Here is a 71,322-nt window from a genome sequence, read left to right as displayed (position 1 = left end):
GATGTACCTCCCTTCTTCCGCACCTGGGAAGTACAAAACTCAAAGGGAAAGTGCAGGGAGAATGCTCTGTGTCTCCTATGGAAAAGAGCTTGAAGGGAAACGTTGTTTTCCTCACTGGAATTTACAGCGTTGCAGGCTCAATGGTGGCAGGGAAACACTGTTGTTCCATATCTTCTCTTCTTAACACAATCCATTTCTCGTCAGAGAAACAGGCAGGCCCCAGGTCCAAGGCAGCCTGTGTCAATGCGGTGCTTAAACTCCAGCAAGCGTTTATGATGTCATAGGCCACTAGGCTGTGCACTAGATTCTAAGATGTAGGCGACGGAGTGCCCGACAATTCTGGGCCCTGTAAGCCTGTTCAGTTGAGGAGAACTATATGCCAAAAGAAGGGCAATGGAGACCTTCTTTTCTTAAGCCACTAGAAACTGTAAATGTGAACAGCAGATGTATCTTCCTTCTACCGCACCTGGGAAGTACAAAACACAGAACGAAGGCGCAGGGGGAATGCTCTGTGGCCCTTGTGGAGAAGAGGGCTTGAATAGTGACCTGAAAACATTCAGCGTTTTCGGAAGCCACCTAAAGGTGTTAATGTGAACAACAGTAGTATCTACCTTCTACAGCACCCGGAAGCCCCAAAGACCACAGGAAGGCAAAGGGAGAGTGCTTTGTGGTCCCTTTGGAAAAGAGGGTTTGAAGGGATTCACTAAGGATTGTTAGGGAATAGGTAAAACACATGGGATGACTAGCATCGAGCTCAAGCTCTCTGTTTCTCGTCACACAGAGAGGCAGGCCACAGGTCCAAGGCAGCGTGTGTCAAAGCGGTGCTATAAATGCAGGAAGCTTTTACAGTGTCTTAGGCAATGTCCTGTGCACTAGGATGCAACATGTAAACGACGGACTGCCTGACACTACTGGGACCTGTAAGCCACTTTGAGTTGAGGACAACTATATGCCAAAAGAAGGGCAATGGAGGCCTTCTTTCCTTAAGCCACTAGAACGGGTAAATGTGAACAGCAATAGTATCTCCCTTCTACCGCATCTGGGAAGTACAAAACTCAAAAGGAAAGTGCAGGGAGAATGCTCTGTGTTCCCTTTGGAAAAGAGAGCTTGAAGGGAAACTTTTTTTCCTCACTGGGATTTAGAGCGTTGCAGGCTCAATTGTGGCAGGGAAACACTGTTGTTCCATATCTCCTCTTCTTAACACAATGCATTTCTCGTCACAGTAATAGGCAGGCCCCAGATCCAAGGCAGCCTGTGTCAAAGCGGTGCCTAAACTCCAGCAAGCGTTTATGGTGTCATAGGCCACAGGCTGTGCACTAGATTCTAAGATGTAGGCGAAGGACTGCCCGTCAGTTCTGGGACCTGTAAGCCACGTTCAGTTGAGGAGAATTATATGCCAGAACAAGCGCAATGGAGTCCTTCTTTCTTAAGCCACTAGAACGTGTAAATGTGAACAGCATATGTATCTCCCTTCTACCGCACCGGGGAAGTACAAAACTCAAAGGGAAAGTGCAGGGAGAATGCTCTGTGTCCCCTATGGAAAAGAGCTTGAAAGGAAACATTGTTTTCCTCACTGGAATTTACAGCGTTGCAGGCTCAATTGTGGCAGGGAAACACTGTTGTTCCATATCTTCTCTTCTTAACACAATGCATTTCTCGTCACAGAAATAGGCAAGCCCCAGATCAAAGACAGCCTGTGTCAAAGCGGAGCTTAAACTCCAGCAAGCGTTTATGGTGTCATAGGCCACTAGGCTTTGCACACTAGATTCTAAGATGTAGGCGAAGGACTGCCCGTCAGTTCTGGGACCTGTAAGCCACGTTCAGTTGAGGAGAACTATATGCCAGGAGAAGCGCAATGGAGTCCTTCTTTCCTTAAGCCACTAGAACGTGTAAATGTGAACAGCAGATGTATCTCCCTTCTACCGCACCAAGGAAGTACAAAACTCAAAGGGAAAGTGCAGGGAGAATGCTCTGTGTTCCCTTTGGAAAAGAGCTTGAAGGGAAACGTTGTTTTCCTCACTGGAATTTACAGCGTTGCAGGCTCAATGGTGGCAGGGAAACACTGTTGTTCCATATCTTCTCTTCTTAACACAATCCATTTCTCGTCACAGAAATAGGCAGGCCCCAGATCCAAGGCAGCCTGTGTCAAAGCGGTGCCTAAACTCCAGCAAGCGTTTATGGTGTCATAGGCCACTAGGCTGTGCACTAGATTCTAAGATGTAGGCGAAGGACTGCCCGTCAGTTCTGGGCCCTGTAAGCCACGTTCAGTTGAGGAGAATTATATGCCAGAAGTAGCGCAATGGAGTCCTTCTTTCCTTAAGCAAGTAGAACATGTAAATATGAACAGCAGATGTATCTCTCTTCTTCCGCACCTGGGAAGTACAAAACTCAAAGGGAAAGTGCAGGGAGAATGCTCTGTGTCCCCTATGGAAAAGAGCTTGAAGGGAAACGTTGTTTTCCTCCCTGGAATTTACAGCGTTGCAGGCTCAATGGTGGCAGGGAAACACTGTTGTTCCATATCTTCTCTTCTTAACACAATCCATTTCTCGTCACAGAAACAGGCAGGCCCCAGGTCCAAGGCAGCCTGTGTCAATGCGGTGCTTAAACTCCAGCAAGCGTTTATGATGTCATAGAGCACTAGGCTGTGCACTAGATTCTAAGATGTAGGCGACGGTGTGCCCGACACTTCTGGGACCTGTAAGCCCGTTCAGTTGAGGAGAACTATATGCCAAAAGAAGGGCAATGGAGACCGTCTTTTCTTAAGCCACTAGAAGCTGTAAATGTGAACAGCAGATGTATCTCCCTTCTACCGCACCTGGGAAGTACAAAACTCAAAGGGAAAGTGCAGGGAGAATGCTCTGTGTTCCCTTTGGAAAAGAGCTTGAAGGGAAACGTTGTTTTCCTCAGTGGAATTTACACCATTGCAGGCTCAATTGTTGCAGGGAAACACTGTTGTTCCATATCTTCTCTTCTTAACACAATCCATTTCTCGTCACAGAAACAGGCAGGCCCCAGATCCAAGGCAGCCTGTGTCAAAGCAGTGCTTAAACTCCAGCAAGCGTTTATGGTGTCATAGGCCACTAGGCTGTGCACTAGATTCTAAGATGTAGGCGAAGGACTGCCCGTCAGTTCTGGGACCTGTAAGCCACGTTCAGTTGAGGAGAACTATATGCCAAAAGAAGGGCAATGGAGACCTTCTTTTCTTAAGCCACTAGAAGCTGTAAATGTGAACAGCAGATGTATCTCCCTTCTACCGCACCTGGGAAGTACAAAACACAGAACGAAGGCGCAGGGGGAATGCTCTGTGGTCCTTGTGGAGAAGAGGGCTTGAAAAGTGACCTGAAAACGTTCAGCGTTTTCGGAAGCCACCTGAAGGTGTCAATGTGAACAACAGAAGTATCTATCTTCTACAGCACCCGGAAGCCCCAAAGACCACAGGAAGGCAAAGGGAGAGTGCTTTGTGGTCCCTTTGGAAAACAGGGTTTGAAGGGATTCACTAAGGATTGTTAGGGAATAGGTAAAACATATGGGACGACTAGCATCGAGCTCAAGCTCTCTGTTTCTCGTCACACAGAGAGGCAGGCCGCAGGTCCAAGGCAGCGAGTGTCAAAGCGGTGCTATAAATGCAGGAAGCTTTTACGGTGTCTTAGGCCATGTGCCTCTGCACTAGGATGCAACATGTAAACAACGGACTGCCTGACACTACTGGGACCTGTAAGCCACTTTGAGTTGAGGACAACTATATGCCAAAAGAAGGGCAATGGAGGCCTTCTTTCCTTAAGCCACTAGAACGGGTAAATGTGAACAGCAATAGTATCTCCCTTCTACCGCATCTGGGAAGTACAAAACTCAAAAGTAAAGTGCAGGGAGAATGCTCTGTGTTCCCTTTGGAAAAGAGAGCTTGAAGGGAAACTTTTTTTCCTCACTGGGATTAAGAGTGTTGCAGGCTCAATTGTGGCAGGGAAACACTGTTGTTCCATATCTTCTCTTCTTAACACAATGCATTTCTCGTCACAGTAATAGGCAGGCCCCAGATCCAAGGCAGCCTGTGTCAAAGGGGTGCCTAAACTCCAGCAAGAGTTTATGGTGTCATAGGCCACTAGGCTGTGCACTAGATTCTAAGATGTAGGCGAAGGACTGCCTGTAGTTCTGGGACCTGTAATCCACGTTCAGTTGAGGAGAACTATATGCCAGGAGAAGCACAATGGAGTCCTTCTTTCCTTAAGCCACTAGAACGTGTAAATGTGAACAGCAGATGTATCTCCCTTCTACCGCACCGGGGAAGTACAAAACTCCAATGGAAAGTGCAGGGAGAATGCTCTGTGTTCCCTTTGGAAAAGAGCTTGAAGGGAAACGTTGTTTTCCTCACTGGAATTTACAGCGTTGCAGGCTCAATGGTGGCAGGGAAACAGTGTTGTTCCATATCTTCTCTTCTTAACACAATCCATTTCTCGTCACAGAAACAGGCAGGCCCCAGGTCCAAGGCAGCCTGTGTCAATGCGGTGCTTAAACTCCAGCAAGCGTTTATGATGTCATAGGCCACTAGGCTGTGCACTAGATTCTAAGATGTAGGCGACGGCGTGCCCGACACTTCTGGGACCTGTAAGCCCGTTCAGTTGAGGAGAACTATATGCCAAAAGAAGGGCAATGGAGACCTTCTTTTCTTAAGCCACTAGAAGCTGTAAATGTGAACAGCAGATGTATCTCCCTTCTACCGCACCTGGGAAGTACAAAACACAGAACGAAGGCGCAGGGGGAATGCTCTGTGGTCCTTGTGGAGAAGAGGGCTTGAAAAGTGACCTGAAAACATTCAGCGTTTTCGGAAGCCACCTGAAGGTGTCAATGTGAACAACAGAAGTATCTATCTTCTACAGCACCCGGAAGCCCCAAAGACCACACAGGAAGGCAAAGGGAGAGTGCTTTGTGGTCCCTTTGGAAAACAGGGTTTGAAGGGATTCACTAAGGATTGTTAGGGAATAGGTAAAACACATGGGACGACTAGCATCGAGCTCAAGCTCTCTGTTTCTCGTCACACAGAGAGGCAGGCCGCAGGTCCAAGGCAGCGTGTGTCAAAGCGGTGCTATAAATGCAGGAAGCTTTTACGGTGTCTTAGGCCATGTGCCTCTGCACTAGGATGCAACATGTAAACAACGGACTGCCTGACACTACTGGGACCTGTAAGCCACTTTGAGTTGAGGACAACTATATGCCAAAAGAAGGGCAATGGAGGCCTTCTTTCCTTAAGCCACTAGAACGGGTAAATGTGAACAGCAATAGTATCTCCCTTCTACCGCATCTGGGAAGTACAAAACTCAAAAGAAAAGTGCAGGGAGAACGCTCTGTGTTCCCTTTGGAAAAGAGAGCTTGAAGGGAAACTTTTTTTCCTCACTGGGATTTAGAGCGTTGCAGGCTCAATTGTGGCAGGGAAACACTGTTGTTCCATATCTTCTCTTCTTAACACAATGCATTTCTCGTCACAGTAATAGGCAGGCCCCAGATCCAAGGCAGCCTCTGTCAAAGGGGTGCCTAAACTCCAGCAAGCGTTTAAGGTGTCATAGGCCACTAGGCTGTGCACTAGATTCTAAGATGTAGGCGAAGGACTGCCTGTCAGTTCTGGGACCTGTAAGCCACGTTCAGTTGAGGAGAATTATATGCCAGAACAAGCGCAATGGAGTCCTTCTTTCCTTAAGCCACTAGAACGCGTAAATGTGAACAGCATATGTATCTCCCTTCTACCGCACCTGGGAAGTACAAAACTCAAAGGGAAAGTGCAGGGAGAATGCTCTGTGTCCCCTATGGAAAAGAGCTTGAAAGGAAACATTGTTTTCCTCACTGGAATTTACAGCGTTGCAGGCTCAATGGTGGCATGGAAACACTGTTGTTCCATATCTTTTCTTCTTAACACAATCCATTTCTCGTCACAGAAATAGGCATGCCCCAGATCAAAGACAGCCTGTGTCAAAGCGGTGCTTAAACTCCAGCAAGCGTTTATGGTGTCATAGGCCACTAGGCTGTGCACTAGATTCTAAGATGTAGGCGAAGGACTGCCCGTCAGTTCTGGGACCTGTAAGCCACGTTCAGTTGAGGAGAACTGTATGCCAGGAGAAGCGCAATGGAGTCCTTCTTTCCTTAAGCCACTAGAACGTGTAAATGTGAACAGCAGATGTATCTCCCTTCTACCGCACCGGGGAAGTACAAAACTCAAAGGGAAAGTGCAGGGAGAATGCTCTGTGTTCCCTTTGGAAAGAAGCTTGAAGGGAAACGTTGTTTTCCTCACTGGAATTTACAGCGTTGCAGGCTCAATGGTGGCAGGGAAACACTGTTGTTCCATATCTTCTCTTCTTAACACAATCCATTTCTCGTCACAGAAATAGGCAGGCCCCAGATCCAAGGCAGCCTGTGTCAAAGCGGTGCTTAAACTCCAGCAAGCGTTTATGGTGTCATAGGCCACTAGGCTGTGCACTAGATTCTAAGATGTAGGCGAAGGACTGCCCATCAGTTCTGTGCCCTGTAAGCCACGTTCAGTTGAGGAGAATTATATGCCAGAAGTAGCGCAATGGAGTCCTTCTTTCCTTAAGCCAGTAGAACGTGTAAATGTGAACAGCAGATGTATCTCCCTTCTTCCGCACCTGGGAAGTACAAAACTCAAAGGGAAAGTGCAGGGAGAATGCTCTGTGTCCCCTATGGAAAAGAGCTTGAAGGGAAACGTTGTTTTCCTCACTGGAATTTACAGCGTTGCAGGCTCAATGGTGCAGGGAAACACTGTTGTTCCATATCTTCTCTTCTTAACACAATCCAGTTCTCGTCACAGAAATAGGCAGGCCCCAGGTCCAAGGCAGCCTGTGTCAATGCGGTGCTTAAACTCCAGCAAGCGTTTATGATGTCATAGGCCACTAGGCTGTGCACTAGATTCTAAGATGTAGGCGACGGAGTGCCCGACACTTCTGGGACCTGTAAGCCTGTTCAGTTGAGGAGAACTATATGCCAAAAGAAGGGCAATGGAGACCTTCTTTTCTTAAGCCACTAGAAGCTGTAAATGTGAACAGCAGATGTATCTCCCTTCTACCGCACCTGGGAAGTACAAAACACAGAACGAAGGTGCAGGGGGAATGCTCTGTGGTCCTTGTGGAGAAGAGGGCTTGAAAAGTGACCTGAAAATGTTCAGCGTTTTCGGGAGCCACCTGAAGGTGTCAATGTGAACAACAGAAGTATCTATCTTCTACAGCACCCGGAAGCCCCAAAGACCACAGGAAGGCAAAGGGAGAGTGCTTTGTGGTCACTTTGGAAAACAGGGTTTGAAGGGATTCACTAAGGATTGTTAGGGAATAGGTAAAACACATGGGACGACAAGCATCGAGCTCAAGCTCTCTGTTTCTCGTCACACAGAGAGGCAGGCCGCAGGTCCAAGGCAGCGTGTGTCAAAGCGGTGCTATAAATGCAGGAAGCTTTTACGGTTTCTTAGGCCATGTGCCTCTGCACTAGGATGCAACATGTAAACGACGGACTGCCTGACACTACTGGGACCTGTAAGCCACTTTGAGTTGAGGACAACTATATGCCAAAAGAAGGGCAATGGAGGCCTTCTTTCCTTAAGCCACTAGAACGGTTAAATGTGAACAGCAATAGTATCTCCCTTCTACCGCATCTGGGAAGTACAAAACTCAAAAGGAAAGTGCAGGGAGAATGCTCTGTGTTCCCTTTGGAAAAGAGAGCTTGAAGGGAAACTTTTTTTCCTCACTGGGATTTAGAGCGTTGCAGGCTCAATTGTGGCAGGGAAACACTGTTGTTCCATATCTTCTCTTCTTAACACAATGTATTTCTCGTCACAGTAATAGGCAGGCCCCAGATCCAAGGCAGCCTGTGTCAAAGCGGTGCCTAAACTCCAGCAAGCGTTTATGGTGTCATAGGCCACAGGCTGTGCACTAGATTCTAAGATGTAGGCGAAGGACTGCCCGTCAGTTCTGGGACCTGTAAGCCACGTTCAGTTGAGGAGAACTATATGCCAGGAGAAGCGCAATGGAGTCCTTCTTTCCTTAAGCCACTAGAACGTGTAAATGTGAACAACAGATATATCTCCCTTCTACCGCACCAAGGAAGTACAAAACTCAAAGGGAAAGTGCAGGGAGAATGCTCTGTGTTCCCTTTGGAAAAGAGCTTGAAGGGAAACGTTGTTTTCCTCACTGGAATTTACAGCGTTGCAGGCTCAATGGTGGCAGGGAAACACTGTTGTTCCATATCTTCTCTTCTTAACACAATCCATTTCTCGTCAGAGAAATAGGCAGGCCCCAGATCCAAGGCAGCCTGTGTCAAAGTGGTGCTTAAACTCCAGCAAGCGTTTATGGTGTCATAGGCCACTAGGCTGTGCACTAGATTCTAAGATGTAGGCGAAGGACTGCCCGTCAGTTCTGGGACCTGTAATCCACGTTCAGTTGAGGAGAACTATATGCCAGGAGAAGCGCAATGGAGTCCTTCTTTCCTTAAGCCAGTAGAACGTGTAAATGTGAACAGCAGATGTATCTCCCTTCTTCCGCACCTGGGAAGTACAAAACTCAAAGGGAAAGTGCAGGGAGAATGCTCTGTGTCCCCTATGGAAAAGAGCTTGAAGGGAAACGTTGTTTTCCTCACTGGAATTTACAGCGTTGCAGGCTCAATGGTGGCAGGGAAACACTGTTGTTCCATATCTTCTCTTCTTAACACAATCCATTTCTCGTCACAGAAACAGGCAGGCCCCAGGTCCAAGGCAGCCTGTGTCAATGCGGTGCTTAAACTCCAGCAAGCGTTTATGATGTCATAGGCCACTAGGCTGTGCACTAGATTCTAAGATGTAGGCGACGGCGTGCCCGACACTTCTGGGACCTGTAAGCCCGTTCAGTTGAGGAGAACTATATGCCAAAAGAAGGGCAATGGAGACCTTCTTTTCTTAAGCCACTAGAAGCTGTAAATGTGAACAGCAGATATATCTCCCTTCTACCGCACCTGGGAAGTACAAAACACAGAACGAAGGCGCAGGGGGAATGCTCTGTGGTCCTTGTGGAGAAGAGGGCTTGAAAAGTGACCTGAAAACGTTCAGCGTTTTCGGAAGCCACCTGAAGGTGTCAATGTGAACAACAGAAGTATCTATCTTCTACAGCACCCGGAAGCCCCAAAGACCACAGGAAGGCAAAGGGAGAGTGCTTTGTGGTCCCTTTGGAAAACAGGGTTTGAAGGGATTCACTAAGGATTGTTAGGGAATAGGTAAAACACATGGTACGTCTAGCCTCGAACTCAAGCTCTCTGTTTCTCGTCACACAGAGAGGCAGGCCGCAGGTCCAAGGCAGCGTGTGTCAAAGCGGTGCTATAAATGCAGGAAGCTTTTACGGTGTCTTAGGCCATGTGCCTCTGCACTAGGATGCAACATGTAAACAACGGACTGCCTGACACTACTGGGACCTGTAAGCCACTTTGAGTTGAGGACAACTATATGCCAAAAGAAGGGCAATGGAGGCCTTCTTTCCTTAAGCCACTAGAACGGGTAAATGTGAACAGCAATAGTATCTCCCTTCTACCGCATCTGGGAAGTACAAAACTCAAAAGGAAAGTGCAGGGAGAATGCTCTGTGTTCCCTTTGGAAAAGAGAGCTTGAAGGGAAACTTTTTTTCCTCACTGGGATTTAGAGCGTTGCAGGCTCAATTGTGGCAGGGAAACACTGTTGTTCCATATCTTCTCTTCTTAACACAATGCATTTCTCGTCACAGTAATAGGCAGGCCCCAGATCCAAGGCAGCCTCTGTCAAAGGGGTGCCTAAACTCCAGCAAGCGTTTATGGTGTCATAGGCCACTAGGCTGTGCACTAGATTCTAAGATGTAGGCGAAGGACTGCCCGTCAGTTCTGGGACCTGTAAGCCACGTTCAGTTGAGGAGAACTATATGCCAGGAGAAGCGCAATGGAGTCCTTCTTTCCTTAAGCCACTAGAACGTGTAAATGTGAACAGCAGATGTATCTCCCTTCTACCGCACCGGGGAAGTACAAAACTCAAAGGGAAAGTGCAGGGAGAATGCTCTGTATTCCCTTTGGAAAAGAGCTTGAAGGGAAATGTTGTTTTCCTCACTGGAATTTACAGCGTTGCAGGCTCAATGGTGGCAGGGAAACACTGTTGTTCCATATCTTCTCTTCTTAACACAATCCATTTCTCGAAACAGAAATAGGCAGGCCCCAGATCCAAGATAGCCTGTGTCAAAGCGGTGCTTAAACTCCAGCAAGCGTTTATGGTGTCATAGGCCACTAGGCTGTGCACTAGATTCTAAGATGTAGGCGAAGGACTGCCCGTCAGTTCTGGGCCCTGTAAGCCACGTATAGTTGAGGAGAATTATATGCCAGAAGTAGCGCAATGGAGTCCTTCTTTCCTTAAGCCAGTAGAACGTGTAAATGTGAACAGCAGATGTACCTCCCTTCTTCCGCACCTGGGAAGTACAAAACTCAAAGGGAAAGTGCAGGGAGAATGCTCTGTGTCTCCTATGGAAAAGAGCTTGAAGGGAAACGTTGTTCTCCTCACTGGAATTTACAGCGTTGCAGGCTCAATGGTGGCAGGGAAACACTGTTGTTCCATATCTTCTCTTCTTAACACAATCCATTTCTCGTCAGAGAAACAGGCAGGCCCCAGGTCCAAGGCAGCCAGTGTCAATGCGGTGCTTAAACTCCAGCAAGCGTTTATGATGTCATAGGCCACTAGGCTGTGCACTAGATTCTAAGATGTAGGCGACGGAGTGCCCGACAATTCTGGGCCCTGTAAGCCTGTTCAGTTGAGGAGAACTATATGCCAAAAGAAGGGCAATGGAGACCTTCTTTTCTTAAGCCACTAGAAACTGTAAATGTGAACAGCAGATGTATCTTCCTTCTACCGCACCTGGGAAGTACAAAACACAGAACGAAGGCGCAGGGGGAATGCTCTGTGGCCCTTGTGGAGAAGAGGGCTTGAATAGTGACCTGAAAACGTTCAGCGTTTTCGGAAGCCACCTAAAGGTGTTAATGTGAACAACAGAAGTATCTACCTTCTACAGCACCCGGAAGCACCAAAGACCACAGGAAGGCAAAGGGAGAGTGCTTTGTGGTCCCTTTGGAAAACAGGGTTTGAAGGGATTCACTAAGGATTGTTAGGGAATAGGTAAAACACATGGGACGACTAGCATCGAGCTCAAGCTCTCTGTTTCTCGTCACACAGAGAGGCAGGCCGCAGGTCCAAGGCAGCGTGTGTCAAAGCGGTGCTATAAATGCAGGAAGCTTTTACGGTGTCTTAGGCCATGTGCCTCTGCACTAGGATGCAACATGTAAACGACGGACTGCCTGACACTACTGGGACCTGTAAGCCACTTTGAGTTGAGGACAACTATATGCCAAAAGAAGGGCAATGGAGGCCTTCTTTCCTTAAGCCACTAGAACGGGTAAATGTGAACAGCAATAGTATCTCCCTTCTACCGCATCTGGGAAGTACAAAACTCAAAAGGAAAGTGCAGGGAGAACGCTCTGTGTTCCGTTTGGAAAAGAGAGCTTGAAGGGAAACTTTTTTTCCTCACTGGGATTTAGAGCGTTGCAGGCTCAATTGTGGCAGGGAAACACTGTTGTTCCATATCTTCTCTTCTTAACACAATGCATTTCTCGTCACAGTAATAGGCAGGCCCCAGATCCAAGGCAGCCTCTGTCAAAGGGGTGCCTAAACTCCAGCAAGCGTTTATGGTGTCATAGGCCACTAGGCTGTGCACTAGATTCTAAGATGTAGGCGAAGGACTGCCTGTCAGTTCTGGGACCTGTAAGCCACGTTCAGTTGAGGAGAATTATATGCCAGAACAAGCGCAATGGAGTTCTTCTTTCCTTAAGGCACTAGAACGTGTAAATGTGAACAGCATATGTATCTCCCTTCTACCGCACCTGGGAAGTACAAAACTCAAAGGGAAAGTGCAGGGAGAATGCTCTGTGTCCCCTATGGAAAAGAGCTTGAAGGGAAACGTTGTTTTCCTCACTGGAATTTACAGCGTTGCAGGCTCAATGGTGGCAGGGAAACACTGTTGTTCCATATCTTCTCTTCTTAACACAATCCATTTCTCGTCACAGAAAGAGGCAGGCCCCAGATCAAAGACAGCCTGTGTCAAAGCGGTGCTTAAACTCCAGCAAGCGTTTATGGTGTCATAGGCCACTAGGCTGTGCACTAGATTCTAAGATGTAGGCGAAGGACTGCCCGTCAGTTCTGGGACCTGTAAGCCACGTTCAGTTGAGGAGAACTATATGCCAGGAGAAGCGCAATGGAGTCCTTCTTTCCTTAAGCCACTAGAACGTGTAAATGTGAACAGCAGATGTATCTCCCTTCTACCGCACCGGGGAAGTACAAAACTCAAAGGGAAAGTGCAGGGAGAATGCTCTGTGTTCCCTTTGGAAAAGAGCTTGAAGGGAAATGTTGTTTTCCTCACTGGAATTTACAGCGTTGCAGGCTCAATGGTGGCAGGGAAACACTGTTGTTCCATATCTTCTCTTCTTAACACAATCCATTTCTCGTCACAGAAATAGGCAGGCCCCAGATCCAAGATAGCCTGTGTCAAAGTGGTGCTTAAACTCCAGCAAGCGTTTATGGTGTCATAGGCCACTAGGCTGTGCACTAGATTCTAAGATGTAGGCGAAGGACTGCCCGTCAGTTCTGGGCCCTGTAAGCCACGTATAGTTGAGGAGAATTATATGCCAGAAGTAGCGCAATGGAGTCCTTCTTTCCTTAAGCCAGTAGAACGTGTAAATGTGAACAGCAGATGTACCTCCCTTCTTCCGCACCTGGGAAGTACAAAACTCAAAGGGAAAGTGCAGGGAGAATGCTCTGTGTCTCCTATGGAAAAGAGCTTGAAGGGAAACGTTGTTCTCCTCACTGGAATTTACAGCGTTGCAGGCTCAATGGTGGCAGGGAAACACTGTTGTTCCATATCTTCTCTTCTTAACACAATCCATTTCTCGTCAGAGAAACAGGCAGGCCCCAGGTCCAAGGCAGCCTGTGTCAATGCGGTGCTTAAACTCCAGCAAGCGTTTATGATGTCATAGGCCACTAGGCTGTGCACTAGATTCTAAGATGTAGGCGACGGAGTGCCCGACAATTCTGGGCCCTGTAAGCCTGTTCAGTTGAGGAGAACTATATGCCAAAAGAAGGGCAATGGAGACCTTCTTTTCTTAAGCCACTAGAAACTGTAAAAGTGAACAGCAGATGTATCTCCCTTCTACCGCACCTGGGAAGTACAAAACCCAGAACGAAGGCGCAGGGGGAATGCTCTGTGGCCCTTGTGGAGAAGAGGGCTTGAATAGTGACCTGAAAACGTTCAGCGTTTTCGGAAGCCACCTAAAGGTGTTAATGTGAACAACAGAAGTATCTACCTTCTACAGCACCCGGAAGCCCCAAAGACCACAGGAAGGCAAAGGGAGAGTGCTTTGTGGTCCCTTTGGAAAACAGGGTTTGAAGGGATTCACTAAGGATTGTTAGGGAATAGGTAAAACACATGGGACGACTAGCATCGAGCTCAAGCTCTCTGTTTCTCGTCACACAGAGAGGCAGGCCGCAGGTCCAAGGCAGCGTGTGTCAAAGCGGTGCTATAAATGCAGGAAGCTTTTACGGTGTCTTAGGCCATGTGCCTCTGCACTAGGATGCAACATGTAAACGACGGACTGCCTGACACTACTGGGACCTGTAAGCCACTTTGAGTTGAGGACAACTATATGCCAAAAGAAGGGCAATGGAGGCCTTCTTTCCTTAAGCCACTAGAACGGGTAAATGTGAACAGCAATAGTATCTCCCTTCTACCGCATCTGGGAAGTACAAAACTCAAAAGGAAAGTGCAGGGAGAATGCTCTGTGTTCCCTTTGGAAAAGAGAGCTTGAAGGGAAACTTTTTTTCCTCACTGGGATTTAGAGCGTTGCAGGCTCAATTGTGGCAGGGAAACACTGTTGTTCCATATCTTCTCTTCTTAACACAATGCATTTCTCGTCACAGTAATAGGCAGGCCCCAGATCCAAGGCAGCCTCTGTCAAAGGGGTGCCTAAACTCCAGCAAGCGTTTATGGTGTCATAGGCCACTAGGCTGTGCACTAGATTCTAAGATGTAGGCGAAGGACTGCCTGTCAGTTCTGGGACCTGTAAGTCACGTTCAGTTGAGGAGAATTATATGCCAGAAGAAGCGCAATGGAGTCCTTCTTTCCTTAAGCCTCTAGAACGTGTAAATGTGAACAGCAGATGTATCTCCCTTCTACCGCACCTGGGAAGTACAAAATTCAAAGGGAAAGTGCAGAGAGAATGCTCTGTGTCCCCTATGGAAAAGAGCTTGAAAGGAAACATTGTTTTCCTCACTGGAATTTACAGCGTTGCAAGCTCAATTGTGGCAGGGAAACACTGTTGTTCCATATCTTCTCTTCTTAACACAATCCATTTCTCGTCACAGAAATAGGCAGGCCCCAGATCAAAGACAGCCTGTGTCAAAGTGGTGCTTAAACTCCAGCAAGCGTTTATGGTGTCATAGGCCACTAGGCTGTGCACTAGATTCTAAGATGTAGGCGAAGGACTGCCCGTCAGTTCTGGGCCCTGTAAGCCACGTATAGTTGAGGAGAACTATATGCCAGGAGAAGCGCAATGGAGACCTTCTTTCCTTAAGCCAGTAGAACGTGTAAATGTGAACAGCAGATGTATCTCCCTTCTTCCGCACCTGGGAAGTACAAACCTCAAAGGGAAAGTGCAGGGAGAATGCTCTGTGTCCCCTATGGAAAAGAGCTTGAAGGGAAACGTTGTTTTCCTCACTGGAATTTACAGCGTTGCAGGCTCAATGGTGGCAGGGAAACACTGTTGTTCCATATCTTCTCTTCTTAACACAATCCATTTCTCGTCACAGAAATAGGCATGCCCCAGATCAAAGACAGCCTGTGTCAAAGCGGTGCTTAAACTCCAGCAAGCGTTTATGGTGTCATAGGCCACTAGGCTGTGCACTAGATTCTAAGATGTAGGTGAAGGACTGCCCGTCAGTTCTGGGACCTGTAAGCCACGTTCAGTTGAGGAGAACTATATGCCAGGAGAAGCGCAATGGAGTCCTTCTTTCCTTAAGCCACTAGAACGTGTAAATGTGAACAGCAGATGTATCTCCCTTCTTCCGCACCTGGGAAGTACAAAACTCAAAGGGAAAGTGCAGGGAGAATGCTCTGTGTCCCCTATGGAAAAGAGCTTGAAGGGAAACGTTGTTTTCCTCACTGGAATTTACAGCGTTGCAAGCTCAATGGTGGCAGGGAAACACTGTTGTTCCATATCTTCTCTTCTTAACACAATCCATTTCTCGTCACAGAAACAGGCAGGCCCCAGGTCCAAGGCAGCCTGTGTCAATGCGGTGCTTAAACTCCAGCAAGCGTTTATGATGTCATAGGCCACTAGGCTGTGCACTAGATTCTAAGATGTAGGCGACGGCGTGCCCGCCACTTCTGGGACCTGTAAGACCGTTCAGTTGAGGAGAACTATATGCCAAAAGAAGGGCAATGGAGACCTTCTTTTCTTAAGCCACTAGAAGCTGTAAATGTGAACAGCAGATGTATCTCCCTTCTACCGCACCTGGGAAGTACAAAACTCAAAGGGAAAGTGCAGGGAGAATGCTCTGTGTTCCCTTTGGGAAAGAGCTTGAAGGGAAACGTTGTTTTCCTCATTGGAATTTACAGGGTTGCAGGCTCAATTGTGGCAGGGAAACACTGTTGTTCCATATCTTCTCTTCTTAACACAATCCATTTCTCGTCACAGAAAGAGGCAGGCCCCAGATCCAAGGCAGCCTGTGTCAAAGCGGTGCTTAAACTCCAGCAAGCGTTTATGGTGTCATAGGCCAGTAGGCTGTGCACTAGATTCTAAGATGTAGGCGACGGACTGCCCGTCAGTTCTGGGACCTGTAAGCCACGTTCAGTTGAGGAGAACTATATGCCAAAAGAAGGGCAATGGAGACCTTCTTTTCTTAAGCCACTAGAAGCTGTAAATGTGAACAGCAGATGTATCTTCCTTCTACCGCACCTGGGAAGTACAAAACACAGAACGAAGGCACAGGGGGAATGCTCTGTGGCCCTTGTGGAGAAGAGGGCTTGAATAGTGACCTGAAAACGTTCAGCGTTTTCGGAAGCCACCTAAAGGTGTTAATGTGAACAACAGAAGTATCTACCTTCTACAGCACCCGGAAGCACCAAAGACCACAGGAAGGCAAAGGGAGAGTGCTTTGTGGTCCCTTTGGAAAACAGGGTTTGAAGGGATTCACTAAGGATTGTTAGGGAATAGGTAAAACACATGGGACGACTAGCATCGAGCTCAAGCTCTCTGTTTCTCGTCACACAGAGAGGCAGGCCGCAGGTCCAAGGCAGCGTGTGTCAAAGCGGTGCTATAAATGCAGGAAGCTTTTACGGTGTCTTAGGCCATGTGCCTCTGCACTAGGATGCAACATGTAAACGACGGACTGCCTGACACTACTGGGACCTGTAAGCCACTTTGAGTTGAGGACAACTATATGCCAAAAGAAGGGCAATGGAGGCCTTCTTTCCTTAAGCCACTAGAACGGGTAAATGTGAACAGCAATAGTATCTCCCTTCTACCGCATCTGGGAAGTACAAAACTCAAAAGGAAAGTGCAGGGAGAACGCTCTGTGTTCCGTTTGGAAAAGAGAGCTTGAAGGGAAACTTTTTTTCCTCACTGGGATTTAGAGCGTTGCAGGCTCAATTGTGGCAGGGAAACACTGTTGTTCCATATCTTCTCTTCTTAACACAATGCATTTCTCGTCACAGTAATAGGCAGGCCCCAGATCCAAGGCAGCCTCTGTCAAAGGGGTGCCTAAACTCCAGCAAGCGTTTATGGTGTCATAGGCCACTAGGCTGTGCACTAGATTCTAAGATGTAGGCGAAGGACTGCCTGTCAGTTCTGGGACCTGTAAGCCACGTTCAGTTGAGGAGAATTATATGCCAGAACAAGCGCAATGGAGTTCTTCTTTCCTTAAGGCACTAGAACGTGTAAATGTGAACAGCATATGTATCTCCCTTCTACCGCACCTGGGAAGTACAAAACTCAAAGGGAAAGTGCAGGGAGAATGCTCTGTGTCCCCTATGGAAAAGAGCTTGAAGGGAAACGTTGTTTTCCTCACTGGAATTTACAGCGTTGCAGGCTCAATGGTGGCAGGGAAACACTGTTGTTCCATATCTTCTCTTCTTAACACAATCCATTTCTCGTCACAGAAAGAGGCAGGCCCCAGATCAAAGACAGCCTGTGTCAAAGCGGTGCTTAAACTCCAGCAAGCGTTTATGGTGTCATAGGCCACTAGGCTGTGCACTAGATTCTAAGATGTAGGCGAAGGACTGCCCGTCAGTTCTGGGACCTGTAAGCCACGTTCAGTTGAGGAGAACTATATGCCAGGAGAAGCGCAATGGAGTCCTTCTTTCCTTAAGCCACTAGAACGTGTAAATGTGAACAGCAGATGTATCTCCCTTCTACCGCACCGGGGAAGTACAAAACTCAAAGGGAAAGTGCAGGGAGAATGCTCTGTGTTCCCTTTGGAAAAGAGCTTGAAGGGAAATGTTGTTTTCCTCACTGGAATTTACAGCGTTGCAGGCTCAATGGTGGCAGGGAAACACTGTTGTTCCATATCTTCTCTTCTTAACACAATCCATTTCTCGTCACAGAAATAGGCAGGCCCCAGATCCAAGATAGCCTGTGTCAAAGTGGTGCTTAAACTCCAGCAAGCGTTTATGGTGTCATAGGCCACTAGGCTGTGCACTAGATTCTAAGATGTAGGCGAAGGACTGCCCGTCAGTTCTGGGCCCTGTAAGCCACGTATAGTTGAGGAGAATTATATGCCAGAAGTAGCGCAATGGAGTCCTTCTTTCCTTAAGCCAGTAGAACGTGTAAATGTGAACAGCAGATGTACCTCCCTTCTTCCGCACCTGGGAAGTACAAAACTCAAAGGGAAAGTGCAGGGAGAATGCTCTGTGTCTCCTATGGAAAAGAGCTTGAAGGGAAACGTTGTTCTCCTCACTGGAATTTACAGCGTTGCAGGCTCAATGGTGGCAGGGAAACACTGTTGTTCCATATCTTCTCTTCTTAACACAATCCATTTCTCGTCAGAGAAACAGGCAGGCCCCAGGTCCAAGGCAGCCTGTGTCAATGCGGTGCTTAAACTCCAGCAAGCGTTTATGATGTCATAGGCCACTAGGCTGTGCACTAGATTCTAAGATGTAGGCGACGGAGTGCCCGACAATTCTGGGCCCTGTAAGCCTGTTCAGTTGAGGAGAACTATATGCCAAAAGAAGGGCAATGGAGACCTTCTTTTCTTAAGCCACTAGAAACTGTAAATGTGAACAGCAGATGTATCTTCCTTCTACCGCACCTGGGAAGTACAAAACACAGAACGAAGGCGCAGGGGGAATGCTCTGTGGCCCTTGTGGAGAAGAGGGCTTGAATAGTGACCTGAAAACGTTCAGCGTTTTCGGAAGCCACCTAAAGGTGTTAATGTGAACAACAGAAGTATCTACCTTCTACAGCACCCGGAAGCACCAAAGACCACAGGAAGGCAAAGGGAGAGTGCTTTGTGGTCCCTTTGGAAAACAGGGTTTGAAGGGATTCACTAAGGATTGTTAGGGAATAGGTAAAACACATGGGACGACTAGCATCGAGCTCAAGCTCTCTGTTTCTCGTCACACAGAGAGGCAGGCCGCAGGTCCAAGGCAGCGTGTGTCAAAGCGGTGCTATAAATGCAGGAAGCTTTTACGGTGTCTTAGGCCATGTGCCTCTGCACTAGGATGCAACATGTAAACGACGGACTGCCTGACACTACTGGGACCTGTAAGCCACTTTGAGTTGAGGACAACTATATGCCAAAAGAAGGGCAATGGAGGCCTTCTTTCCTTAAGCCACTAGAACGGGTAAATGTGAACAGCAATAGTATCTCCCTTCTACCGCATCTGGGAAGTACAAAACTCAAAAGGAAAGTGCAGGGAGAACGCTCTGTGTTCCGTTTGGAAAAGAGAGCTTGAAGGGAAACTTTTTTTCCTCACTGGGATTTAGAGCGTTGCAGGCTCAATTGTGGCAGGGAAACACTATTGTTCCATATCTTCTCTTCTTAACACAATGCATTTCTCGTCACAGTAATAGGCAGGCCCCAGATCCAAGGCAGCCTCTGTCAAAGGGGTGCCTAAACTCCAGCAAGCGTTTATGGTGTCATAGGCCACTAGGCTGTGCACTAGATTCTAAGATGTAGGCGAAGGACTGCCTGTCAGTTCTGGGACCTGTAAGCCACGTTCAGTTGAGGAGAATTATATGCCAGAACAAGCGCAATGGAGTCCTTCTTTCATAAGCCACTAGAACGTGTAAATGTGAACAGCATATGTATCTCCCTTCTACCGCACCTGGGAAGTACAAAACTCAAAGGGAAAGTGCAGGGAGAATGCTCTGTGTCCCCTATGGAAAAGAGCTTGAAAGGAAACATTGTTTTCCTCACTGGAATTTACAGCGTTGCAGGCTCAATAGTGGCAGGGAAACACTGTTGTTCCATATCTTCTCTTCTTAACACAATCCATTTCTCGTCACAGAAATAGGCAGGCCCCAGATCAAAGACAGCCTGTGTCAAAGCGGAGCTTAAACTCCAGCAAGCGTTTATGGTGTCATAGGCCACTAGGCTGTGCACTAGATTCTAAGGTGTAGGCGCAGGACTGCCCGTCAGTTCTGGGACCTGTAAGCCACGTTCAGTTGAGGAGAACTATATGCCAGGAGAAGCGCAATGGAGTCCTTCTTTCCTTAAGCCACTAGAACGTGTAAATGTGAACAGCAGATGTATCTCCCTTCTACCGCACCGGGGAAGTACAAAACTCAAAGGGAAAGTGCAGGGAGAATGCTCTGTGTTCCCTTTGGAAAAGAGCTTGAAGGGAAACGTTGTTTTCCTCACTGGAATTTACAGCGTTGCAGGCTCAATGGTGGCAGGGAAACACTGTTGTTCCATATCTTCTCTTCTTAACACAATCCATTTCTCGTCAGAGAAATAGGCAGGCCCCAGATCAAAGACAGCCTTTGTCAAAGCGGTGCTTAAACTCCAGCAAGCGTTTATGGTGTCATAGGCCACTAGGCTGTGCACTAGATTCTAAGATGTAGGCGAAGGACTGCCCGTCAGTTCCGGGCCCTGTAAGCCACGTTCAGTTGAGGAGAATTATATGCCAGAAGTAGCGCAATGGAGTCCTTCTTTCCTTAAGCCAGTAGAACGTGTAAATGTGAACAGCAGATGTACCTCCCTTCTTCCGCACCTGGGAAGTACAAAACTCAAAGGGAAAGTGCAGGGAGAATGCTCTGTGTCCCCTATGGAAAAGAGCTTGAAGGGAAACGTTGTTTTCCTCACTGGAATTTACAGCGTTGCAGGCTCAATGGTGGCAGGGAAACACTGTTGTTCCATATCTTCTCTTCTTAACACAATCCATTTCTCGTCACAGAAACAGGCAGGCCCCAGGTCCAAGGCAGCCTGTGTCAATGCGGGGCTTAAACTCCAGCTAGCGTTTATGATGTCATAGGCCACTAGGCTGTGCACTAGATTCTAAGATGTAGGCGACGGAGTGCCCGACAATTCTGGGCCCTGTAAGCCTGTTCAGTTGAGGAGAACTATATGCCAAAAGAAGGGCAATGGAGACCTTCTTTTCTTAAGCCACTAGAAACTGTAAAAGTGAACAGCAGATGTATCTCCCTTCTACCGCACCTGGGAAGTACAAAACCCAGAACGAAGGCGCAGGGGGAATGCTCTGTGGCCCTTGTGGAGAAGAGGGCTTGAATAGTGACCTGAAAACGTTCAGCGTTTTCGGAAGCCACCTAAAGGTGTTAATGTGAACAACAGAAGTATCTACCTTCTACAGCACCCGGAAGCCCCAAAGACCACAGGAAGGCAAAGGGAGAGTGCTTTGTGGTCCCTTTGGAAAACAGGGTTTGAAGGGATTCACTAAGGATTGTTAGGGAATAGGTAAAACACATGGGACGACTAGCATCGAGCTCAAGCTCTCTGTTTCTCGTCACACAGAGAGGCAGGCCGCAGGTCCAAGGCAGCGTGTGTCAAAGCGGTGCTATAAATGCAGGAAGCTTTTACGGTGTCTTAGGCCATGTGCCTCTGCACTAGGATGCAACATGTAAACAACGGACTGCCTGACACTACTGGGACCTGTAAGCCACTTTGAGTTGAGGACAACTATATGCCAAAAGAAGGGCAATGGAGGCCTTCTTTCCTTAAGCCACTAGAACGGGTAAATGTGAACAGCAATAGTATCTCCCTTCTACCGCATCTGGGAAGTACAAAACTCAAAAGGAAAGTGCAGGGAGAATGCTCTGTGTTCCCTTTGGAAAAGAGAGCTTGAAGGGAAACTTTTTTTCCTCACTGGGATTTAGAGCGTTGCAGGCTCAATTGTGGCAGGGAAACACTGTTGTTCCATATCTTCTCTTCTTAACACAATGCATTTCTCGTCACAGTAATAGGCAGGCCCCAGATCCAAGGCAGCCTCTGTCAAAGGGGTGCCTAAACTCCAGCAAGCGTTTATGGTGTCATAGGCCACTAGGCTGTGCACTAGATTCTAAGATGTAGGCGAAGGACTGCCTGTCAGTTCTGGGACCTGTAAGTCACGTTCAGTTGAGGAGAATTATATGCCAGAAGAAGCGCAATGGAGTCCTTCTTTCCTTAAGCCTCTAGAACGTGTAAATGTGAACAGCAGATGTATCTCCCTTCTACCGCACCTGGGAAGTACAAAATTCAAAGGGAAAGTGCAGGGAGAATGCTCTGTGTCCCCTATGGAAAAGAGCTTGAAAGGAAACATTGTTTTCCTCACTGGAATTTACAGCGTTGCAAGCTCAATTGTGGCAGGGAAACACTGTTGTTCCATATCTTCTCTTCTTAACACAATCCATTTCTCGTCACAGAAATAGGCAGGCCCCAGATCAAAGACAGCCTGTGTCAAAGCGGTGCTTAAACTCCAGCAAGCGTTTATGGTGTCATAGGCCACTAGGCTGTGCACTAGATTCTAAGATGTAGGCGAAGGACTGCCCGTCAGTTCTGGGCCCTGTAAGCCACGTATAGTTGAGGAGAACTATATGCCAGGAGAAGCGCAATGGAGACCTTCTTTCCTTAAGCCAGTAGAACGTGTAAATGTGAACAGCAGATGTATCTCCCTTCTTCCGCACCTGGGAAGTACAAACCTCAAAGGGAAAGTGCAGGGAGAATGCTCTGTGTCCCCTATGGAAAAGAGCTTGAAGGGAAACGTTGTTTTCCTCACTGGAATTTACAGCGTTGCAGGCTCAATGGTGGCAGGGAAACACTGTTGTTCCATATCTTCTCTTCTTAACACAATCCATTTCTCGTCACAGAAATAGGCATGCCCCAGATCAAAGACAGCCTGTGTCAAAGCGGTGCTTAAACTCCAGCAAGCGTTTATGGTGTCATAGGCCACTAGGCTGTGCACTAGATTCTAAGATGTAGGTGAAGGACTGCCCGTCAGTTCTGGGACCTGTAAGCCACGTTCAGTTGAGGAGAACTATATGCCAGGAGAAGCGCAATGGAGTCCTTCTTTCCTTAAGCCACTAGAACGTGTAAATGTGAACAGCAGATGTATCTCCCTTCTTCCGCACCTGGGAAGTACAAAACTCAAAGGGAAAGTGCAGGGAGAATGCTCTGTGTCCCCTATGGAAAAGAGCTTGAAGGGAAACGTTGTTTTCCTCACTGGAATTTACAGCGTTGCAAGCTCAATGGTGGCAGGGAAACACTGTTGTTCCATATCTTCTCTTCTTAACACAATCCATTTCTCGTCACAGAAACAGGCAGGCCCCAGGTCCAAGGCAGCCTGTGTCAATGCGGTGCTTAAACTCCAGCAAGCGTTTATGATGTCATAGGCCACTAGGCTGTGCACTAGATTCTAAGATGTAGGCGACGGCGTGCCCGCCACTTCTGGGACCTGTAAGACCGTTCAGTTGAGGAGAACTATATGCCAAAAGAAGGGCAATGGAGACCTTCTTTTCTTAAGCCACTAGAAGCTGTAAATGTGAACAGCAGATGTATCTCCCTTCTACCGCACCTGGGAAGTACAAAACTCAAAGGGAAAGTGCAGGGAGAATGCTCTGTGTTCCCTTTGGGAAAGAGCTTGAAGGGAAACGTTGTTTTCCTCATTGGAATTTACAGGGTTGCAGGCTCAATTGTGGCAGGGAAACACTGTTGTTCCATATCTTCTCTTCTTAACACAATCCATTTCTCGTCACAGAAAGAGGCAGGCCCCAGATCCAAGGCAGCCTGTGTCAAAGCGGTGCTTAAACTCCAGCAAGCGTTTATGGTGTCATAGGCCAGTAGGCTGTGCACTAGATTCTAAGATGTAGGCGACGGACTGCCCGTCAGTTCTGGGACCTGTAAGCCACGTTCAGTTGAGGAGAACTATATGCCAAAAGAAGGGCAATGGAGACCTTCTTTTCTTAAGCCACTAGAAGCTGTAAATGTGAACAGCAGATGTATCTCCCTTCTACCGCACCTGGGAAATACAAAACACAGAACGAAGGCGCAGGGGGAATGCTCTGTGGTCCTTGTGGAGAAGAGGGCTTGAAAAGTGACCTGAAAACGTTCAGCGTTTTCGGAAGCCACCTGAAGGTGTCAATGTGAACAACAGAAGTATCTATCTTCTACAGCACCCGGAAGCCCCAAAGACCACAGGAAGGCAAAGGGAGAGTGCTTTGTGGTCCCTTTGGAAAACAGGGTTTGAAGGGATTCACTAAGGATTGTTAGGGAATAGGTAAAACACATGGGACGACTAGCATCGAGCTCAAGCTCTCTGTTTCTCGTCACACAGAGAGGCAGGCCGCAGGTCCAAGGCAGCGTGTGTCAAAGCGGTGCTATAAATGCAGGAAGCTTTTACGGTGTCTTAGGCCATGTGCCTCTGCACTAGGATGCAACATGTAAACAACGGACTGCCTGACACTACTGGGACCTGTAAGCCACTTTGAGTTGAGGACAACTATATGCCAAAAGAAGGGCAATGGAGGCCTTCTTTCCTTAAGCCACTAGAACGGGTAAATGTGAACAGCAATAGTATCTCCCTTCTACCGCATCTGGGAAGTACAAAACTCAAAAGGAAAGTGCAGGGAGAATGCTCTGTGTTCCCTTTGGAAAAGAGAGCTTGAAGGGAAACTTTTTTTCCTCACTGGGATTTAGAGCGTTGCAGGCTCAATTGTGGCAGGGAAACACTGTTGTTCCATATCTTCTCTTCTTAACACAATGCATTTCTCGTCACAGTAATAGGCAGGCCCCAGATCCAAGGCAGCCTCTGTCAAAGGGGTGCCTAAACTCCAGCAAGCGTTTATGGTGTCATAGGCCACTAGGCTGTGCACTAGATTCTAAGATGTAGGCGAAGGACTGCCTGTCAGTTCTGGGACCTGTAAGCCACGTTCTGTTGAGGAGAATTATATGCCAGAAGAAGCGCAATGGAGTCCTTCTTTCCTTAAGGCACTAGAACGTGTAAATGTGAACAGCATATGTATCTCCCTTCTACCGCACCTGGGAAGTACAAAACTCAAAGGGAAAGTGCAGGGAGAATGCTCTGTGTCCCCTATGGAAAAGAGCTTGAAGGGAAACGTTGTTTTCCTCACTGGAATTTACAGCGTTGCAGGCTCAATGGTGGCAGGGAAACACTGTTGTTCCATATCTTCTCTTCTTAACACAATCCATTTCTCGTCACAGAAAGAGGCAGGCCCCAATCAAAGACAGCCTGTGTCAAAGCGGTGCTTAAACTCCAGCAAGCGTTTATGGTGTCATAGGCCACTAGGCTGTGCACTAGATTCTAAGATGTAGGCGAAGGACTGCCCGTCAGTTCTGGGACCTGTAAGCCACGTTCAGTTGAGGAGAACTGTATGCCAGGAGAAGCGCAATGGAGTCCTTCTTTCCTTAAGCCACTAGAACGTGTAAATGTGAACAGCAGATGTATCTCCCTTCTACCGCACCGGGGAAGTACAAAACTCAAAGGGAAAGTGCAGGGAGAATGCTCTGTGTTCCCTTTGGAAAAGAGCTTTAAGGGAAATGTTGTTTTCCTCACTGGAATTTACAGCGTTGCAGGCTCAATGGTGGCAGGGAAACACTGTTGTTCCATATCTTCTCTTCTTAACACAATCCATTTCTCGTCACAGAAATAGGCAGGCCCCAGATCCAAGATAGCCTGTGTCAAAGCGGTGCTTAAACTCCAGCAAGCGTTTATGGTGTCATAGGCCACTAGGCTGTGCACTAGATTCTAAGATGTAGGCGAAGGACTGCCCGTCAGTTCTGGGCCCTGTAAGCCACGTATAGTTGAGGAGAATTATATGCCAGAAGTAGCGCAATGGAGTCCTTCTTTCCTTAAGCCAGTAGAACGTGTAAATGTGAACAGCAGATGTACCTCCCTTCTTCCGCACCTAGGAAGTACAAAACTCAAAGGGAAAGTGCAGGGAGAATGCTCTGTGTCTCCTATGGAAAAGAGCTTGAAGGGAAACGTTGTTTTCCTCACAGGAATTTACAGCGTTGCAGGCTCAATGGTGGCAGGGAAACACTGTTGTTCCATATCTTCTCTTCTTAACACAATCCATTTCTCGTCAGAGAAACAGGCAGGCCCCAGGTCCAAGGCAGCCTGTGTCAATGCGGTGCTTAAACTCCAGCAAGCGTTTATGATGTCATAGGCCACTAGGCTGTGCACTAGATTCTAAGATGTAGGCGACGGAGTGCCCGACACTTCTGGGCCCTGTAAGCCTGTTCAGTTGAGGAGAACTATATGCCAAAAGAAGGGCAATGGAGACCTTCTTGTCTTAAGCCACTAGAAGCTGTAAATGTGAACAGCAGATGTATCTCCCTTCTACCGCACCTGGGAAGTACAAAACACAGAACGAAGGCGCAGGGGGAATGCTCTGTGTTCCTTGTGGAGAAGAGGGCTTGAAAAGTGACCTGAAAACGTTCAGCGTTTTCGGAAGCCACCTGAAGGTGTCAATGTGAACAACAGAAGTATCTACCTTCTACAGCACCCGGAACCCCAAAGACCACAGGAAGGCAAAGGGAGAGTGCTTTGTGGTCCCTTTGGAAAACAGGGTTTGAAGGGATTCACTAAGGATTGTTAGGGAATAGGTAAAACACATGGGATGACTAGCATCGAGCTCAAGCTCTCTGTTTCTCGTCACACAGAGAGGCAGGCCGCAGGTCCAAGGCAGCGTGTGTCATAGCGGTGCTATAAATGCAGGAAGCTTTTACGGTGTCTTAGGCCATGTGCCTCTGCACTAGGATGCAACATGTAAACGACGGACTGCCTGACACTACTGGGACCTGTTAGCCACTTTGAGTTGAGGACAACTATGTGCCAAAAGAAGGGCAATGGAGGCCTTCTTTCCTTAAGCCACTAGAACGGGTAAATGTGAACAGCAATAGTATCTCCCTTCTACCGCATCTGGGAAGTACAAAACTCAAAAGGAAAGTGCAGGGAGAATGCTCTGTGTTCCCTTTGGAAAAGAGAGCTTGAAGGGAAACTTTTTTCCTCACTGGGATTTAGAACGTTGCAGGCTCAATTGTGGCAGGGAAACACTGTTGTTCCATATCTCCTCTTCTTAACACAATCCATTTCTCGTCACAGAAATAGGCAGGCCCCAGATCCAAGGCAGCCTGTGTCAAAGCGGTGCCTAAACTCCAGCAAGCGTTTATGGTGTCATAGGCCACAGGATGTGCACTAGATTCTAAGATGTAGGCGAAGGACTGCCCGTCAGTTCTGGGACCTGTAAGCCACATTCAGTTGAGGAGAATTATATGCCAGAAGAAGCGCAATGGAGTCCTTCTTTCCTTAAGCCACTAGAACGTGTAAATGTGAACAGCAGATGTATCTCCCTTCTACCGCACCTGGGAAGTACAAAACTCAAAGGGAAAGTGCAGGGAGAATGCTCTGTGTTCCCTTTGGAAAAGAGCTTGAAGGGAAACGTTGTTTTCCTGACTGGAATTTACAGCGTTGCAGGCTCAATGGTGGCAGGGAAACACTGTTGTTCCATATCTTCTCTTCTTAACACAATCCATTTCTCGTCAGAGAAACAGGCAGGCCCCAGGTCCAAGGCAGCCTGTGTCAATGCGGTGCTTAAACTCCAGCAAGCGTTTATGATGTCATAGGCCACTAGGCTGTGCACTAGATTCTAAGATGTAGGCGACGGCGTGCCCGACACTTCTGGGACCTGTAAGCCCGTTCAGTTGCGGAGAACTATATGCCAAAAGAAGGGCAATGGAGACCTTCTTTTCTTAAGCCACTAGAATCTGTAAATGTGAACAGCAGATGTATCTCCCTTCTACCGCAACTGGGAAGTACAAAACTCAAAGGGAAAGTGCAGGGAGAATGCTCTGTGTTCCCTTTGGAAAAGAGCTTGAAAGGAAACATTGTTTTCCTCACTGGAATTTACACCAGTGCAGGCTCAATTGTGGCAGGGAAACACTGTTGTTCCATATCTTCTCTTCTTAACACAATCCATTTCTCGTCACAGAAACAGGCAGGCCCCAGATCCAAGGCAGCCTGTGTCAAAGCGGTGCTTAAACTCCAGCAAGCGTTTATGGTGTCATAGGCCACTAGGCTGTGCACTAGATTCTAAGATGTAGGCGAAGGACTGCCCGTCAGTTCTGGGACCTGTAAGCCACGTTCAGTTGAGGAGAACTATATGCCAAAAGAAGGGCAATGGAGACCTTCTTTTCTTAAGCCACTAGAAGCTGTAAATGTGAACAGCAGATGTATCTCCCTTCTACCGCACCTGGGAAATACAAAACACAGAACGAAGGCGCAGGGGGAATGCTCTGTGGTCCTTGTGGAGAAGAGGGCTTGAAAAGTGACCTGAAAACGTTCAGCGTTTTCGGAAGCCACCTGAAGGTGTCAATGTGAACAACAGAAGTATCTATCTTCTACAGCACCCGGAAGCCCCAAAGACCACAGGAAGGCAAAGGGAGAGTGCTTTGTGGTCCCTTTGGAAAACAGGGTTTGAAGGGATTCACTAAGGATTGTTAGGGAATAGGTAAAACACATGGGACGACTAGCATCGAGCTCAAGCTCTCTGTTTCTCGTCACACAGAGAGGCAGGCCGCAGGTCCAAGGCAGCGTGTGTCAAAGCGGTGCTATAAATGCAGGAAGCTTTTACGGTGTCTTAGGCCATGTGCCTCTGCACTAGGATGCAACATGTAAACGACGGACTGCCTGACACTACTGGGACCTGTAAGCCACTTTGAGTTGAGGACAACTATATGCCAAAAGAAGGGCAATGGAGGCCTTCTTTCCTTAAGCCACTAGAACGGGTAAATGTGAACAGCAATAGTATCTCCCTTCTACCGCATCTGGGAAGTACAAAACTCAAAAGGAAAGTGCAGGGAGAATGCTCTGTGTTCCCTTTGGAAAAGAGAGCTTGAAGGGAAACTTTTTTTCCTCACTGGGATTTAGAGCGTTGCAGGCTCAATTGTGGCAGGGAAACACTGTTGTTCCATATCTTCTCTTCTTAACACAATGCATTTCTCGTCACAGTAATAGGCAGGCCCCAGATCCAAGGCAGCCTCTGTCAAAGGGGTGCCTAAACTCCAGCAAGCGTTTATGGTGTCATAGGCCACTAGGCTGTGCACTAGATTCTAAGATGTAGGCGAAGGACTGCCTGTCAGTTCTGGGACCTGTAAGCCACGTTCAGTTGAGGAGAATTATATGCCAGAACAAGCGCAATGGAGTTCTTCTTTCCTTAAGGCACTAGAACGTGTAAATGTGAACAGCATATGTATCTCCCTTCTACCGCACCTGGGAAGTACAAAACTCAAAGGGAAAGTGCAGGGAGAATGCTCTGTGTCCCCTATGGAAAAGAGCTTGAAGGGAAACGGTGTTTTCCTCACTGGAATTTACAGCGTTGCAGGCTCAATGGTGGCAGGGAAACACTGTTGTTCCATATCTTCTCTTCTTAACACAATCCATTTCTCGTCACAGAAAGAGGCAGGCCCCAGATCAAAGACAGCCTGTGTCAAAGCGGTGCTTAAACTCCAGCAAGCGTTTATGGTGTCATAGGCCACTAGGCTGTGCACTAGATTCTAAGATGTAGGCGAAGGACTGCCCGTCAGTTCTGGGACCTGTAAGCCACGTTCAGTTGAGGAGAACTATATGCCAGGAGAAGCGCAATGGAGTCCTTCTTTCCTTAAGCCACTAGAACGTGTAAATGTGAACAGCAGATGTATCTCCCTTCTACCGCACCGGGGAAGTACAAAACTCAAAGGGAAAGTGCAGGGAGAATGCTCTGTGTTCCCTTTGGAAAAGAGCTTGAAGGGAAATGTTGTTTTCCTCACTGGAATTTACAGCGTTGCAGGCTCAATGGTGGCAGGGAAACACTGTTGTTCCATATCTTCTCTTCTTAACACAATCCATTTCTCGTCACAGAAATAGGCAGGCCCCAGATCCAAGATAGCCTGTGTCAAAGCGGTGCTTAAACTCCAGCAAGCGTTTATGGTGTCATAGGCCACTAGGCTGTGCACTAGATTCTAAGATGTAGGCGAAGGACTGCCCGTCAGTTCTGGGCCCTGTAAGCCACGTATAGTTGAGGAGAATTATATGCCAGAAGTAGCGCAATGGAGTCCTTCTTTCCTTAAGCCAGTAGAACGTGTAAATGTGAACAGCAGATGTACCTCCCTTCTTCCGCACCTGGGAAGTACAAAACTCAAAGGGAAAGTGCAGGGAGAATGCTCTGTGTCTCCTATGGAAAAGAGCTTGAAGGGAAACGTTGTTCTCCTCACTGGAATTTACAGCGTTGCAGGCTCAATGGTGGCAGGGAAACACTGTTGTTCCATATCTTCTCTTCTTAACACAATCCATTTCTCGTCAGAGAAACAGGCAGGCCCCAGGTCCAAGGCAGCCTGTGTCAATGCGGTGCTTAAACTCCAGCAAGCGTTTATGATGTCATAGGCCACTAGGCTGTGCACTAGATTCTAAGATGTAGGCGACGGAGTGCCCGACAATTCTGGGCCCTGTAAGCCTGTTCAGTTGAGGAGAACTATATGCCAAAAGAAGGGCAATGGAGACCTTCTTTTCTTAAGCCACTAGAAACTGTAAATGTGAACAGCAGATGTATCTTCCTTCTACCGCACCTGGGAAGTACAAAACACAGAACGAAGGCGCAGGGGGAATGCTCTGTGGCCCTTGTGGAGAAGAGGGCTTGAATAGTGACCTGAAAACGTTCAGCGTTTTCGGAAGCCACCTAAAGGTGTTAATGTGAACAACAGAAGTATCTACCTTCTACAGCACCCGGAAGCACCAAAGACCACAGGAAGGCAAAGGGAGAGTGCTTTGTGGTCCCTTTGGAAAACAGGGTTTGAAGGGATTCACTAAGGATTGTTAGGGAATAGGTAAAACACATGGGACGACTAGCATCGAGCTCAAGCTCTCTGTTTCTCGTCACACAGAGAGGCAGGCCGCAGGTCCAAGGCAGCGTGTGTCAAAGCGGTGCTATAAATGCAGGAAGCTTTTACGGTGTCTTAGGCCATGTGCCTCTGCACTAGGATGCAACATGTAAACGACGGACTGCCTGACACTACTGGGACCTGTAAGCCACTTTGAGTTGAGGACAACTATATGCCAAAAGAAGGGCAATGGAGGCCTTCTTTCCTTAAGCCACTAGAACGGGTAAATGTGAACAGCAATAGTATCTCCCTTCTACCGCATCTGGGAAGTACAAAACTCAAAAGGAAAGTGCAGGGAGAACGCTCTGTGTTCCGTTTGGAAAAGAGAGCTTGAAGGGAAACTTTTTTTCCTCACTGGGATTTAGAGCGTTGCAGGCTCAATTGTGGCAGGGAAACACTATTGTTCCATATCTTCTCTTCTTAACACAATGCATTTCTCGTCACAGTAATAGGCAGGCCCCAGATCCAAGGCAGCCTCTGTCAAAGGGGTGCCTAAACTCCAGCAAGCGTTTATGGTGTCATAGGCCACTAGGCTGTGCACTAGATTCTAAGATGTAGGCGAAGGACTGCCTGTCAGTTCTGGGACCTGTAAGCCACGTTCAGTTGAGGAGAATTATATGCCAGAACAAGCGCAATGGAGTCCTTCTTTCATAAGCCACTAGAACGTGTAAATGTGAACAGCATATGTATCTCCCTTCTACCGCACCTGGGAAGTACAAAACTCAAAGGGAAAGTGCAGGGAGAATGCTCTGTGTCCCCTATGGAAAAGAGCTTGAAAGGAAACATTGTTTTCCTCACTGGAATTTACAGCGTTGCAGGCTCAATAGTGGCAGGGAAACACTGTTGTTCCATATCTTCTCTTCTTAACACAATCCATTTCTCGTCACAGAAATAGGCAGGCCCCAGATCCAAGGCAGCCTCTGTCAAAGGGGTGCCTAAACTCCAGCAAGCGTTTATGGTGTCATAGGCCACTAGGCTGTGCACTAGATTCTAAGATGTAGGCGAAGGACTGCCTGTCAGTTCTGGGACCTGTAAGGCACGTTCAGTTGAGGAGAATTATATGCCAGAAGAAGCGCAATGGAGTCCTTCTTTCCTTAAGGCACTAGAACGTGTAAATGTGAACAGCATATGTATCTCCCTTCTACCGCACCTGGGAAGTACAAAACTCAAAGGGAAAGTGCAGGGAGAATGCTCTGTGTCCCCTATGGAAAAGAGCTTGAAGGGAAACGTTGTTTTCCTCACTGGAATTTACAGCGTTGCAGGCTCAATGGTGGCAGGGAAACACTGTTGTTCCATATCTTCTCTTCTTAACACAATCCATTTCTCGTCACAGAAATAGGCAGGCCCCAGATCCAAGATAGCCTGTGTCAAAGCGGTGCTTAAACTCCAGCAAGCGTTTATGGTGTCATAGGCCACTAGGCTGTGCACTAGATTCTAAGATGTAGGCGAAGGACTGCCCGTCAGTTCTGGGCCCTGTAAGCCACGTATAGTTGAGGAGAATTATATGCCAGAAGTAGCGCAATGGAGTCCTTGTTTCCTTAAGCCAGTAGAACGTGTAAATGTGAACAGCAGATGTACCTCCCTTCTTCCGCACCTAGGAAGTACAAAACTCAAAGGGAAAGTGCAGGGAGAATGCTCTGTGTCTCCTATTGAAAAGAGCTTGAAGGGAAACGTTGTTTTCCTCACTGGAATTTACAGCGTTGCAGGCTCAATGGTGGCAGGGAAACACTGTTGTTCCATATCTTCTCTTCTTAACACAATCCATTTCTCGTCAGAGAAACAGGCAGGCCCCAGGTCCAAGGCAGCCTGTGTCAATGCGGTGCTTAAACTCTAGCAAGCGTTTATGATGTCATAGGCCACTAGGCTGTGCACTAGATTCTAAGATATAGGCGACGGAGTGCCCGACACTTCTGGGACCTGTAAGCCTGTTCAGTTGAGGAGAACTATATGCCAAAAGAAGGGCAATGGAGGCCTTCTTTCCTTAAGCCCCTAAAACGGGTAAATGTGAACAGCAATAGTATCTCCCTTCTACCGCATCTGGGAAGTACAAAACTCAAAAGGAAAGTGCAGGGAGAATGCTCTGTGTTCCCTTTGGAAAAGAGAGCTTGAAGGGAAACTTTTTTTCCTCACTGGGATTTAGAGCGTTGCAGGCTCAATTGTGGCAGGGAAACACTGTTGTTCCATATCTTCTCTTCTTAACACAATGCATTTCTCGTCACAGTAATAGGCAGGCCCCAGATCCAAGGCAGCCTCTGTCAAAGGGGTGCCTAAACTCCAGCAAGCGTTTATGGTGTCATAGGCCACTAGGCTGTGCACTAGATTCTAAGATGTAGGCGAAGGACTGCCTGTCAGTTCTGGGACCTGTAAGTCACGTTCAGTTGAGGAGAATTATATGCCAGAAGAAGCGCAATGGAGTCCTTCTTTCCTTAAGCCACTAGAACATGTAAATGTGAACAGCAGATGTATCTCCCTTCTACCGCACCTGGGAAGTACAAAACTCAAAGGGAAAGTGCAGGGAGAATGCTCTGTGTCCCCTATGGAAAAGAGCTTGAAGGGAAACGTTGTTTTCCTCACTGGAATTTACAGCGTTGCAGGCTCAATGGTGGCAGGGAAACACTGTTGTTCCATATCTTCTCTTCTTAACACAATCCATTTCTCGTCACAGAAAGAGGCAGGCCCCAGATCAAAGACAGCCTGTGTCAAAGCGGTGCTTAAACTCCAGCAAGCGTTTATGGTGTCATAGGCCACTAGGCTGTGCACTAGATTCTAAGATGTAGGCGAAGGACTGCCCGTCAGTTCTGGGACCTGTAAGCCACGTTCAGTTGAGGAGAACTGTATGCCAGGAGAAGCGCAATGGAGTCCTTCTTTCCTTAAGCCACTAGAACGTGTAAATGTGAACAGCAGATGTATCTCCCTTCTACCGCACCGGGGAAGTACAAAACTCAAAGGGAAAGTGCAGGGAGAATGCTCTGTGTTCCCTTTGGAAAAGAGCTTGAAGGGAAATGTTGTTTTCCTCACTGGAATTTACAGCGTTGCAGGCTCAATGGTGGCAGGGAAACACTGTTGTTCCATATCTTCTCTTCTTAACACAATCCATTTCTCGTCACAGAAATAGGCAGGCCCCAGATCCAAGATAGCCTGTGTCAAAGCGGTGCTTAAACTCCAGCAAGCGTTTATGATGTCATAGGCCACTAGGCTGTGCACTAGATTCTAAGATGTAGGCGAAGGACTGCCCGTCAGTTCTGGGCCCTGTAAGCCACGTATATTTGAGGAGAATTATATGCCAGAAGTAGCGCAATGGAGTCCTTCTTTCCTTAAGCCAGTAGAACGTGTAAATGTGAACAGCAGATGTACCTCCCTTCTTCCGCACCTAGGAAGTACAAAACTCAAAGGGAAAGTGCAGGGAGAATGCTCTGTGTCTCCTATGGAAAAGAGCTTGAAGGGAAACGTTGTTTTCCTCACTGGAATTTACAGCGTTGCAGGCTCAATGGTGGCAGGGAAACACTGTTGTTCCATATCTTCTCTTCTTAACACAATCCATTTCTCGTCAGAGAAACAGGCAGGCCCCAGGTCCAAGGCAGCCTGTGTCAATGCGGTGCTTAAACTCCAGCAAGCGTTTATGATGTCATAGGCCACTAGGCTGTGCACTAGATTCTAAGATGTAGGCGACGGAGTGCCCGACACTTCTGGGCCCTGTAAGCCTGTTCAGTTGAGGAGAACTATATGCCAAAAGAAGGGCAATGGAGACCTTCTTGTCTTAAGCCACTAGAAGCTGTAAATGTGAACAGCAGATGTATCTCCCTTCTACCGCACATGGGAAGTACAAAACACAGAACGAAGGCGCAGGGGGAATGCTCTGTGTTCCTTGTGGAGAAGAGGGCTTGAAAAGTGACCTGAAAACGTTCAGCGTTTTCGGAAGCCACCTGAAGGTGTCAATGTGAACAACAGAAGTATCTACCTTCTACAGCACCCGGAAGCCCCAAAGACCACAGGAAGGCAAAGGGAGAGTGCTTTGTGGTCCCTTTGGAAAACAGGGTTTGAAGGGATTCACTAAGGATTGTTAGGGAATAGGTAAAACACATGGGATGACTAGCATCGAGCTCAAGCTCTCTGTTTCTCGTCACACAGAGAGGCAGGCCGCAGGTCCAAGGCAGCGTGTGTCATAGCGGTGCTATAAATGCAGGAAGCTTTTACGGTGTCTTAGGCCATGTGCCTCTGCACTAGGATGCAACATGTAAACGACGGACTGCCTGACACTACTGGGACCTGTTAGCCACTTTGAGTTGAGGACAACTATGTGCCAAAAGAAGGGCAATGGAGGCCTTCTTTCCTTAAGCCACTAGAACGGGTAAATGTGAACAGCAATAGTATCTCCCTTCTACCGCATCTGGGAAGTACAAAACTCAAAAGGAAAGTGCAGGGAGAATGCTCTGTGTTCCCTTTGGAAAAGAGAGCTTGAAGGGAAACTTTTTTCCTCACTGGGATTTAGAACGTTGCAGGCTCAATTGTGGCAGGGAAACACTGTTGTTCCATATCTCCTCCTCTTAACACAATCCATTTCTCGTCACAGAAATAGGCAGGCCCCAGATCCAAGGCAGCCTGTGTCAAAGCGGTGCCTAAACTCCAGCAAGCGTCTATGGTGTCATAGGCCACAGGATGTGCACTAGATTCTAAGATGTAGGCGAAGGACTGCCCGTCAGTTCTGGGACCTGTAAGCCACATTCAGTTGAGGAGAATTATATGCCAGAAGAAGCGCAATGGAGTCCTTCTTTCCTTAAGCCACTAGAACGTGTAAATGTGAACAGCAGATGTATCTCCCTTCTACCGCACCTGGGAAGTACAAAACTCAAAGGGAAAGTGCAGGGAGAATGCTCTGTGTTCCCTTTGGAAAAGAGCTTGAAGGGAAACGTTGTTTTCCTGACTGGAATTTACAGCGTTGCAGGCTCAATGGTGGCAGGGAAACACTGTTGTTCCATATCTTCTCTTCTTAACACAATCCATTTCTCGTCAGAGAAACAGGCAGGCCCCAGGTCCAAGGCAGCCTGTGTCAATGCGGTGCTTAAACTCCAGCAAGCGTTTATGATGTCATAGGCCACTAGGCTGTGCACTAGATTCTAAGATGTAGGCGACGGCGTGCCCGACACTTCTGGGACCTGTAAGCCCGTTCAGTTGAGGAGAACTATATGCCAAAAGAAGGGCAATGGAGACCTTCTTTTCTTAAGCCACTAGAATCTGTAAATGTGAACAGCAGATGTATCTCCCTTCTACCGCACCTGGGAAGTACAAAACTCAAAGGGAAAGTGCAGGGAGAATGCTCTGTGTTCCCTTTGGAAAAGAGCTTGAAGGGAAACGTTGTTTTCCTCAGTGGAATTTACACCAGTGCAGGCTCAATTGTGGCAGGGAAACACTGTTGTTCCATATCTTCTCTTCTTAACACAATCCATTTCTCGTCACAGAAACAGGCAGGCCCCAGATCCAAGGCAGCCTGTGTCAAAGCGGTGCTTAAACTCCAGCAAGCGTTTATGGTGTCATAGGCCACTAGGCTGTGCACTAGATTCTAAGATGTAGGCGAAGGACTGCCCGTCAGTTCTGGGACCTGTAAGCCACGTTCAGTTGAGGAGAACTATATGCCAAAAGAAGGGCAATGGAGACCTTCTTTTCTTAAGCCACTAGAAGCTGTAAATGTGAACAGCAGATGTATCTCCCTTCTACCGCACCTGGGAAATACAAAACACAGAACGAAGGCGCAGGGGGAATGCTCTGTGGTCCTTGTGGAGAAGAGGGCTTGAAAAGTGACCTGAAAACGTTCAGCGTTTTCGGAAGCCACCTGAAGGTGTCAATGTGAACAACAGAAGTATCTATCTTCTACAGCACCCGGAAGCCCCAAAGACCACAGGAAGGCAAAGGGAGAGTGCTTTGTGGTCCCTTTGGAAAACAGGGTTTGAAGGGATTCACTAAGGATTGTTAGGGAATAGGTAAAACACATGGGACGACTAGCATCGAGCTCAAGCTCTCTGTTTCTCGTCACACAGAGAGGCAGGCCGCAGGTCCAAGGCAGCGTGTGTCAAAGCGGTGCTATAAATGCAGGAAGCTTTTACGGTGTCTTAGGCCATGTGCCTCTGCACTAGGATGCAACATGTAAACGACGGACTGCCTGACACTACTGGGACCTGTAAGCCACTTTGAGTTGAGGACAACTATATGCCAAAAGAAGGGCAATGGAGGCCTTCTTTCCTTAAGCCACTAGAACGGGTAAATGTGAACAGCAATAGTATCTCCCTTCTACCGCATCTGGGAAGTACAAAACTCAAAAGGAAAGTGCAGGGAGAATGCTCTGTGTTCCCTTTGGAAAAGAGAGCTTGAAGGGAAACTTTTTTTCCTCACTGGGATTTAGAGCGTTGCAGGCTCAATTGTGGCAGGGAAACACTGTTGTTCCATATCTTCTCTTCTTAACACAATGCATTTCTCGTCACAGTAATAGGCAGGCCCCAGATCCAAGGCAGCCTCTGTCAAAGGGGTGCCTAAACTCCAGCAAGCGTTTATGGTGTCATAGGCCACTAGGCTGTGCACTAGATTCTAAGATGTAGGCGAAGGACTGCCTGTCAGTTCTGGGACCTGTAAGTCACGTTCAGTTGAGGAGAATTATATGCCAGAAGAAGCGCAATGGAGTCCTTCTTTCCTTAAGCCACTAGAACATGTAAATGTGAACAGCAGATGTATCTCCCTTCTACCGCACCTGGGAAGTACAAAACTCAAAGGGAAAGTGCAGGGAGAATGCTCTGTGTCCCCTATGGAAAAGAGCTTGAAGGGAAACGTTGTTTTCCTCACTGGAATTTACAGCGTTGCAGGCTCAATGGTGGCAGGGAAACACTGTTGTTCCATATCTTCTCTTCTTAACACAATCCATTTCTCGTCACAGAAAGAGGCAGGCCCCAGATCAAAGACAGCCTGTGTCAAAGCGGTGCTTAAACTCCAGCAAGCGTTTATGGTGTCATAGGCCACTAGGCTGTGCACTAGATTCTAAGATGTAGGCGAAGGACTGCCCGTCAGTTCTGGGACCTGTAAGCCACGTTCAGTTGAGGAGAACTGTATGCCAGGAGAAGCGCAATGGAGTCCTTCTTTCCTTAAGCCACTAGAACGTGTAAATGTGAACAGCAGATGTATCTCCCTTCTACCGCACCGGGGAAGTACAAAACTCAAAGGGAAAGTGCAGGGAGAATGCTCTGTGTTCCCTTTGGAAAAGAGCTTGAAGGGAAATGTTGTTTTCCTCACTGGAATTTACAGCGTTGCAGGCTCAATGGTGGCAGGGAAACACTGTTGTTCCATATCTTCTCTTCTTAACACAATCCATTTCTCGTCACAGAAATAGGCAGGCCCCAGATCCAAGATAGCCTGTGTCAAAGCGGTGCTTAAACTCCAGCAAGCGTTTATGGTGTCATAGGCCACTAGGCTGTGCACTAGATTCTAAGATGTAGACGAAGGACTGCCCGTCAGTTCTGGGCCCTGTAAGCCACGTATAGTTGAGGAGAATTATATGCCAGAAGTAGCGCAATGGAGTCCTTCTTTCCTTAAGCCAGTAGAACGTGTAAATGTGAACAGCAGATGTACCTCCCTTCTTCCGCACCTGGGAAGTACAAAACTCAAAGGGAAAGTGCAGGGAGAATGCTCTGTGTCTCCTATGGAAAAGAGCTTGAAGGGAAACGTTGTTTTCCTCACTGGAATTTACAGCGTTGCAGGCTCAATGGTGGCAGGGAAACACTGTTGTTCCATATCTTCTCTTCTTAACACAATCCATTTCTCGTCAGAGAAACAGGCAGGCCCCAGGTCCAAGGCAGCCTGTGTCAATGCGGTGCTTAAACTCCAGCAAGCGTTTATGATGTCATAGGCCACTAGGCTGTGCACTAGATTCTAAGATATAGGCGACGGAGTGCCCGACACTTCTGGGACCTGTAAGCCTGTTCAGTTGAGGAGAACTATATGCCAAAAGAAGGGCAATGGAGGCCTTCTTTCCTTAAGCCACTAGAACGGGTAAATGTGAACAGCAATAGTATCTCCCTTCTACCGCATCTGGGAAGTACAAAACTCAAAAGGAAAGTGCAGGGAGAATGCTCTGTGTTCCCTTTGGAAAAGAGAGCTTGAAGGGAAACTTTTTTTCCTCACTGGGATTTAGAGCGTTGCAGGCTCAATTGTGGCAGGGAAACACTGTTGTTCCATATCTTCTCTTCTTAACACAATGCATTTCTCGTCACAGTAATAGGCAGGCCCCAGATCCAAGGCAGCCTCTGTCAAAGGGGTGCCTAAACTCCAGCAAGCGTTTATGGTGTCATAGGCCACTAGGCTGTGCACTAGATTCTAAGATGTAGGCGAAGGACTGCCTGTCAGTTCTGGGACCTGTAAGTCACGTTCAGTTGAGGAGAATTATATGCCAGAAGAAGCGCAATGGAGTCCTTCTTTCCTTAAGCCACTAGAACATGTAAATGTGAACAGCAGATGTATCTCCCTTCTACCGCACCTGGGAAGTACAAAACTCAAAGGGAAAGTGCAGGGAGAATGCTCTGTGTCCCCTATGGAAAAGAGCTTGAAGGGAAACGTTGTTTTCCTCACTGGAATTTACAGCGTTGCAGGCTCAATGGTGGCAGGGAAACACTGTTGTTCCATATCTTCTCTTCTTAACACAATCCATTTCTCGTCACAGAAAGAGGCAGGCCCCAGATCAAAGACAGCCTGTGTCAAAGCGGTGCTTAAACTCCAGCAAGCGTTTATGGTGTCATAGGCCACTAGGCTGTGCACTAGATTCTAAGATGTAGGCGAAGGACTGCCCGTCAGTTCTGGGACCTGTAAGCCACGTTCAGTTGAGGAGAACTGTATGCCAGGAGAAGTGCAATGGAGTCCTTCTTTCCTTAAGCCACTAGAACGTGTAAATGTGAACAGCAGATGTATCTCCCTTCTACCGCACCGGGGAAGTACAAAACTCAAAGGGAAAGTGCAGGGAGAATGCTCTGTGTTCCCTTTGGAAAAGAGCTTGAAGGGAAATGTTGTTTTCCTCACTGGAATTTACAGCGTTGCAGGCTCAATGGTGGCAGGGAAACACTGTTGTTCCATATCTTCTCTTCTTAACACAATCCATTTCTCGTCACAGAAATAGGCAGGCCCCAGATCCAAGATAGCCTGTGTCAAAGCGGTGCTTAAACTCCAGCAAGCGTTTATGATGTCATAGGCCACTAGGCTGTGCACTAGATTCTAAGATGTAGGCGAAGGACTGCCCGTCAGTTCTGGGCCCTGTAAGCCACGTATAGTTGAGGAGAATTATATGCCAGAAGTAGCGCAATGGAGTCCTTCTTTCCTTAAGCCAGTAGAACGTGTAAATGTGAACAGCAGATGTACCTCCCTTCTTCCGCACCTAGGAAGTACAAAACTCAAAGGGAAAGTGCAGGGAGAATGCTCTGTGTCTCCTATGGAAAAGAGCTTGAAGGGAAACGTTGTTTTCCTCACTGGAATTTACAGCGTTGCAGGCTCAATGGTGGCAGGGAAACACTGTTGTTCCATATCTTCTCTTCTTAACACAATCCATTTCTCGTCAGAGAAACAGGCAGGCCCCAGGTCCAAGGCAGCCTGTGTCAATGCGGTGCTTAAACTCCAGCAAGCGTTTATGATGTCATAGGCCACTAGGCTGTGCACTAGATTCTAAGATGTAGGCGACGGAGTGCCCGACACTTCTGGGCCCTGTAAGCCTGTTCAGTTGAGGAGAACTATATGCCAAAAGAAGGGCAATGGAGACCTTCTTGTCTTAAGCCACTAGAAGCTGTAAATGTGAACAGCAGATGTATCTCCCTTCTACCGCACCTGGGAAGTACAAAACACAGAACGAAGGCGCAGGGGGAATGCTCTGTGTTCCTTGTGGAGAAGAGGGCTTGAAAAGTGACCTGAAAACGTTCAGCGTTTTCGGAAGCCACCTGAAGGTGTCAATGTGAACAACAGAAGTATCTACCTTCTACAGCACCCGGAAGCCCCAAAGACCACAGGAAGGCAAAGGGAGAGTGCTTTGTGGTCCCTTTGGAAAACAGGGTTTGAAGGGATTCACTAAGGATTGTTAGGGAATAGGTAAAACACATGGGATGACTAGCATCGAGCTCAAGCTCTCTGTTTCTCGTCACACAGAGAGGCAGGCCGCAGGTCCAAGGCAGCGTGTGTCATAGCGGTGCTATAAATGCAGGAAGCTTTTACGGTGTCTTAGGCCATGTGCCTCTGCACTAGGATGCAACATGTAAACGACGGACTGCCTGACACTACTGGGACCTGTTAGCCACTTTGAGTTGAGGACAACTATGTGCCAAAAGAAGGGCAATGGAGGCCTTCTTTCCTTAAGCCACTAGAACGGGTAAATGTGAACAGCAATAGTATCTCCCTTCTACCGCATCTGGGAAGTACAAAACTCAAAAGGAAAGTGCAGGGAGAATGCTCTGTGTTCCCTTTGGAAAAGAGAGCTTGAAGGGAAACTTTTTTCCTCACTGGGATTTAGAACGTTGCAGGCTCAATTGTGGCAGGGAAACACTGTTGTTCCATATCTCCTCCTCTTAACACAATCCATTTCTCGTCACAGAAATAGGCAGGCCCCAGATCCAAGGCAGCCTGTGTCAAAGCGGTGCCTAAACTCCAGCAAGCGTCTATGGTGTCATAGGCCACAGGATGTGCACTAGATTCTAAGATGTAGGCGAAGGACTGCCCGTCAGTTCTGGGACCTGTAAGCCACATTCAGTTGAGGAGAATTATATGCCAGAAGAAGCGCAATGGAGTCCTTCTTTCCTTAAGCCACTAGAACGTGTAAATGTGAACAGCAGATGTATCTCCCTTCTACCGCACCTGGGAAGTACAAAACTCAAAGGGAAAGTGCAGGGAGAATGCTCTGTGTTCCCTTTGGAAAAGAGCTTGAAGGGAAACGTTGTTTTCCTGACTGGAATTTACAGCGTTGCAGGCTCAATGGTGGCAGGGAAACACTGTTGTTCCATATCTTCTCTTCTTAACACAATCCATTTCTCGTCACAGAAATAGGCAGGCCCCAGGTCCAAGGCAGCCTGTGTCAATGCGGTGCTTAAACTCCAGCAAGCGTTTATGATGTCATAGGCCACTAGGCTGTGCACTAGATTCTAAGATGTAGGCGACGGCGTGCCCGACACTTCTGGGACCTGTAAGCCCGTTCAGTTGAGGAGAACTATATGCCAAAAGAAGGGCAATGGAGACCTTCTTTTCTTAAGCCACTAGAATCTGTAAATGTGAACAGCAGATGTATCTCCCTTCTACCGCACCTGGGAAGTACAAAACTCAAAGGGAAAGTGCAGGGAGAATGCTCTGTGTTCCCTTTGGAAAAGAGCTTGAAGGGAAACGTTGTTTTCCTCAGTGGAATTTACACCAGTGCAGGCTCAATTGTGGCAGGGAAACACTGTTGTTCCATATCTTCTCTTCTTAACACAATCCATTTCTCGTCACAGAAACAGGCAGGCCCCAGATCCAAGGCAGCCTGTGTCAAAGCGGTGCTTAAACTCCAGCAAGCGTTTATGGTGTCATAGGCCACTAGGCTGTGCACTAGATTCTAAGATGTAGGCGAAGGACTGCCCGTCAGTTCTGGGACCTGTAAGCCACGTTCAGTTGAGGAGAACTATATGCCAAAAGAAGGGCAATGGAGACCTTCTTTTCTTAAGCCACTAGAAGCTGTAAATGTGAACAGCAGATGTATCTCCCTTCTACCGCACCTGGGAAATACAAAACACAGAACGAAGGCGCAGGGGGAATGCTCTGTGGTCCTTGTGGAGAAGAGGGCTTGAAAAGTGACCTGAAAACGTTCAGCGTTTTCGGAAGCCACCTGAAGGTGTCAATGTGAACAACAGAAGTATCTATCTTCTACAGCACCCGGAAGCCCCAAAGACCACAGGAAGGCAAAGGGAGAGTGCTTTGTGGTCCCTTTGGAAAACAGGGTTTGAAGGGATTCACTAAGGATTGTTAGGGAATAGGTAAAACACATGGGACGACTAGCATCGAGCTCAAGCTCTCTGTTTCTCGTCACACAGAGAGGCAGGCCGCAGGTCCAAGGCAGCGTGTGTCAAAGCGGTGCTATAAATGCAGGAAGCTTTTACGGTGTCTTAGGCCATGTGCCTCTGCACTAGGATGCAACATGTAAACGACGGACTGCCTGACACTACTGGGACCTGTAAGCCACTTTGAGTTGAGGACAACTATATGCCAAAAGAAGGGCAATGGAGGCCTTCTTTCCTTAAGCCACTAGAACGGGTAAATGTGAACAGCAATAGTATCTCCCTTCTACCGCATCTGGGAAGTACAAAACTCAAAAGGAAAGTGCAGGGAGAATGCTCTGTGTTCCCTTTGGAAAAGAGAGCTTGAAGGGAAACTTTTTTTCCTCACTGGGATTTAGAGCGTTGCAGGCTCAATTGTGGCAGGGAAACACTGTTGTTCCATATCTTCTCTTCTTAACACAATGCATTTCTCGTCACAGTAATAGGCAGGCCCCAGATCCAAGGCAGCCTCTGTCAAAGGGGTGCCTAAACTCCAGCAAGCGTTTATGGTGTCATAGGCCACTAGGCTGTGCACTAGATTCTAAGATGTAGGCGAAGGACTGCCTGTCAGTTCTGGGACCTGTAAGTCACGTTCAGTTGAGGAGAATTATATGCCAGAAGAAGCGCAATGGAGTCCTTCTTTCCTTAAGCCACTAGAACATGTAAATGTGAACAGCAGATGTATCTCCCTTCTTCCGCACCTGGGAAGTACAAAACTCAAAGGGAAAGTGCAGGGAGAATGCTCTGTGTCCCCTATGGAAAAGAGCTTGAAGGGAAACGTTGTTTTCCTCACTGGAATTTACAGCGTTGCAGGCTCAATGGTGGCAGGGAAACACTGTTGTTCCATATCTTCTCTTCTTAACACAATCCATTTCTCGTCAGAGAAACAGGCAGGCCCCAGGTCCAAGGCAGCCTGTGTCAATGCGGTGCTTAAACTCCAGCAAGCGTTTATGATGTCATAGGCCACTAGGCTGTGCACTAGATTCTAAGATATAGGCGACGGAGTGCCCGACACTTCTGGGACCTGTAAGCCTGTTCAGTTGAGGAGAACTATATGCCAAAAGAAGGGCAATGGAGGCCTTCTTTCCTTAAGCCACTAGAACGGGTAAATGTGAACAGCAATAGTATCTCCCTTCTACCGCATCTGGGAAGTACAAAACTCAAAAGGAAAGTGCAGGGAGAATGCTCTGTGTTCCCTTTGGAAAAGAGAGCTTGAAGGGAAACTTTTTTTCCTCACTGGGATTTAGAGCGTTGCAGGCTCAATTGTGGCAGGGAAACACTGTTGTTCCATATCTTCTCTTCTTAACACAATGCATTTCTCGTCACAGTAATAGGCAGGCCCCAGATCCAAGGCAGCCTCTGTCAAAGGGGTGCCTAAACTCCAGCAAGCGTTTATGGTGTCATAGGCCACTAGGCTGTGCACTAGATTCTAAGATGTAGGCGAAGGACTGCCTGTCAGTTCTGGGACCTGTAAGTCACGTTCAGTTGAGGAGAATTATATGCCAGAAGAAGCGCAATGGAGTCCTTCTTTCCTTAAGCCACTAGAACATGTAAATGTGAACAGCAGATGTATCTCCCTTCTAGCGCACCTGGGAAGTACAAAACTCAAAGGGAAAGTGCAGGGAGAATGCTCTGTGTCCCCTATGGAAAAGAGCTTGAAGGGAAACGTTGTTTTCCTCACTGGAATTTACAGCGTTGCAGGCTCAATGGTGGCAGGGAAACACTGTTGTTCCATATCTTCTCTTCTTAACACAATCCATTTCTCGTCACAGAAAGAGGCAGGCCCCAGATCAAAGACAGCCTGTGTCAAAGCGGTGCTTAAACTCCAGCAAGCGTTTATGGTGTCATAGGCCACTAGGCTGTGCACTAGATTCTAAGATGTAGGCGAAGGACTGCCCGTCAGTTCTGGGACCTGTAAGCCACGTTCAGTTGAGGAGAACTGTATGCCAGGAGAAGCGCAATGGAGTCCTTCTTTCCTTAAGCCACTAGAACGTGTAAATGTGAACAGCAGATGTATCTCCCTTCTACCGCACCGGGGAAGTACAAAGCTCAAAGGGAAAGTGCAGGGAGAATGCTCTGTGTTCCCTTTGGAAAAGAGCTTGAAGGGAAATGTTGTTTTCCTCACTGGAATTTACAGCGTTGCAGGCTCAATGGTGGCAGGGAAACACTGTTGTTCCATATCTTCTCTTCTTAACACAATCCATTTCTCGTCACAGAAATAGGCAGGCCCCAGATCCAAGATAGCCTGTGTCAAAGCGGTGCTTAAACTCCAGCAAGCGTTTATGGTGTCATAGGCCACTAGGCTGTGCACTAGATTCTAAGATGTAGGCGAAGGACTGCCCGTCAGTTCTGGGCCCTGTAAGCCACGTATAGTTGAGGAGAATTATATGCCAGAAGTAGCGCAATGGAGTCCTTCTTTCCTTAAGCCAGTAGAACGTGTAAATGTGAACAGCAGATGTACCTCCCTTCTTCCGCACCTAGGAAGTACAAAACTCAAAGGGAAAGTGCAGGGAGAATGCTCTGTGTCTCCTATGGAAAAGAGCTTGAAGGGAAACGTTGTTTTCCTCACTGGAATTTACAGCGTTGCAGGCTCAATGGTGGCAGGGAAACACTGTTGTTCCATATCTTCTCTTCTTAACACAATCCATTTCTCGTCAGAGAAACAGGCAGGCCCCAGGTCCAAGGCAGCCTGTGTCAATGCGGTGCTTAAACTCCAGCAAGCGTTTATGATGTCATAGGCCACTAGGCTGTGCACTAGATTCTAAGATGTAGGCGACGGAGTGCCCGACACTTCTGGGCCCTGTAAGCCTGTTCAGTTGAGGAGAACTATATGCCAAAAGAAGGGCAATGGAGACCTTCTTGTCTTAAGCCACTAGAAGCTGTAAATGTGAACAGCAGATGTATCTCCCTTCTACCGCACATGGGAAGTACAAAACACAGAACGAAGGCGCAGGGGGAATGCTCTGTGTTCCTTGTGGAGAAGAGGGCTTGAAAAGTGACCTGAAAACGTTCAGCGTTTTCGGAAGCCACCTGAAGGTGTCAATGTGAACAACAGAAGTATCTACCTTCTACAGCACCCGGAAGCCCCAAAGACCACAGGAAGGCAAAGGGAGAGTGCTTTGTGGTCCCTTTGGAAAACAGGGTTTGAAGGGATTCACTAAGGATTGTTAGGGAATAGGTAAAACACATGGGATGACTAGCATCGAGCTCAAGCTCTCTGTTTCTCGTCACACAGAGAGGCAGGCCGCAGGTCCAAGGCAGCGTGTGTCATAGCGGTGCTATAAATGCAGGAAGCTTTTACGGTGTCTTAGGCCATGTGCCTCTGCACTAGGATGCAACATGTAAACGACGGACTGCCTGACACTACTGGGACCTGTTAGCCACTTTGAGTTGAGGACAACTATGTGCCAAAAGAAGGGCAATGGAGGCCTTCTTTCCTTAAGCCACTAGAACGGGTAAATGTGAACAGCAATAGTATCTCCCTTCTACCGCATCTGGGAAGTACAAAACTCAAAAGGAAAGTGCAGGGAGAATGCTCTGTGTTCCCTTTGGAAAAGAGAGCTTGAAGGGAAACTTTTTTCCTCACTGGGATTTAGAACGTTGCAGGCTCAATTGTGGCAGGGAAACACTGTTGTTCCATATCTCCTCCTCTTAACACAATCCATTTCTCGTCACAGAAATAGGCAGGCCCCAGATCCAAGGCAGCCTGTGTCAAAGCGGTGCCTAAACTCCAGCAAGCGTCTATGGTGTCATAGGCCACAGGATGTGCACTAGATTCTAAGATGTAGGCGAAGGACTGCCCGTCAGTTCTGGGACCTGTAAGCCACATTCAGTTGAGGAGAATTATATGCCAGAAGAAGCGCAATGGAGTCCTTCTTTCCTTAAGCCACTAGAACGTGTAAATATGAACAGCAGATGTATCTCCCTTCTACCGCACCTGGGAAGTACAAAACTCAAAGGGAAAGTGCAGGGAGAATGCTCTGTGTTCCCTTTGGAAAAGAGCTTGAAGGGAAACGTTGTTTTCCTGACTGGAATTTACAGCGTTGCAGGCTCAATGGTGGCAGGGAAACACTGTTGTTCCATATCTTCTCTTCTTAACACAATCCATTTCTCGTCAGAGAAACAGGCAGGCCCCAGGTCCAAGGCAGCCTGTGTCAATGCGGTGCTTAAACTCCAGCAAGCGTTTATGATGTCATAGGCCACTAGGCTGTGCACTAGATTCTAAGATGTAGGCGACGGCGTGCCCGACACTTCTGGGACCTGTAAGCCCGTTCAGTTGAGGAGAACTATATGCCAAAAGAAGGGCAATGGAGACCTTCTTTTCTTAAGCCACTAGAATCTGTAAATGTGAACAGCAGATGTATCTCCCTTCTACCGCACCTGGGAAGTACAAAACTCAAAGGGAAAGTGCAGGGAGAATGCTCTGTGTTCCCTTTGGAAAAGAGCTTGAAGGGAAACGTTGTTTTCCTCAGTGGAATTTACACCAGTGCAGGCTCAATTGTGGCAGGGAAACACTGTTGTTCCATATCTTCTCTTCTTAACACAATCCATTTCTCGTCACAGAAACAGGCAGGCCCCAGATCCAAGGCAGCCTGTGTCAAAGCGGTGCTTAAACTCCAACAAGCGTTTATGGTGTCATAGGCCACTAGGCTGTGCACTAGATTCTAAGATGTAGGCGAAGGACTGCCCGTCAGTTCTGGGACCTGTAAGCCACGTTCAGTTGAGGAGAACTATATGCCAAAAGAAGGGCAATGGAGACCTTCTTTTCTTAAGCCACTAGAAGCTGTAAATGTGAACAGCAGATGTATCTCCCTTCTACCGCACCTGGGAAATACAAAACACAGAACGAAGGCGCAGGGGGAATGCTCTGTGGTCCTTGTGGAGAAGAGGGCTTGAAAAGTGACCTGAAAACGTTCAGCGTTTTCGGAATCCACCTGAAGGTGTCAATGTGAACAACAGAAGTATCTATCTTCTACAGCACCCGGAAGCCCCAAAGACCACAGGAAGGCAAAGGGAGAGTGCTTTGTGGTCCCTTTGGAAAACAGGGTTTGAAGGGATTCACTAAGGATTGTTAGGGAATAGGTAAAACACATGGGACGACTAGCATCGAGCTCAAGCTCTCTGTTTCTCGTCACACAGAGAGGCAGGCCGCAGGTCCAAGGCAGCGTGTGTCAAAGCGGTGCTATAAATGCAGGAAGCTTTTACGGTGTCTTAGGCCATGTGCCTCTGCACTAGGATGCAACATGTAAACGACGGACTGCCTGACACTACTGGGACCTGTAAGCCACTTTGAGTTGAGGACAACTATATGCCAAAAGAAGGGCAATGGAGGCCTTCTTTCCTTAAGCCACTAGAACGGGTAAATGTGAACAGCAATAGTATCTCCCTTCTACCGCATCTGGGAAGTACAAAACTCAAAAGGAAAGTGCAGGGAGAATGCTCTGTGTTCCCTTTGGAAAAGAGAGCTTGAAGGGAAACTTTTTTTCCTCACTGGGATTTAGAGCGTTGCAGGCTCAATTGTGGCAGGGAAACACTGTTGTTCCATATCTTCTCTTCTTAACACAATGCATTTCTCGTCACAGTAATAGGCAGGCCCCAGATCCAAGGCAGCCTCTGTCAAAGGGGTGCCTAAACTCCAGCAAGCGTTTATGGTGTCATAGGCCACTAGGCTGTGCACTAGATTCTAAGATGTAGGCGAAGGACTGCCTGTCAGTTCTGGGACCTGTAAGTCACGTTCAGTTGAGGAGAATTATATGCCAGAAGAAGCGCAATGGAGTCCTTCTTTCCTTAAGCCACTAGAACATGTAAATGAGAATAGCAGATATATCTCCCTTCTACCACACCTGGGAAGTACAAAATTCAAAGGGAAAGTGCAGGGAGAATGCTCTGTGTCCCCTATGGAAAAGAGCTTGAAAGGAAACATTGTTTTCCTCACTGGAATTTACAGCGTTGCAGGCTCAATTGTGGCAGGGAAACACTGTTGTTCCATATCTTCTCTTCTGAACACAATCCATTTCTCGTCACAGAAATAGGCAGGCCCCAGATCAAAGACAGCCTGTGTCAAAGTGGTGCTTAAACTCCAGCAAGCGTTTATGGTGTCATAGGCCACTAGGCTGTGCACTAGATTCTAAGATGTAGGCGAAGGACTGCCCGTCAGTTCTGGGCCCTGTAAGCCACGTATAGTTGAGGAGAACTATATGCCAGGAGAAGCGCAATGGAGACCTTCTTTCCTTAAGCCAGTAGAACGTGTAAATGTGAACAGCAGATGTATCTCCCTTCTTCCGCACCTGGGAAGTACAAAACTCAAAGGGAAAGTGCAGGGAGAATGCTCTGTGTCCCCTATGGAAAAGAGCTTGAAGGGAAACGTTGTTTTCCTCACTGGAATTTACAGCGTTGCAGGCTCAATGGTGGCAGGGAAACACTGTTGTTCCATATCTTCTCTTCTTAACACAATCCATTTCTCGTCACAGAAATAGGCATGCCCCAGATCAAAGACAGCCTGTGTCAAAGCGGTGCTTAAACTCCAGCAAGCGTTTATGGTGTCATAGGCCACTAGGCTGTGCACTAGATTCTAAGATGTAGGCGAAGGACTGCCCGTCATTTCTGGGACCTGTAAGCCACGTTCAGTTGAGGAGAACTATATGCCAGGAGAAGCGCAATGGAGTCCTTCTTTCCTTAAGCCACTAGAACGTGTAAATGTGAACAGCAGATGTACCTCCCTTCTTCCGCACCTGGGAAGTACAAAACTCAAAGGGAAAGTGCAGGGAGAATGCTCTGTGTCCCCTATGGAAAAGAGCTTGAAGGGAAACGTTGTTTTCCTCACTGGAATTTACAGCGTTGCAAGCTCAATGGTGGCAGGGAAACACTGTTGTTCCATATCTTCTCTTCTTAACACAATCCATTTCTCGTCACAGAAACAGGCAGGCCCCAGGTCCAAGGCAGCCTGTGTCAATGCGGTGCTTAAACTCCAGCAAGCGTTTATGATGTCATAGGCCACTAGGCTGTGCACTAGATTCTAAGATGTAGGCGACGGCGTGCCCGCCACTTCTGGGACCTGTAAGACCGTTCAGATGAGGAGAACTATATGCCAAAAGAAGGGCAATGGAGACCTTCTTTTCTTAAGCCACTAGAAGCTGTAAATGTGAACAGCAGATGTATCTCCCTTCTACCGCACCTGGGAAGTACAAAACTCAAAGGGAAAGTGCAGGGAGAATGCTCTGTGTTCCCTTTGGGAAAGAGCTTGAAGGGAAACGTTGTTTTCCTCATTGGAATTTACAGGGTTGCAGGCTCAATTGTGGCAGGGAAACACTGTTGTTCCATATCTTCTCTTCTTAACACAATCCATTTCTCGTCACAGAAAGAGGCAGGCCCCAGATCCAAGGCAGCCTGTGTCAAAGCGGTGCTTAAACTCCAGCAAGCGTTTATGGTGTCATAGGCCAGTAGGCTGTGCACTAGATTCTAAGATGTAGGCGACGTACTGCCCGTCAGTTCTGGGACCTGTAAGCCACGTTCAGTTGAGGAGAACTATATGCCAAAAGAAGGGCAATGGAGACCTTCTTTTCTTAAGCCACTAGAAGCTGTAAATGTGAACAGCAGATGTATCTCCCTTCTACCGCACCTGGGAAGTACAAAACACAGAACGAAGGCGCAGGGGGAATGCTCTGTGGTCCTTGTGGAGAAGAGGGCTTGAAAAGTGACCTGAAAACCTTCAGCGTTTTCGGAAGCCACCTGAAGGTGTCAATGTGAACAACAGAAGTATCTATCTTCTACAGCACCCGGAAGCCCCAAAGACCACAGGAAGGCAAAGGGAGAGTGCTTTGTGGTCCCTTTGGAAAACAGGGTTTGAAGGGATTCACTAAGGATTGTTAGGGAATAGGTAAAACACATGGGACGACTAGCATCGAGCTCAAGCTCTCTGTTTCTCATCACACAGAGAGGCAGGCCGCAGGTCCAAGGCAGCGTGTGTCAAAGCGGTGCTATAAATGCAGGAAGCTTTTACGGTGTCTTAGGCCATGTGCCTCTGCACTAGGATGCAACATGTAAACAACGGACTGCCTGACACTACTGGGACCTGTAAGCCACTTTGAGTTGAGGACAACTATATGCCAAAAGAAGGGCAATGGAGGCCTTCTTTCCTTAAGCCACTAGAACGGGTAAATGTGAACAGCAATAGTATCTCCCTTCTACCGCATCTGGGAAGTACAAAACTCAAAAGGAAAGTGCAGGGAGAATGCTCTGTGTTCCCTTTGGAAAAGAGAGCTTGAAGGGAAACTTTTTTTCCTCACTGGGATTTAGAGCGTTGCAGGCTCAATTGTGGCAGGGAAACACTGTTGTTCCATATCTTCTCTTCTTAACACAATGCATTTCTCGTCACAGTAATAGGCAGGCCCCAGATCCAAGGCAGCCTCTGTCAAAGGGGTGCCTAAACTCCAGCAAGCGTTTATGGTGTCATAGGCCACTAGGCTGTGCACTAGATTCTAAGATGTAGGCGAAGGACTGCCTGTCAGTTCTGGGACCTGTAAGCCACGTTCAGTTGAGGAGAATTATATGCCAGAAGAAGCGCAATGGAGTCCTTCTTTCCTTAAGGCACTAGAACGTGTAAATGTGAACAGCATATGTATCTCCCTTCTACCGCACCTGGGAAGTACAAAACTCAAAGGGAAAGTGCAGGGAGAATGCTCTGTGTCCCCTATGGAAAAGAGCTTGAAGGGAAACGTTGTTTTCCTCACTGGAATTTACAGCGTTGCAGGCTCAATGGTGGCAGGGAAACACTGTTGTTCCATATCTTCTCTTCTTAACACAATCCATTTCTCGTCACAGAAAGAGGCAGGCCCCAGATCAAAGACAGCCTGTGTCAAAGCGGTGCTTAAACTCCAGCAAGCGTTTATGGTGTCATAGGCCACTAGGCTGTGCACTAGATTCTAAGATGTAGGCGAAGGACTGCCCGTCAGTTCTGGGACCTGTAAGCCACGTTCAGTTGAGGAGAACTGTATGCCAGGAGAAGCGCAATGGAGTCCTTCTTTCCTTAAGCCACTAGAACGTGTAAATGTGAACAGCAGATGTATCTCCCTTCTACCGCACCGGGGAAGTACAAAACTCAAAGGGAAAGTGCAGGGAGAATGCTCTGTGTTCCCTTTGGAAAAGAGCTTGAAGGGAAATGTTGTTTTCCTCACTGGAATTTACAGCGTTGCAGGCTCAATGGTGGCAGGGAAACACTGTTGTTCCATATCTTCTCTTCTTAACACAATCCATTTCTCGTCACAGAAATAGGCAGGCCCCAGATCCAAGATAGCCTGTGTCAAAGCGGTGCTTAAACTCCAGCAAGCGTTTATGGTGTCATAGGCCACTAGGCTGTGCACTAGATTCTAAGATGTAGGCGAAGGACTGCCCGTCAGTTCTGGGCCCTGTAAGCCACGTATAGTTGAGGAGAATTATATGCCAGAAGTAGCGCAATGGAGTCCTTCTTTCCTTAAGCCAGTAGAACGTGTAAATGTGAACAGCAGATGTACCTCCCTTCTTCCGCACCTAGGAAGTACAAAACTCAAAGGGAAAGTGCAGGGAGAATGCTCTGTGTCTCCTATGGAAAAGAGCTTGAAGGGAAACGTTGTTTTCCTCACTGGAATTTACAGCGTTGCAGGCTCAATGGTGGCAGGGAAACACTGTTGTTCCATATCTTCTCTTCTTAACACAATCCATTTCTCGTCAGAGAAACAGGCAGGCCCCAGGTCCAAGGCAGCCTGTGTCAATGCGGTGCTTAAACTCCAGCAAGCGTTTATGATGTCATAGGCCACTAGGCTGTGCACTAGATTCTAAGATGTAGGCGACGGAGTGCCCGACACTTCTGGGCCCTGTAAGCCTGTTCAGTTGAGGAGAACTATATGCCAAAAGAAGGGCAATGGAGACCTTCTTGTCTTAAGCCACTAGAAGCTGTAAATGTGAACAGCAGATGTATCTCCCTTCTACCGCACATGGGAAGTACAAAACACAGAACGAAGGCGCAGGGGGAATGCTCTGTGTTCCTTGTGGAGGAGAGGGCTTGAAAAGTGACCTGAAAACGTTCAGCGTTTTCGGAAGCCACCTGAAGGTGTCAATGTGAACAACAGAAGTATCTACCTTCTACAGCACCCGGAAGCCCCAAAGACCACAGGAAGGCAAAGGGAGAGTGCTTTGTGGTCCCTTTGGAAAACAGGGTTTGAAGGGATTCACTAAGGATTGTTAGGGAATAGGTAAAACACATGGGATGACTAGCATCGAGCTCAAGCTCTCTGTTTCTCGTCACACATTGAGGCAGGCCGCAGGTCCAAGGCAGCGTGTGTCAAAGCGGTGCTATAAATGCAGGAAGCTTTTACGGTGTCTTAGGCCATGTGCCTCTGCACTAGGATGCAACATGTAAACGACGGACTGCCTGACACTACTGGGACCTGTTAGCCACTTTGAGTTGAGGACAACTATGTGCCAAAAGAAGGGCAATGGAGGCCTTCTTTCCTTAAGCCACTAGAACGGGTAAATGTGAACAGCAATAGTATCTCCCTTCTACCGCATCTGGGAAGTACAAAACTCAACAGGAAAGTGCAGGGAGAATGCTCTGTGTTCCCTTTGGAAAAGAGAGCTTGAAGGGAAACTTTTTTCCTCACTGGGATTTAGAACGTTGCAGGCTCAATTGTGGCAGGGAAACACTGTTGTTCCATATCTCCTCTTCTTAACACAATCCATTTCTCGTCACAGAAATAGGCAGGCCCCAGATCCAAGGCAGCCTGTGTCAAAGCGGTGCCTAAACTCCAGCAAGCGTTTATGGTGTCATAGGCCACAGGATGTGCACTAGATTCTAAGATGTAGGCGAAGGACTGCCCGTCAGTTCTGGGACCTGTAAGCCACATTCAGTTGAGGAGAATTATATGCCAGAAGAAGCGCAATGGAGTCCTTCTTTCCTTAAGCCACTAGAACGTGTAAATGTGAACAGCAGATGTATCTCCCTTCTACCGCACCTGGGAAGTACAAAACTCAAAGGGAAAGTGCAGGGAGAATGCTCTGTGTTCCCTTTGGAAAAGAGCTTGAAGGGAAACGTTGTTTTCCTGACTGGAATTTACAGCGTTGCAGGCTCAATGGTGGCAGGGAAACACTGTTGTTCCATATCTTCTCTTCTTAACACAATCCATTTCTCGTCAGAGAAACAGGCAGGCCCCAGGTCCAAGGCAGCCTGTGTCAATGCGGTGCTTAAACTCCAGCAAGCGTTTATGATGTCATAGGCCACTAGGCTGTGCACTAGATTCTAAGATGTAGGCGACGGCGTGCCCGACACTTCTGGGACCTGTAAGCCCGTTCAGTTGAGGAGAACTATATGCCAAAAGAAGGGCAATGGAGACCTTCTTTTCTTAAGCCACTAGAATCTGTAAATGTGAACAGCAGATGTATCTCCCTTCTACCGCACCTGGGAAGTACAAAACTCAAAGGGAAAGTGCAGGGAGAATGCTCTGTGTTCCCTTTCGAAAAGAGCTTGAAGGGAAACGTTGTTTTCCTCAGTGGAATTTACACCAGTGCAGGCTCAATTGTGGCAGGGAAACACTGTTGTTCCATATCTTCTCTTCTTAACACAATCCATTTCTCGTCACAGAAACAGGCAGGCCCCAGATCCAAGGCAGCCTGTGTCAAAGCGGTGCTTAAACTCCAGCAAGCGTTTATGGTGTCATAGGCCACTAGGCTGTGCACTAGATTCTAAGATGTAGGCGAAGGACTGCCCGTCAGTTCTGGGACCTGTAAGCCACGTTCAGTTGAGGAGAACTATATGCCAAAAGAAGGGCAATGGAGACCTTCTTTTCTTAAGCCACTAGAAGCTGTAAATGTGAACAGCAGATGTATCTCCCTTCTACCGCACCTGGGAAATACAAAACACAGAACGAAGGCGCAGGGGGAATGCTCTGTGGTCCTTGTGGAGAAGAGGGCTTGAAAAGTGACCTGAAAACGTTCAGCGTTTTCGGAAGCCACCTGAAGGTGTCAATGTGAACAACAGAAGTATCTATCTTCTACAGCACCCAGAAGCCCCAAAGACCACAGGAAGGCAAAGGGAGAGTGCTTTGTGGTCCCTTTGGAAAACAGGGTTTGAAGGGATTCACTAAGGATTGTTAGGGAATAGGTAAAACACATGGGACGACTAGCATCGAGCTCAAGCTCTCTGTTTCTCGTCACACAGAGAGGCAGGCCGCAGGTCCAAGGCAGCGTGTGTCAAAGCGGTGCTATAAATGCAGGAAGCTTTTACGGTGTCTTAGGCCATGTGCCTCTGCACTAGGATGCAACATGTAAACGACGGACTGCCTGACACTACTGGGACCTGTAAGCCACTTTGAGTTGAGGACAACTATATGCCAAAAGAAGGGCAATGGAGGCCTTCTTTCCTTAAGCCACTAGAACGGGTAAATGTGAACAGCAATAGTATCTCCCTTCTACCGCATCTGGGAAGTACAAAACTCAAAAGGAAAGTGCAGGGAGAATGATCTCTGTTCCCTTTGGAAAAGAGCTTGAAGGGAAACGTTGTTTTCCTCACTGGAATTTTCAGTGTTGCAGGCTCAATGGTGGCAGGGAAACACTGTTGTTCCATATCTTCTCTTCTTAACACAATCCAGTTCTCGTCACAGAAATAGGCAGGCCCCAGATCCAAGGCAGCCTGTGTCAAAGTGGTGCTTAAACTCCAGCAAGCGTTTATGGTGTCATAGGCCACTAGGCTGTGCACTAGATTCTAAGATGTAGGCGAAGGACTGCCCTTCAGTTCTGGGACCTGTAAGCCACGTTCAGTTGAGGAGAATTATATGCCAGAAGTAGCGCAATGGAGTCCTTCTTTCCTTAAGCCAGTAGAACGTGTAAATGTGAACAGCAGATGTACCTCCCTTCTTCCGCACCTGGGAAGTACAAAACTCAAAGGGAAAGTGCAGGGAGAATGCTCTGTGTCTCCTATGGAAAAGAGCTTGAAGGGAAACGTTGTTTTCCTCACTGGAATTTACAGCGTTGCAGGCTCAATGGTGGCAGGGAAACACTGTTGTTCCATATCTTCTCTTCTTAACACAATCCATTTCTCGTCAGAGAAACAGGCAGGCCCCAGGTCCAAGGCAGCCTCTGTCAAAGGGGTGCCTAAACTCCAGCAAGCGTTTATGGTGTCATAGGCCACTAGGCTGTGCACTAGATTCTAAGATGTAGGCGAAGGACTGCCTGTCAGTTCTGGGACCTGTAAGCCACGTTCAGTTGAGGAGAATTATATGCCAGAACAAGCGCAATGGAGTCCTTCTTTCCTTAAGGCACTAGAACGTGTAAATGTGAACAGCATATGTATCTCCCTTCTACCGCACCTGGGAAGTACAAAACTCAAAGGGAAAGTGCAGGGAGAATGCTCTGTGTCCCCTATGGAAAAGAGCTTGAAGGGAAACGTTGTTTTCCTCACTGGAATTTACAGCGTTGCAGGCTCAATGGTGGCAGGGAAACACTGTTGTTCCATATCTTCTCTTCTTAACACAATCCATTTCTCGTCACAGAAAGAGGCAGGCCCCAGATCAAAGACAGCCTGTGTCAAAGCGGTGCTTAAACTCCAGCAAGCGTTTATGGTGTCATAGGCCACTAGGCTGTGCACTAGATTCTAAGATGTAGGCGAAGGACTGCCCGTCAGTTCTGGGACCTGTAAGCCACGTTCAGTTGAGGAGAACTGTATGCCAGGAGAAGCACAATGGAGTCCTTCTTTCCTTAAGCCACTAGAACGTGTAAATGTGAACAGCAGATGTATCTCCCTTCTACCGCACCGGGGAAGTACAAAACTCAAAGGGAAAGTGCAGGGAGAATGCTCTGTGTTCCCTTTGGAAAAGAGCTTGAAGGGAAATGTTGTTTTCCTCACTGGAATTTACAGCGTTGCAGGCTCAATGGTGGCAGGGAAACACTGTTGTTCCATATCTTCTCTTCTTAACACAATCCATTTCTCGTCACAGAAATAGGCAGGCCCCAGATCCAAGATAGCCTGTGTCAAAGCGGTGCTTAAACTCCAGCAAGCGTTTATGGTGTCATAGGCCACTAGGCTGTGCACTAGATTCTAAGATGTAGGCGAAGGACTGCCCGTCAGTTCTGGGCCCTGTAAGCCACGTATAGTTGAGGAGAATTATATGCCAGAAGTAGCGCAATGGAGTCCTTCTTTCCTTAAGCCAGTAGAACGTGTAAATGTGAACAGCAGATGTACCTCCCTTCTTCCGCACCTGGGAAGTACAAAACTCAAAGGGAAAGTGCAGGGAGAATGCTCTGTGTCTCCTATGGAAAAGAGCTTGAAGGGAAACGTTGTTTTCCTCACTGGAATTTACAGCGTTGCAGGCTCAATGGTGGCAGGGAAACACTGTTGTTCCATATCTTCTCTTCTTAACACAATCCATTTCTCGTCAGAGAAACAGGCAGGCCCCAGGTCCAAGGCAGCCTGTGTCAATGCGGTGCTTAAACTCCAGCAAGCGTTTATGATGTCATAGGCCACTAGGCTGTGCACTAGATTCTAAGATGTAGGCGACGGCGTGCCCGACACTTCTGAGACCTGTAAGACCGTTCAGTTGAGGAGAACTATATGCCAAAAGAAGGGCAATGGAGACCTTCTTTTCTTAAGCCACTAGAATCTGTAAATGTGAACAGCAGATGTATCTCCCTTCTACCGCACCTGGGAAGTACAAAACTCAAAGGGAAAGTGCAGGGAGAATGCTCTGTGTTCCCTTTGGAAAAGAGCTTGAAGGGAAACGTTGTTTTCCTCAGTGGAATTTACACCAGTGCAGGCTCAATTGTGGCAGGGAAACACTGTTGTTCCATATCTTCTCTTCTTAACACAATCCATTTCTCGTCACAGAAACAGGCAGGCCCCAGATCCAAGGCAGCCTGTGTCAAAGCGGTGCTTAAACTCCAGCAAGCGTTTATGGTGTCATAGGCCACTAGGCTGTGCACTAGATTCTAAGATGTAGGCGAAGGACTGCCCGTCAGTTCTGGGACCTGTAAGCCACGTTCAGTTGAGGAGAACTATATGCCAAAAGAAGGGCAATGGAGACCTTCTTTTCTTAAGCCACTAGAAGCTGTAAATGTGAACAGCAGATGTATCTCCCTTCTACCGCACCTGGGAAATACAAAACACAGAACGAAGGCGCAGGGGGAATGCTCTGTGGTCCTTGTGGAGAAGAGGGCTTGAAAAGTGACCTGAAAACGTTCAGCGTTTTCGGAAGCCACCTGAAGGTGTCAATGTGAACAACAGAAGTATCTATCTTCTACAGCACCCGGAAGCCCCGAAGACCACAGGAAGGCAAAGGGAGAGTGCTTTGTGGTCCCTTTGGAAAACAGGGTTTGAAGGGATTCACTAAGGATTGTTAGGGAATAGGTAAAACACATGGGACGACTAGCATCGAGCTCAAGCTCTCTGTTTCTCGTCACACAGAGAGGCAGGCCGCAGGTCCAAGGCAGCGTGTGTCAAAGCGGTGCTATAAATGCAGGAAGCTTTTACGGTGTCTTAGGCCATGTGCCTCTGCACTAGGATGCAACATGTAAACGACGGACTGCCTGACACTACTGGGACCTGTAAGCCACTTTGAGTTGAGGACAACTATATGCCAAAAGAAGGGCAATGGAGGCCTTCTTTCCTTAAGCCACTAGAACGGGTAAATGTGAACAGCAATAGTATCTCCCTTCTACCGCATCTGGGAAGTACAAAACTCAAAAGGAAAGTGCAGGGAGAATGCTCTCTGTTCCCTTTGGAAAAGAGCTTGAAGGGAAACGTTGTTTTCCTCACTGGAATTTTCAGTGTTGCAGGCTCAATGGTGGCAGGGAAACACTGTTGTTCCATATCTTCTCTTCTTAACACAATCCAGTTCTCGTCACAGAAATAGGCAGGCCCCAGATCCAAGGCAGCCTGTGTCAAAGTGGTGCTTAAACTCCATCAAGCGTTTATGGTGTCATAGGCCACTAGGCTGTGCACTAGATTCTAAGATGTAGGCGAAGGACTGCCCTTCAGTTCTGGGACCTGTAAGCCACGTTCAGTTGAGGAGAATTATATGCCAGAAGTAGCGCAATGGAGTCCTTCTTTCCTTAAGCCAGTAGAACGTGTAAATGTGAACAGCAGATGTACCTCCCTTCTTCCGCACCTGGGAAGTACAAAACTCAAAGGGAAAGTGCAGGGAGAATGCTCTGTGTCTCCTATGGAAAAGAGCTTGAAGGGAAACGTTGTTTTCCTCACTGGAATTTACAGCGTTGCAGGCTCAATGGTGGCAGGGAAACACTGTTGTTCCATATCTTCTCTTCTTAACACAATCCATTTCTCGTCAGAGAAACAGGCAGGCCCGAGGTCCAAGGCAGCCTGTGTCAATGCAGTGCTTAAACTCCAGGAAGCGTTTATGATGTCATAGGCCACTAGGCTGTGCACTAGATTCTAAGATATAGGCGACGGAGTGCCCGACACTTCTGGGACCTGTAAGCCTGTTCAGTTGAGGAGAACTATATGCCAAAAGAAGGGCAATGGAGGCCTTCTTTCCTTAAGCCGCTAGAACGGGTAAATGTGAACAGCAATAGTATCTCCCTTCTACCGCATCTGGGAAGTACAAAACTCAAAAGGAAAGTGCAGGGAGAATGCTCTGTGTTCCCTTTGGAAAAGAGAGCTTGAAGGGAAACTTTTTTTCCTCACTGGGATTTAGAGCGTTGCAGGCTCAATTGTGGCAGGGAAACACTGTTGTTCCATATCTTCTCTTCTTAACACAATGCATTTCTCGTCACAGTAATAGGCAGGCCCCAGATCCAAGGCAGCCTCTGTCAAAGGGGTGCCTAAACTCCAGCAAGCGTTTATGGTGTCATAGGCCACTAGGCTGTGCACTAGATTCTAAGATGTAGGCGAAGGACTGCCCGTCAGTTCTGGGCCCTGTAAGCCACGTATAGTTGAGGAGAACTATATGACAGGAGAAGCGCAATGGAGACCTTCTTTCCTTAAGCCAGTAGAACGTGTAAATGTGAACAGCAGATGTATCTCCCTTCTTCCGCACCTGGGAAGTACAAAACTCAAAGGGAAAGTGCAGGGAGAATGCTCTGTGTCCCCTATGGAAAAGAGCTTGAAGGGAAACGTTGTTTTCCTCACTGGAATTTACAGCGTTGCAGGCTCAATGGTGGCAGGGAAACACTGTTGTTCCATATCTTCTCTTCTTAACACAATCCATTTCTCGTCACAGAAAGAGGCAGGCCCCAGATCAAAGACAGCCTGTGTCAAAGCGGTGCTTAAACTCCAGCAAGCGTTTATGGTGTCATAGGCCACTAGGCTGTGCACTAGATTCTAAGATGTAGGCGAAGGACTGCCCGTCAGTTCTGGGACCTGTAAGCCACGTTCAGTTGAGGAGAACTGTATGCCAGGAGAAGCGCAATGGAGTCCTTCTTTCCTTAAGCCACTAGAACGTGTAAATGTGAACAGCAGATGTATCTCCCTTCTACCGCACCGGGGAAGTACAAAACTCAAAGGGAAAGTGCAGGGAGAATGCTCTGTGTTCCCTTTGGAAAAGAGCTTGAAGGGAAATGTTGTTTTCCTCACTGGAATTTACAGCGTTGCAGGCTCAATGGTGGCAGGGAAACACTGTTGTTCCATATCTTCTCTTCTTAACACAATCCATTTCTCGTCACAGAAATAGGCAGGCCCCAGATCCAAGATAGCCTGTGTCAAAGCGGTGCTTAAACTCCAGCAAGCGTTTATGGTGTCATAGGCCACTAGGCTGTGCACTAGATTCTAAGATGTAGGCGAAGGACTGCCCGTCAGTTCTGGGCCCTGTAAGCCACGTATAGTTGAGGAGAATTATATGCCAGAAGTAGCGCAATGGAGTCCTTCTTTCCTTAAGCCAGTAGAACGTGTAAATGTGAACAGCAGATGTACCTCCCTTCTTCCGCACCTAGGAAGTACAAAACTCAAAGGGAAAGTGCAGGGAGAATGCTCTGTGTCTCCTATGGAAAAGAGCTTGAAGGGAAACGTTGTTTTCCTCACTGGAATTTACAGCGTTGCAGGCTCAATGGTGGCAGGGAAACACTGTTGTTCCATATCTTCTCTTCTTAACACAATCCATTTCTCGTCAGAGAAACAGGCAGGCCCCAGGTCCAAGGCAGCCTGTGTCAATGCGGTGCTTAAACTCCAGCAAGCGTTTATGATGTCATAGGCCACTAGGCTGTGCACTAGATTCTAAGATGTAGGCGACGGAGTGCCCGACACTTCTGGGCCCTGTAAGCCTGTTCAGTTGAGGAGAACTATATGCCAAAAGAAGGGCAATGGAGACCTTCTTTTCTTAAGCCACTAGAAGCTGTAAATGTGAACAGCAGATGTATCTCCCTTCTACCGCACCTGGGAAGTACAAAACTCAAAGGGAAAGTGCAGGGAGAATGCTCTGTGTTCCCTTTGGGAAAGAGCTTGAAGGGAAACGTTGTTTTCCTCATTGGAATTTACAGGGTTGCAGGCTCAATTGTGGCAGGGAAACACTGTTGTTCCATATCTTCTCTTCTTAACACAATCCATTTCTCGTCACAGAAAGAGGCAGGCCCCAGATCCAAGGCAGCCTGTGTCAAAGCGGTGCTTAAACTCCAGCAAGCGTTTATGGTGTCATAGGCCAGTAGGCTGTGCACTAGATTCTAAGATGTAGGCGACGTACTGCCCGTCAGTTCTGGGACCTGTAAGCCACGTTCAGTTGAGGAGAACTATATGCCAAAAGAAGGGCAATGGAGACCTTCTTTTCTTAAGCCACTAGAAGCTGTAAATGTGAACAGCAGATGTATCTCCCTTCTACCGCACCTGGGAAGTACAAAACACAGAACGAAGGCGCAGGGGGAATGCTCTGTGGTCCTTGTGGAGAAGAGGGCTTGAAAAGTGACCTGAAAACCTTCAGCGTTTTCGGAAGCCACCTGAAGGTGTCAATGTGAACAACAGAAGTATCTATCTTCTACAGCACCCGGAAGCCCCAAAGACCACAGGAAGGCAAAGGGAGAGTGCTTTGTGGTCCCTTTGGAAAACAGGGTTTGAAGGGATTCACTAAGGATTGTTAGGGAATAGGTAAAACACATGGGACGACTAGCATCGAGCTCAAGCTCTCTGTTTCTCATCACACAGAGAGGCAGGCCGCAGGTCCAAGGCAGCGTGTGTCAAAGCGGTGCTATAAATGCAGGAAGCTTTTACGGTGTCTTAGGCCATGTGCCTCTGCACTAGGATGCAACATGTAAACAACGGACTGCCTGACACTACTGGGACCTGTAAGCCACTTTGAGTTGAGGACAACTATATGCCAAAAGAAGGGCAATGGAGGCCTTCTTTCCTTAAGCCACTAGAACGGGTAAATGTGAACAGCAATAGTATCTCCCTTCTACCGCATCTGGGAAGTACAAAACTCAAAAGGAAAGTGCAGGGAGAATGCTCTGTGTTCCCTTTGGAAAAGAGAGCTTGAAGGGAAACTTTTTTTCCTCACTGGGATTTAGAGCGTTGCAGGCTCAATTGTGGCAGGGAAACACTGTTGTTCCATATCTTCTCTTCTTAACACAATGCATTTCTCGTCACAGTAATAGGCAGGCCCCAGATCCAAGGCAGCCTCTGTCAAAGGGGTGCCTAAACTCCAGCAAGCGTTTATGGTGTCATAGGCCACTAGGCTGTGCACTAGATTCTAAGATGTAGGCGAAGGACTGCCTGTCAGTTCTGGGACCTGTAAGCCACGTTCAGTTGAGGAGAATTATATGCCAGAAGAAGCGCAATGGAGTCCTTCTTTCCTTAAGGCACTAGAACGTGTAAATGTGAACAGCATATGTATCTCCCTTCTACCGCACCTGGGAAGTACAAAACTCAAAGGGAAAGTGCAGGGAGAATGCTCTGTGTCCCCTATGGAAAAGAGCTTGAAGGGAAACGTTGTTTTCCTCACTGGAATTTACAGCGTTGCAGGCTCAATGGTGGCAGGGAAACACTGTTGTTCCATATCTTCTCTTCTTAACACAATCCATTTCTCGTCACAGAAAGAGGCAGGCCCCAGATCAAAGACAGCCTGTGTCAAAGCGGTGCTTAAACTCCAGCAAGCGTTTATGGTGTCATAGGCCACTAGGCTGTGCACTAGATTCTAAGATGTAGGCGAAGGACTGCCCGTCAGTTCTGGGACCTGTAAGCCACGTTCAGTTGAGGAGAACTGTATGCCAGGAGAAGCGCAATGGAGTCCTTCTTTCCTTAAGCCACTAGAACGTGTAAATGTGAACAGCAGATGTATCTCCCTTCTACCGCACCGGGGAAGTACAAAACTCAAAGGGAAAGTGCAGGGAGAATGCTCTGTGTTCCCTTTGGAAAAGAGCTTGAAGGGAAATGTTGTTTTCCTCACTGGAATTTACAGCGTTGCAGGCTCAATGGTGGCAGGGAAACACTGTTGTTCCATATCTTCTCTTCTTAACACAATCCATTTCTCGTCACAGAAATAGGCAGGCCCCAGATCCAAGATAGCCTGTGTCAAAGCGGTGCTTAAACTCCAGCAAGCGTTTATGGTGTCATAGGCCACTAGGCTGTGCACTAGATTCTAAGATGTAGGCGAAGGACTGCCCGTCAGTTCTGGGCCCTGTAAGCCACGTATAGTTGAGGAGAATTATATGCCAGAAGTAGCGCAATGGAGTCCTTCTTTCCTTAAGCCAGTAGAACGTGTAAATGTGAACAGCAGATGTACCTCCCTTCTTCCGCACCTAGGAAGTACAAAACTCAAAGGGAAAGTGCAGGGAGAATGCTCTGTGTCTCCTATGGAAAAGAGCTTGAAGGGAAACGTTGTTTTCCTCACTGGAATTTACAGCGTTGCAGGCTCAATGGTGGCAGGGAAACACTGTTGTTCCATATCTTCTCTTCTTAACACAATCCATTTCTCGTCAGAGAAACAGGCAGGCCCCAGGTCCAAGGCAGCCTGTGTCAATGCGGTGCTTAAACTCCAGCAAGCGTTTATGATGTCATAGGCCACTAGGCTGTGCACTAGATTCTAAGATGTAGGCGACGGAGTGCCCGACACTTCTGGGCCCTGTAAGCCTGTTCAGTTGAGGAGAACTATATGCCAAAAGAAGGGCAATGGAGACCTTCTTGTCTTAAGCCACTAGAAGCTGTAAATGTGAACAGCAGATGTATCTCCCTTCTACCGCACATGGGAAGTACAAAACACAGAACGAAGGCGCAGGGGGAATGCTCTGTGTTCCTTGTGGAGGAGAGGGCTTGAAAAGTGACCTGAAAACGTTCAGCGTTTTCGGAAGCCACCTGAAGGTGTCAATGTGAACAACAGAAGTATCTACCTTCTACAGCACCCAGAAGCCCCAAAGACCACAGGAAGGCAAAGGGAGAGTGCTTTGTGGTCCCTTTGGAAAACAGGGTTTGAAGGGATTCACTAAGGATTGTTAGGGAATAGGTAAAACACATGGGATGACTAGCATCGAGCTCAAGCTCTCTGTTTCTCGTCACACATTGAGGCAGGCCGCAGGTCCAAGGCAGCGTGTGTCAAAGCGGTGCTATAAATGCAGGAAGCTTTTACGGTGTCTTAGGCCATGTGCCTCTGCACTAGGATGCAACATGTAAACGACGGACTGCCTGACACTACTGGGACCTGTTAGCCACTTTGAGTTGAGGACAACTATGTGCCAAAAGAAGGGCAATGGAGGCCTTCTTTCCTTAAGCCACTAGAACGGGTAAATGTGAACAGCAATAGTATCTCCCTTCTACCGCATCTGGGAAGTACAAAACTCAACAGGAAAGTGCAGGGAGAATGCTCTGTGTTCCCTTTGGAAAAGAGAGCTTGAAGGGAAACTTTTTTCCTCACTGGGATTTAGAACGTTGCAGGCTCAATTGTGGCAGGGAAACACTGTTGTTCCATATCTCCTCTTCTTAACACAATCCATTTCTCGTCACAGAAATAGGCAGGCCCCAGATCCAAGGCAGCCTGTGTCAAAGCGGTGCCTAAACTCCAGCAAGCGTTTATGGTGTCATAGGCCACAGGATGTGCACTAGATTCTAAGATGTAGGCGAAGGACTGCCCGTCAGTTCTGGGACCTGTAAGCCACATTCAGTTGAGGAGAATTATATGCCAGAAGAAGCGCAATGGAGTCCTTCTTTCCTTAAGCCACTAGAACGTGTAAATGTGAACAGCAGATGTATCTCCCTTCTACCGCACCTGGGAAGTACAAAACTCAAAGGGAAAGTGCAGGGAGAATGCTCTGTGTTCCCTTTGGAAAAGAGCTTGAAGGGAAACGTTGTTTTCCTGACTGGAATTTACAGCGTTGCAGGCTCAATGGTGGCAGGGAAACACTGTTGTTCCATATCTTCTCTTCTTAACACAATCCATTTCTCGTCAGAGAAACAGGCAGGCCCCAGGTCCAAGGCAGCCTGTGTCAATGCGGTGCTTAAACTCCAGCAAGCGTTTATGATGTCATAGGCCACTAGGCTGTGCACTAGATTCTAAGATGTAGGCGACGGCGTGCCCGACACTTCTGGGACCTGTAAGCCCGTTCAGTTGAGGAGAACTATATGCCAAAAGAAGGGCAATGGAGACCTTCTTTTCTTAAGCCACTAGAATCTGTAAATGTGAACAGCAGATGTATCTCCCTTCTACCGCACCTGGGAAGTACAAAACTCAAAGGGAAAGTGCAGGGAGAATGCTCTGTGTTCCCTTTCGAAAAGAGCTTGAAGGGAAACGTTGTTTTCCTCAGTGGAATTTACACCAGTGCAGGCTCAATTGTGGCAGGGAAACACTGTTGTTCCATATCTTCTCTTCTTAACACAATCCATTTCTCGTCACAGAAACAGGCAGGCCCCAGATCCAAGGCAGCCTGTGTCAAAGCGGTGCTTAAACTCCAGCAAGCGTTTATGGTGTCATAGGCCACTAGGCTGTGCACTAGATTCTAAGATGTAGGCGAAGGACTGCCCGTCAGTTCTGGGACCTGTAAGCCACGTTCAGTTGAGGAGAACTATATGCCAAAAGAAGGGCAATGGAGACCTTCTTTTCTTAAGCCACTAGAAGCTGTAAATGTGAACAGCAGATGTATCTCCCTTCTACCGCACCTGGGAAATACAAAACACAGAACGAAGGCGCAGGGGGAATGCTCTGTGGTCCTTGTGGAGAAGAGGGCTTGAAAAGTGACCTGAAAACGTTCAGCGTTTTCGGAAGCCACCTGAAGGTGTCAATGTGAACAACAGAAGTATCTATCTTCTACAGCACCCAGAAGCCCCAAAGACCACAGGAAGGCAAAGGGAGAGTGCTTTGTGGTCCCTTTGGAAAACAGGGTTTGAAGGGATTCACTAAGGATTGTTAGGGAATAGGTAAAACACATGGGACGACTAGCATCGAGCTCAAGCTCTCTGTTTCTCGTCACACAGAGAGGCAGGCCGCAGGTCCAAGGCAGCGTGTGTCAAAGCGGTGCTATAAATGCAGGAAGCTTTTACGGTGTCTTAGGCCATGTGCCTCTGCACTAGGATGCAACATGTAAACGACGGACTGCCTGACACTACTGGGACCTGTAAGCCACTTTGAGTTGAGGACAACTATATGCCAAAAGAAGGGCAATGGAGGCCTTCTTTCCTTAAGCCACTAGAACGGGTAAATGTGAACAGCAATAGTATCTCCCTTCTACCGCATCTGGGAAGTACAAAACTCAAAAGGAAAGTGCAGGGAGAATGATCTCTGTTCCCTTTGGAAAAGAGCTTGAAGGGAAACGTTGTTTTCCTCACTGGAATTTTCAGTGTTGCAGGCTCAATGGTGGCAGGGAAACACTGTTGTTCCATATCTTCTCTTCTTAACACAATCCAGTTCTCGTCACAGAAATAGGCAGGCCCCAGATCCAAGGCAGCCTGTGTCAAAGTGGTGCTTAAACTCCAGCAAGCGTTTATGGTGTCATAGGCCACTAGGCTGTGCACTAGATTCTAAGATGTAGGCGAAGGACTGCCCTTCAGTTCTGGGACCTGTAAGCCACGTTCAGTTGAGGAGAATTATATGCCAGAAGTAGCGCAATGGAGTCCTTCTTTCCTTAAGCCAGTAGAACGTGTAAATGTGAACAGCAGATGTACCTCCCTTCTTCCGCACCTGGGAAGTACAAAACTCAAAGGGAAAGTGCAGGGAGAATGCTCTGTGTCTCCTATGGAAAAGAGCTTGAAGGGAAACGTTGTTTTCCTCACTGGAATTTACAGCGTTGCAGGCTCAATGGTGGCAGGGAAACACTGTTGTTCCATATCTTCTCTTCTTAACACAATCCATTTCTCGTCAGAGAAACAGGCAGGCCCCAGGTCCAAGGCAGCCTCTGTCAAAGGGGTGCCTAAACTCCAGCAAGCGTTTATGGTGTCATAGGCCACTAGGCTGTGCACTAGATTCTAAGATGTAGGCGAAGGACTGCCTGTCAGTTCTGGGACCTGTAAGCCACGTTCAGTTGAGGAGAATTATATGCCAGAACAAGCGCAATGGAGTCCTTCTTTCCTTAAGGCACTAGAACGTGTAAATGTGAACAGCATATGTATCTCCCTTCTACCGCACCTGGGAAGTACAAAACTCAAAGGGAAAGTGCAGGGAGAATGCTCTGTGTCCCCTATGGAAAAGAGCTTGAAGGGAAACGTTGTTTTCCTCACTGGAATTTACAGCGTTGCAGGCTCAATGGTGGCAGGGAAACACTGTTGTTCCATATCTTCTCTTCTTAACACAATCCATTTCTCGTCACAGAAAGAGGCAGGCCCCAGATCAAAGACAGCCTGTGTCAAAGCGGTGCTTAAACTCCAGCAAGCGTTTATGGTGTCATAGGCCACTAGGCTGTGCACTAGATTCTAAGATGTAGGCGAAGGACTGCCCGTCAGTTCTGGGACCTGTAAGCCACGTTCAGTTGAGGAGAACTGTATGCCAGGAGAAGCACAATGGAGTCCTTCTTTCCTTAAGCCACTAGAACGTGTAAATGTGAACAGCAGATGTATCTCCCTTCTACCGCACCGGGGAAGTACAAAACTCAAAGGGAAAGTGCAGGGAGAATGCTCTGTGTTCCCTTTGGAAAAGAGCTTGAAGGGAAATGTTGTTTTCCTCACTGGAATTTACAGCGTTGCAGGCTCAATGGTGGCAGGGAAACACTGTTGTTCCATATCTTCTCTTCTTAACACAATCCATTTCTCGTCACAGAAATAGGCAGGCCCCAGATCCAAGATAGCCTGTGTCAAAGCGGTGCTTAAACTCCAGCAAGCGTTTATGGTGTCATAGGCCACTAGGCTGTGCACTAGATTCTAAGATGTAGGCGAAGGACTGCCCGTCAGTTCTGGGCCCTGTAAGCCACGTATAGTTGAGGAGAATTATATGCCAGAAGTAGCGCAATGGAGTCCTTCTTTCCTTAAGCCAGTAGAACGTGTAAATGTGAACAGCAGATGTACCTCCCTTCTTCCGCACCTGGGAAGTACAAAACTCAAAGGGAAAGTGCAGGGAGAATGCTCTGTGTCTCCTATGGAAAAGAGCTTGAAGGGAAACGTTGTTTTCCTCACTGGAATTTACAGCGTTGCAGGCTCAATGGTGGCAGGGAAACACTGTTGTTCCATATCTTCTCTTCTTAACACAATCCATTTCTCGTCAGAGAAACAGGCAGGCCCCAGGTCCAAGGCAGCCTGTGTCAATGCGGTGCTTAAACTCCAGCAAGCGTTTATGATGTCATAGGCCACTAGGCTGTGCACTAGATTCTAAGATGTAGGCGACGGCGTGCCCGACACTTCTGAGACCTGTAAGACCGTTCAGTTGAGGAGAACTATATGCCAAAAGAAGGGCAATGGAGACCTTCTTTTCTTAAGCCACTAGAATCTGTAAATGTGAACAGCAGATGTATCTCCCTTCTACCGCACCTGGGAAGTACAAAACTCAAAGGGAAAGTGCAGGGAGAATGCTCTGTGTTCCCTTTGGAAAAGAGCTTGAAGGGAAACGTTGTTTTCCTCAGTGGAATTTACACCAGTGCAGGCTCAATTGTGGCAGGGAAACACTGTTGTTCCATATCTTCTCTTCTTAACACAATCCATTTCTCGTCACAGAAACAGGCAGGCCCCAGATCCAAGGCAGCCTGTGTCAAAGCGGTGCTTAAACTCCAGCAAGCGTTTATGGTGTCATAGGCCACTAGGCTGTGCACTAGATTCTAAGATGTAGGCGAAGGACTGCCCGTCAGTTCTGGGACCTGTAAGCCACGTTCAGTTGAGGAGAACTATATGCCAAAAGAAGGGCAATGGAGACCTTCTTTTCTTAAGCCACTAGAAGCTGTAAATGTGAACAGCAGATGTATCTCCCTTCTACCGCACCTGGGAAATACAAAACACAGAACGAAGGCGCAGGGGGAATGCTCTGTGGTCCTTGTGGAGAAGAGGGCTTGAAAAGTGACCTGAAAACGTTCAGCGTTTTCGGAAGCCACCTGAAGGTGTCAATGTGAACAACAGAAGTATCTATCTTCTACAGCACCCGGAAGCCCCGAAGACCACAGGAAGGCAAAGGGAGAGTGCTTTGTGGTCCCTTTGGAAAACAGGGTTTGAAGGGATTCACTAAGGATTGTTAGGGAATAGGTAAAACACATGGGACGACTAGCATCGAGCTCAAGCTCTCTGTTTCTCGTCACACAGAGAGGCAGGCCGCAGGTCCAAGGCAGCGTGTGTCAAAGCGGTGCTATAAATGCAGGAAGCTTTTACGGTGTCTTAGGCCATGTGCCTCTGCACTAGGATGCAACATGTAAACGACGGACTGCCTGACACTACTGGGACCTGTAAGCCACTTTGAGTTGAGGACAACTATATGCCAAAAGAAGGGCAATGGAGGCCTTCTTTCCTTAAGCCACTAGAACGGGTAAATGTGAACAGCAATAGTATCTCCCTTCTACCGCATCTGGGAAGTACAAAACTCAAAAGGAAAGTGCAGGGAGAATGCTCTCTGTTCCCTTTGGAAAAGAGCTTGAAGGGAAACGTTGTTTTCCTCACTGGAATTTTCAGTGTTGCAGGCTCAATGGTGGCAGGGAAACACTGTTGTTCCATATCTTCTCTTCTTAACACAATCCAGTTCTCGTCACAGAAATAGGCAGGCCCCAGATCCAAGGCAGCCTGTGTCAAAGTGGTGCTTAAACTCCATCAAGCGTTTATGGTGTCATAGGCCACTAGGCTGTGCACTAGATTCTAAGATGTAGGCGAAGGACTGCCCTTCAGTTCTGGGACCTGTAAGCCACGTTCAGTTGAGGAGAATTATATGCCAGAAGTAGCGCAATGGAGTCCTTCTTTCCTTAAGCCAGTAGAACGTGTAAATGTGAACAGCAGATGTACCTCCCTTCTTCCGCACCTGGGAAGTACAAAACTCAAAGGGAAAGTGCAGGGAGAATGCTCTGTGTCTCCTATGGAAAAGAGCTTGAAGGGAAACGTTGTTTTCCTCACTGGAATTTACAGCGTTGCAGGCTCAATGGTGGCAGGGAAACACTGTTGTTCCATATCTTCTCTTCTTAACACAATCCATTTCTCGTCAGAGAAACAGGCAGGCCCGAGGTCCAAGGCAGCCTGTGTCAATGCAGTGCTTAAACTCCAGGAAGCGTTTATGATGTCATAGGCCACTAGGCTGTGCACTAGATTCTAAGATATAGGCGACGGAGTGCCCGACACTTCTGGGACCTGTAAGCCTGTTCAGTTGAGGAGAACTATATGCCAAAAGAAGGGCAATGGAGGCCTTCTTTCCTTAAGCCGCTAGAACGGGTAAATGTGAACAGCAATAGTATCTCCCTTCTACCGCATCTGGGAAGTACAAAACTCAAAAGGAAAGTGCAGGGAGAATGCTCTGTGTTCCCTTTGGAAAAGAGAGCTTGAAGGGAAACTTTTTTTCCTCACTGGGATTTAGAGCGTTGCAGGCTCAATTGTGGCAGGGAAACACTGTTGTTCCATATCTTCTCTTCTTAACACAATGCATTTCTCGTCACAGTAATAGGCAGGCCCCAGATCCAAGGCAGCCTCTGTCAAAGGGGTGCCTAAACTCCAGCAAGCGTTTATGGTGTCATAGGCCACTAGGCTGTGCACTAGATTCTAAGATGTAGGCGAAGGACTGCCCGTCAGTTCTGGGCCCTGTAAGCCACGTATAGTTGAGGAGAACTATATGACAGGAGAAGCGCAATGGAGACCTTCTTTCCTTAAGCCAGTAGAACGTGTAAATGTGAACAGCAGATGTATCTCCCTTCTTCCGCACCTGGGAAGTACAAAACTCAAAGGGAAAGTGCAGGGAGAATGCTCTGTGTCCCCTATGGAAAAGAGCTTGAAGGGAAACGTTGTTTTCCTCACTGGAATTTACAGCGTTGCAGGCTCAATGGTGGCAGGGAAACACTGTTGTTCCATATCTTCTCTTCTTAACACAATCCATTTCTCGTCACAGAAAGAGGCAGGCCCCAGATCAAAGACAGCCTGTGTCAAAGCGGTGCTTAAACTCCAGCAAGCGTTTATGGTGTCATAGGCCACTAGGCTGTGCACTAGATTCTAAGATGTAGGCGAAGGACTGCCCGTCAGTTCTGGGACCTGTAAGCCACGTTCAGTTGAGGAGAACTGTATGCCAGGAGAAGCGCAATGGAGTCCTTCTTTCCTTAAGCCACTAGAACGTGTAAATGTGAACAGCAGATGTATCTCCCTTCTACCGCACCGGGGAAGTACAAAACTCAAAGGGAAAGTGCAGGGAGAATGCTCTGTGTTCCCTTTGGAAAAGAGCTTGAAGGGAAATGTTGTTTTCCTCACTGGAATTTACAGCGTTGCAGGCTCAATGGTGGCAGGGAAACACTGTTGTTCCATATCTTCTCTTCTTAACACAATCCATTTCTCGTCACAGAAATAGGCAG

Source organism: Mesoplodon densirostris, chromosome 10 (genome assembly GCF_025265405.1).
Source record: "Mesoplodon densirostris isolate mMesDen1 chromosome 10, mMesDen1 primary haplotype, whole genome shotgun sequence".
Taxonomy (NCBI): Eukaryota; Metazoa; Chordata; class Mammalia; order Artiodactyla; family Ziphiidae; genus Mesoplodon; species Mesoplodon densirostris.
Note: the sequence above shows the minus strand (reverse complement) of the source record.